The 72089-nt window shown below is 33.2% G+C and overlaps 2 protein-coding genes and 2 non-coding genes across 12 annotated transcripts; 2 read left to right on the top strand and 2 right to left on the bottom strand.

Moving 5' to 3' along the window:
• The first annotated feature begins 17242 nt into the window (after positions 1-17242).
• Positions 17243-17346, top strand: LOC127899016 (small nucleolar RNA R71). Its single transcript, XR_008050783.1, has one exon. It is a non-coding gene; the product is annotated as a small nucleolar RNA R71 (small nucleolar RNA).
• Positions 17347-38830: 21484 nt separating this feature from the next.
• LOC127898859 (auxin-induced protein X15) lies at positions 38831-39232 on the top strand. Its single transcript, XM_052431351.1, has one exon. It carries the CDS (start codon positions 38831-38833, stop codon positions 39230-39232), a length of 402 nt encoding a protein of 133 aa, XP_052287311.1.
• Positions 39233-49559: 10327 nt separating this feature from the next.
• On the bottom strand, positions 49560-49663 carry LOC127898994 (small nucleolar RNA R71). Its single transcript, XR_008050762.1, has one exon. It is a non-coding gene; the product is annotated as a small nucleolar RNA R71 (small nucleolar RNA).
• A 9852-nt stretch (positions 49664-59515) lies between these two features.
• On the bottom strand, positions 59516-69607 carry LOC127903655 (uncharacterized). Of its 9 annotated transcripts, none has more exons than XM_052444003.1 (12): positions 63796-69607; positions 63318-63562; positions 62635-62727; positions 62398-62514; positions 61951-62126; positions 61253-61533; positions 60986-61171; positions 60794-60898; positions 60630-60702; positions 60449-60541; positions 60285-60378; positions 59516-59817 (listed from the first exon to the last, which is right to left on the bottom strand). In XM_052444003.1, the coding sequence occupies exons 6-12, from the start codon at positions 61516-61518 to the stop codon at positions 59711-59713; spliced, it is 924 nt and encodes a 307-aa protein (XP_052299963.1). In that variant the 5' UTR covers positions 61519-61533; positions 61951-62126; positions 62398-62514; positions 62635-62727; positions 63318-63562; positions 63796-69607; the 3' UTR covers positions 59516-59710. The 9 variants fall into 9 exon arrangements, with proteins under 9 accessions (XP_052299963.1, XP_052299964.1, XP_052299961.1 ...); XM_052443996.1 differs by lacking the exon at positions 61951-62126 and having other exon boundaries at positions 59518-59817; positions 63796-68517; positions 69350-69605; XM_052443998.1 differs by lacking the exon at positions 61951-62126 and having other exon boundaries at positions 59518-59817; positions 63796-67208; positions 69350-69605.
• Positions 69608-72089: the final 2482 nt, after the last annotated feature.

Below are 72089 nucleotides of genomic sequence, written 5' to 3'. Positions count from 1 at the left end.
ATACTACAACTATTAAACACTAAAAGCATTCCTAAATTTTGATCATCATTGCCACTGTTGTCGTCATCATCATCAACTTGAACACGAACATAATCATCATCAACATTTGTATCACCATAATCAGTCGTAACAGTTTCTATATTCAAAGCTGCTATCTCCTAGTTAATTCATTTTGCCAATTCTATTATTTACGATGATCTGCAACTTCCTAATCTCTAAGGCACATCAACAGGTTTAATGTCTTTCTTACTAAATTTGACCTATGATCATCTAACACTCTACGACCTGCACTAATAGTAGACTTTGAAGCTATAAAGGAGATTGGAGGGGTTAGTAAATCATAGGCTATTATAGATAACATGGGAAACATGATGAACTTTTTCTTTCCAAAATTCCAAAACAACTACATTTTCAAATTGTGTATTTAATATCCCTCGAAACTTAAACCATTTTTGTAGTGCATTTTGTGTAGAGTTACCATCACTTGTACACCACCCACTGGGGCCTTAGGGTTTCAAATCAAACGCATTGCTGCATTTTCATAACGTGCAGGAGCTGTTTCAAATGATTTTGATTGTGATATGTTTGAGTTTGTTCCGTATTTCACTTCATAATCAGGAAAAAGTACTTTTATTGAGGTTAAATATTCATTAATACTAGTATTAAGTGTTATTTCCAAATTTTTAACTATCCCTTCAACCAAAGCTTGAGTACCTTCTAGGTTAAACGCATCGTCTAAAAAAGAAGCATAAACAAACAAATGTGGAATATTTTGCCAATATTTTTATAATTTTTTTATAATTTTTTTTTTCACATCCATGTGTAAGCAATACATCATATCGTGTTGGGAAAAAATCACTGATATTGTAAACATGACTCGATAATTTAGATTAAAATGATTCAAATATAGTTGGACAAACAAATCTAATGTAAGAAAATAGAGAACCTTGCGCCAATGTGATATTCCGCAAAATCAAATCCAAACATCATTTGTAGATGCATTATCAAGTTTTATGCTAAAAATTTTGTCAATCATTTTATATTCTCAAAAAATACCCAAAATAGCATTAAAAAATCTAAGATCCATTGTGAGGGTAACACTTTTATTGGACTTGAAGAAGTACCAACAATATTAGAAACAGATGCACTTTGGCTTTGACAATGAGCAATTCTAAGATTATTCAAACACTGATTATATTGATTCCCCATTATTTCTACACCTTTCCCTACTATAATAAAATTGAAATTTGGATCAAGTTCAAAATTCCCACAACCTTGCTCCATATTTGAGTGAGATTGAGACATTAATTAGAAGAAACATAAATGAAGAAAGTGAGTGTGAAAAATGCAATTGGATTAGTTTTTTTTTTTTTTTGGTCTTAACCACGAGGTATTCTGGGGAGCGCCCCAACTGTGGGAGTCACCTTTAAGGCCGTACCACAGCCCAGACTAGAAGTCCCCACTCGAACCGGAAGACACAGGTTCTCCCAACAAAAGCGACTTCCCTGCGACTCGAACTAGGGAGCAAACCTAGTCAATTGGATTAGCTTATAATATAGTGAAATTGAGAAAAGTTGAAATGTGACTTGTGAGAAATGGCTACAAACAGCTATTTCCCACGCTGAGTTGTGTTAACTAGGAAACAGCTAGAAATTGTGGAAAATGAGCTGGAAAATTGAAGAGAGAGGCGAGAGATGATGAAATGACATCCTGAAATCATGAAATCACGGAAAAAAAAAATTGAGTGTCGATGGGTCATGTCGGTGTGGGCCAAAAACTCAAAATTCACCATACATTCTTTTCAATTTCAATTCTCAAAAGTAAAAAAATAAATAAAAAAAATTCAAAAAGACCTGAAGCATAATTTGACCAAACTTTTTAATTTTTAATCATTTTAAAACTAAAAAAAATAACACAATATTCTTTTCTATTCTGGCAAATGCTATGTTACAATTAATGTAACATATACACTCAACAACAACCACACAAATGATGGGCCCTTCTATTCGTAGTTAAAATTGCCATGCACTGGTCTACGAAGCGGCCCACATGTGTCATGTTGAACCGGCCTACGTGGCCACCTTAGTGTTAGTGTGTCATGCTGGGGTGTCAAATTTATCTTTTGTGCCGCGGTAGGCACAGTTGGGCCATTTCTCAATGTCAGCACAATGGCCATCTCTACCTAGAAGTAACTTCAACCCCTTCCATGCTTTTAAATTTAAACAATTTGGTTTTCAATTTTAAGCCGCTTTAGGTTTTCCATCCATCAAAAATATATTTAAGAGTTCTGGCCTAGCTAATTTTATCTAATGCGACTAGATAAAATTATTAATAAAAATTTTTATCGAAAATTTGGGACAGCCTCCTCTATATTTTGTTATTTCCAACCTATAATTCTGTAAAATAAGTAAATTCAATATGAACTAACTTTATCGCTCAACCTCTTCAAACATATATCACACACCATATTAAATGATCTCATCCAAATATCCCCTAGCATTCAAAAGCATCAAAATAGTATATTGTAGCTAATACAACATACAGTAAACATCCATAATCATCAAATCAATATATATATTTATATATAATCCATCTCATCATATATGTCTCCTAGCACTATCACATAGTCAAAACTCAAAATAACTACAATCACTTGGTTGATTGATCTACTTGCAACCTCTTGTGGGGAGAAAATTATTTTAAAATAGAGTGAGTATAAAACCCAGTGAGTGAATAATTGATTTTTGAAAATAAAAATTCTTTAAAATAATTTGTTGGAATTATGAAGCTCAAATCTGATCTCAGGGATGTGTATGACACGTCATCTGTTTGTCAGCAAGGATAAACGACATGTCAAGCATTTGAGTTCAGAGCAGCTGGTTGATACAAACGATATGTCGGATGGATTCATTAGTAATGCACGTGATGCGTCACATGTTTCACTAACTCAAACGACAAGCCAACTCTGCGTTTTAATCAACAGATTACATGAATGTTTGACAAGTGTCCCTAAGCAAATTCAAGAAGTGGTTTATTCCGTTAGATCACGCGGGAAGCAGCTGGAGGTCTGTTTGGCTGGAAACCCAAGAGCGTGAACTGGCTTCTTGGGGTTCTTTCTGATTGATCAGAGTGGAGTATAAAAGGGCATATGATCTGTTGTTTAGCGTATCGATTCATTTACATGTATTCTCCAGATTTGTAACTTGTTCTCTGAAATCAGTAAAGAGTTTGCTTGGTTTTCCACAGTGGATGTAGGCAAAGAAATTTGCCGAACCACTATAATCTTTGGTTCAAGTGTGTGATCTGATTTTCTTTGATTGTGTGGTTGGTTTCAAGTACTTATTCATGTTTCTTGGGAAATCTTAGTTGATTGATTATTTCCAGTACAAGATCAAGGTTCATAGAGTGGGTCTTGGGGGTTCCAAGTTGGTCTTGGTGATTAATTTGGTTCCAACAAATTGGTATCAGAGCCTATCTCTGGTTTCTTGGTCTTTGTAATGGGGTCAACTAAACTTGAAGTGGAGAAGTTCACTGGCGAAAATGATTTCCACCTATGGAGGCTCAAAATGAGAGCCCTACTGGTGCATCAAAGGTTGGATGTTGCACTTGATGATGAGTCATCATCCAATAAGCCAATGAAAGGAACTGAAGAAGAATTATCTGAGGTGCTTGATAGGGCACACAATGCAATAATTCTAAGTCTTGGGGATGGTGTACTCAGAGAGGTGGGTGGGGAAAAAATAGCAGCAGGACTATGGAAGAAGCTTGAAGACTTATACACAAAGAAGTCAATGGCTAAAAGACTAGCCACCAAGAAGAAGCTTTATACCTTGCAGATGGAAGAAGGATCATCAATTACTGATCACATTGATGCCTTCAACAAGATCATCTTGGATCTTGAAGACATAAATGTAAAGATTGATGATGAAGACAAAGTCATGATCCTGCTCTGCTCTCTGCCGAGTTCCTATGAGAATCTAGTGGTTACATTGATGTATGGGAGACAGACTCTCGCTATGGGAGATGTAAAGGAAGCTCTGAGTTCCAAGGCAGCAATCAAGAAAGAAATTAGGGATGGAGAAGGTCTGACAGCAAGAGGAAGAACTGAAAAGAGAGAGACAAGTAAGAACAAGAAGAAGAGATCAAAATCCAGGCAAAAGAACTTGAAATGCTTTCACTGTCATAAGGAGGGTCATTTTAAGAAAGATTGCCCTGAATTTAAAAACAAGAAAAATAATGCAAAGGAGAAGAATGGAGATGCTGCTGTTGCATCAGAATTTGAAGAATCTGATGGCTATGACTCAGCTGGAGTTCTAATAGCAACTGATGCTCAAACAAAAGGTAATTGGGTTTTAGATTCTGGTTGTTCCTTCCACATGTGCCCTAATAAAATTTTATTCACAAACTATGAGGCTTGTGATGGTGGGATAGTTGTAATGGGTAATGATTCAAGCTGCAGAGTGGTTGGCAGAGGTTTTATTAGGTTAAGAATGTTCGATGGCATGATTAGGGAACTAAGGGATGTCAGACATGTGCCTGATCTCAAAAGAAATCTTATCTCCCTAGGCATGCTAGATAAAACATGATGCTTAGTCAAACTTGAGTCAGGCACTTTAAAGGTCTTGAAAGGGTCAATGGTTGTGATGAAAGGGAATATGAGCAATGGTCTGTATGTGTTACAGGGATCAGCTGTCACAGGGGATGTTGCTGTGTCCAACCAGAAACTAAACAAAACCATGCTGTGGCATATGAGGTTAGGCCACATGAGTGAAAGGGGCTTAATTGAGCTATCAAAACAGGGAGTCTTAGGAGTAGATAAGATAGAGCCTTTGAAGTTCTGTGAAGATTGTGTCCTAGGAAAATCTTCAAGAGTAAAATTCAGTACTGGTATCCATAATTCAAAGGGGACTCTAGACTACATTCATGCTGATCTGTGGGGGCCTGCACAGACAGCTTCTCTAGGTGGGGCTAGGTATTTCTTATCTCTTATTGATGATTTCTCAAGAATGGTTTGGGTATTTAGTTTGAAGAGCAAAGATAGAGTGTTTGAACAGTTTAAGAACTGGAAAACATTAGTTGAAACACAGACAAATAGGAAGGTAAAAAGGCTGAGGACAGATAATGGGTTAGAGTTCTGTAATAAGGACTTTGATGATTTCTGTACTAAACATGGTATGGTTAGACACAAAACAGTAAGACACACACCACAGCAAAATGGATTAGCTGAAAGAATGAATAGGACTCTAATAGACAAAGTTAGGTGTATGCTGATCCACTCTAAGCTACCCATGAGTCTGTGGGCTGAAGCTCTAGAGACTGCTTGCTACATAGTAAACAGGAGCCCCTCTTCTGGAATCAATTTCAGAACTCCATATGAGCTCTGGTCTGGCAAACCAGCAGACTATTCTCATTTGAGAATGGCAAACCAGCAGACTATTCTCATTTGAGAATATTTGGCTGCCCAGCCTATGCTCATGTCAAACAAGGGAAACTAGAGCCCAGGGCCTTCAAATGTGTATTCTTAGGATATCCTGCTGGTGTGAAGGGATACAAGCTGTGGTGTATAGATATGAAGCCACCAAGGGCTATAATCAGCAGGGATGTGGTGTTTAATGAACATGAAATGTTTCAAAACTCAGCTACTGAGAATCAAACCATTGAGAGAGAGTCAGGTTGTGACAAGAAGAATTTTCTTGAGGTGGAGCTTCCAAGCTCCAGCATAGAAGCTGATAAAAAGTCAGGGCCTGAGAATGCACCTGGAATAGATTTGTCTGAACAAGAAGGTGAATCAGAAGGTGATGATAACCTCAGAAATTATCAGCTGATGAGAGATAGAAAGAAAAGAGAGTCAAAGCCACCCAAGAGGTATGCATATGCAGACTTGATTGCATTTGCATTATCAGCAGCACAAGGAATAGAAGAAGATGAACCAAAGACTTACACTGAGGCTGTCAGTAGTAAGGACTCAAAGAAGTGGGTTGCAGCTATGGATGAAGAAATGAGATCACTGATCAAGAACCACACATGGGATCTGATTCCAAAACCAGCAAAGAAGAAAATAGTTGGCTGCAAGTGGATCTATAAGATCAAAGAAGGCATACCAGGAGTTGAACCACTTAGATATAAAGCCAGGCTGGTTGCCAAAGGCTTCACACAAAAGGAGGGGATTGATTTTAATGAAGTTTTTTCCCCAGTGGTAAGACACTCTTCCTTGAGGATCTTGTTAGCACTTGTTGCAGTAAATGACATGCACCTGGAACAGATGGATGTTAAGACTGCATTTCTTCATGGTGAATTGGAAGAAATGATTGTAATGACACAACCAAGAGGTTATGAGGATTCAGATAAGGCTGATTATGTGTGTCATTTGAGAAAGTCTCTATATGGATTAAAGCAATCCCCGAGACAATGGTACTTGAGATTTGATGAATTTATGGCTGAGAACAGCTTTCAAAGTTGCTCTTATGATTGCTGTGTGTACCACAAAGACTTGATAGATGGAGATAAGATCTATCTATTGCTATATGTTGATGACATGCTTATAGCATGTAAACATATGGATCAGATAGATGAGCTGAAGAAGCAGTTAAAGAATGCATTTGAGATGAAGGATCTTAGAGCAGCCAAGAAGATCCCTGGAGTAGAGTTGCTAAGAGATAGTAAGAAGGGAATACTAAAGCTATCACAGCACTGCTATATAAAGAAAGTACTTGAGAGATTTGAAATGGTGAACTCAAAACCAGTTCAAACTCCACTGTCAGCTCATTTCAGGTTGTCATGTAATCAGTGTCCAAGAACTGAAGATGAAAAAGCTGAGATGAGCACAACTCCATACTCAAGTGCTGTGGGATGCTTAATGTATGCCATGGTTCTAACAAGGCCAGATATCTCTCATGCAGTAAGTGTAGTTTCCAGGTATATGGGTAATCCTGGAAAGGAGCACTGGAGAGTTGTAAAATGGATCTTAAGATATCTCAGTGGGACTGCAGATTATGGCCTCATCTATGGTTTAAAAGGAGGTACAGAAGTTGATGTTGAAGGGTATGTGGATACTGACTATGCAGGGGATCTAGATAAAAGGAGATCTCTGACAGGCTATTTGTGTTGTGCAAATTTTAATGTACTCGCAAGCGCACGAATCTATTGTAGTATAGATCTATGGTGACGAGTGTCGATCCCACGAGGAGGTGGATTTTAATTGTGTATAGAATTAATTTTGTAAATGGGTTGTTGGCTTTATGGTGGAAATGATTTGGTATATGCTAAAACTTAAATTAAAATGGCGAGAATAAATTCTAAAATTGGAATTGCAATGGCGAGAATAAATTGAAGATAATTCTATTGAAATGACGTACTTGGGTATCTGGATCCGTATCAACATGCATCATGGGCTAAATAATCCGTATTAATGCCAATTAAATCATGAGGGGGGAATCCACACCTCATGAACCACGCTCTAATCAATATGGTGCTAAGGGCTTATCGTGCCAAATAATAATAACCTTATACTAGAGAGCCGGTGTAACCAAGGCGGTATCTAGACAAGATCAGTATTATTTGTCGACGATAAGTCAAATCATCCACAAAAACTAGAGGGGAAAAGAAAATAAATTTACCAAATAAAGCCCATGACACATGTTGAGACTTCACCTTCAACCCAAGCTTGAAAGAAAATTAGCCACTCATAATTGAACTAGGGGCAAAAAGGGAATTTATTAAAATACAAAGAAAATACAAGATGGAGAAGGAATTACAGAAAATGGATCCCAAAAATGGATTCAGAGATATCAAATTAGGGGGGGGAGGCCCCCTTTTTATAGATACATGGAGTAAATCATGGCCATCGGATTAAAAACAGTTTGGACGCTCAGGATTGCGCCATGTCATCAGTCAACAGTCCACGGTTTGACCACGCGGATGAACAGTAACACGGTTTGACCCGACTTTGAACAGTAACGCGGTTTGACCCGGATGAACAGTAACGCGGTTTGGTTGAAAATAATCCTGTGTGATGCATGCACCGTACGCGAGATTTTTCGTCCACTGATATGCTGCCACGTCACCATCAACAGTACATAAGAATTTTAGTCCAACAGGATCGTGACACCTCATCAGTCAATGCCACATCATCGGTCAATGCGAACAGTGTCGTGAACAGTAACGTATATAGTACCCGTACACGTGAATAGTACCGTACATGTGAATAGTGCCATTTTTCCTTTTATGCTCCTCCTAAGGTTTTCGACCGTCTTGAGTTCAAAAGTGATGTCCGTTTTGTCGTCTGATCTCTCCTTTATTGTGAAATGACTATAATGCCCCTAAAATACATAAAATACTTAATTAAAATAAAACACATGTAATTAAATCACAAGAAGGTTAAATATATAAAAGTAAGGGTTGTTAGTAAGACTTAAAATGTAAAATGACGGTTTTCTCCTTTATAAATATGCATTTTCTAACACTCAACACACCCCCCAACCAGCTTATTGCTAGTCCCTAGCAAATAAAGCGAAAACAAAATTCAAATTCAAAATAATTTTTTTTTTGTTTTAATAGAAACACTCGTATTTATTCCATCAGATTAATGATAGCAATCAAATAAAAGTATAAGCATTATCTCCAGTCTAAAGCAACATCACACCCACATCAACCATCCACATGAATTAGCCTAGTAGACTTTGTTTTAGCTACTCTCAAGAATGACATGTCAAACCCCAAAATCTCACTGGAAGTAGTGACACTCTCACAAATAAATTAATCCCAATAAAAATAGTCACTCCAATGAATGGTAATTGAGAGAGAAAATAATAAAGAAGTGATATCACATGCTCTCACCAAGATGAAATAAATATGCCCTCAGCTTAGAAATAATACGATCTCAAGTCAAATAAAATGTTAGTCAACCCACTTTATTTATCTTTTTTTTTTTTTTTTAATTATGCATCACTACATCTTTTTAGCCCATATAACTAGCTTCTACTTCAAACTATAGTTCTCTAAAATCAAGAAGGACTTTTATTAGGACGAAACGTAGGCTAGGGACATGGCTAACAAAGAAGGAAAATAAGGAAAACAAAGTGTATGTTTGAGAAAAATGCAGAGAATTTTTTTTTTTTTTTTTTTTGGAAGTTGCAAGGTGGATTTCAACTATTTTTATTCTTTTGAAACAACAACTTTTGTTTTTGTTTTTGTTTTTGTTTTTTTTTTTTTGCTTTTATTTTGGCATAACTTCACTGAACAAAATAATTATTTACATTTTCTCAAACATAAATAGGTGATGGGACTTATAAGATATCGGGTAATACTCCAAATCGGAGTGGGTCAAGATGATAAGTTGACAAAGAAAAGGTTTTTTTTTTTTTTTTTTTTTTTTAAAGGCTCAAAAGGGTTAACTATGGATATTAAATAAAAGGGATGGCTTGAAAGGCTCAAACGGATCAAAGATGGCCTCTCCATCGTCTTTTAGGGCTCTAAATAATCTTCCATATCTACTAGTTAGATGGGCCTCCAAATGTAGCAACACACTCTTTTTTCTTTTTCTTTTTTATTTTACAAATTTTTTTTTTAAGGGTTAACTCAAAAGTAATTTAGAGATCGTGTATAAAATAATAAACTGCTAAGCTGTATAAAGAGTGGGCAAAAGGGTTATTCTCCAAGAAAAATAATAGGCTCAAAAACTCACTTGGTACTTATTATGACATGTTCATTCCTTCAAGCAACTCACATTTGTCTCCGACATCAACATGTAAAGTAGCAAACATAGCGTAACATCACTTAAGACCAAAGATAATACAAATACTAAAATTTGAAATTAATCATGTCATCCAATGTTAAAACAAATCACACATTTTTTTTTTAAACATCATTCTACCCCCCAACCTATTCTAAACATGAAAGGAAAATATGCATGCAGAAATGTGAAAATGATGCATAAAAACTAATTAGAAAAGTTACACGTAAAATGATAGAAAACGAAAATGATTTTTTTTTTTTAAAAGAAGATGCGTTTCTAGAGGAACTACACTCCATATTCAGCCATCTTCGACTCAAAAGTTGGAAAATGTATATTTATAGAGGAGAAATTAAAAAGAAGAAAAATAAACATAAACACATAATAAAGAAAAAGAAAATGTCTGAATTTTTTTTTTTTATAAACGATGAAGATGCGTTTCTAGAGTAACTACACTCCATATTCAGCCATCTTCAACACAAAAAGTTAGCAACAGTTAGTTTCTACAACAAAAAATTAGTAAAAACTTAACCAAAATTCCACAATTGTCGACTATTCCCTCCCCCCAACCAGAACGAAACATTGTCCTCAATGTTTGAAATGAAAGAAGTAGAGTTTAGAAGACATCACCTGGGTGGTGCAACACAGAAGAAAATATTTACAGGCGGAGAGTTAAATCTAATTTGTACTTCTTACTGCGGCTACTGTTACCATCATTATTTGGACGCTCCAACACAAAGGTCCAGGGGTCTGGCTCCGGTCGATAAGCTTGTAACATATCAAGTAGCTCATTAGCAGTGTGAGCACAAATAAAGAGTTTTTTCGCATTAGAGGGAATGAAATAGTTTTTTATTGCATGGTTAAGAAATGCGATAAAGCCATCATAAAAGTTATTGACATTTAACAAACCGATGGGTTTCTGGTGGATGTGCAGATGGGCCCAAGATGCTAGCGTGATAAGTGCCTCTAGTGTTGCAAGATCTCCTGGAAGGAAAATAAAAGCATCAGCATGATTAAGCATTTCAGTTATTCTTTCCTGCATACCTGAGACGACTAACTCTTCTCCAGTTGATGAGTCAGACGAACTGCCCAATGGTTTTAAGACTCTTGGGATGATGCCTAACACTTGACTTCCTCTGATAAAAGCTGCTTCTGAGACCATTTTTGATAACCCTCGATTACCTCCTCCATACACCAAGTGTAATTTTCTCGCTGCTATGCTTCGACCAAGATCTATGGCTGCCTCAACGAACTCTTTATGTTTGCCATAGGTAAATCCAGAAAGCACACAAATGTTCTTGAATTGTCTATTGGGAGTAGCTGCCATTGTGATACTTCTCAAAAACAATTTGTGAGTGCTTGACAAAAAAGAAATCACATTTAAGAGTCTCGGTGATAGTGGGTCATGGTTGTGTATGAGGTAATATGTTAGTGTCAAATAACGCGTAAAGCACGTGGCTCGCAAGTCAAAAAGAAAACAGTAAAAAGGAAAAAGCAAACAGTAATAAAATTATTAAAGACAATAATGCAAACAATAAGACAATAGTGAAATAAAATAACAATAAAGTAAAAGGATATTTACAGGTAGTTGCGACTGTGGCTCACATCTTCCTCTGGTTTTACGTCCAGAAACGGCTTGAACGCCCTCTATGGGTCGAGGATAGGCTTCCTATCCAGTTTTCTTATAAACTGGCAAACAGGGTCGTTTATAGTCAGATTCCCGAGACTATATCGTGCATGCTCTTTCTGGAATAATGGCCATAACTGGAGAATCGCTCTTTGCACATATCCACTGGGATGCGTTTCAAGAGACAAAAGGATATCATCCAATGACTCCTTATTCAAGCCATCCCTAATGAATTGAATCTTATCTTCCCTGTTATCAGACATCATTCCTAAAGAACATGGGTTTTTATTGCAACTCATTCTGGCACACTTATGACAAGCAACAGAAATTATTCGAGCTCGTCGTTTTCTTGCATAATTTCCTCTACCACAACCAGGCATGTATGCAATAAATTTTGGAGGTAACTCACCTTCCGATCGTACTTTAGCCTCGATTAACCAACGGATGTCAGCAGGTATGTTATTCCTCATGAATAATCGCATGCGTTCGGACCGAGCTTTATAGATCGTAAGGAGGGCATTCTGAGGAAGTGAAGGGAATCGCTTGTGAAGCTTTGCTAGAATCTCGTTTCTGTCCATACCTTCGCCTCAGAATATCAGTTATTATGGGAAACTGAAGTAACCGACTTGATTGTCACGGAGTACCGTTATCCGCCACTTCACCGGGGTAACAAACTAAAGCACACAAACAGAAAAACAAATTAAAACACACAAAGAAAATTAAAATCGTCCTCTTATTGAATTTACCTCAAGCTCCAACTGGATGTCGTAAACACTTCTCTCAATGTCTCTGAGTTGGTGTTCTAAACCCTCAACATAGGCTACTAACTCTGGTGGTTGTAGAGCCCAAATGCGATGTGTTTTACAAAATTGAATCTGTCTTTTGAGATGAGTTTTGACACGTTGAAGTGGTTTAAGAATGTTCAGGAGGAACGGTCTAAGTATGAGACTCATGATTAAAAATGATAAGAGAAAACTTAATGGTAAAATAAACACACTTATGCAAAAACAATTTCAATTAGCAAAAGAATAATAATAAAAAGAAAGAAAGAAAAATCAAATCAACGAGAAGAAAAAAAAAAATTCAATTCAAATTTGGTGGGTCACTCAAATTTATTTCGGTGTCTTCTTCATGTGGTTGGTATTCTAGATATGGCTTTAATCTTTGACCATTAACTTTAAACGTGACACCGTTCTTTGGGTCCTTAATTTCAATTGCCCCATGTGGAAAAACAGTATGAACAATAAAGGGACCAGACCAACGAGAGCGTAACTTACCTGGGAATAGGTGCAAGCGAGAATTGAATAAAAGCACTTTCTGACCTGGAGTGAACGATTTTCTCATAATTTGCTTATCATGGAAGACTTTCATTCGTTGCTTGTAAATCTTGGCATTTTCGTATGCATCATTGCGAATTTCTTCAAGTTCTGCCAGCTGTAATCTTCTTTCTGAGCTGGCTTGCTGCATGTCAAAGTTGAATTTCTTGATGGCCCAATATGCACGATGCTCGAGTTCCACAGGTAGGTGGCAAGCTTTTCCATACACTAGCCTGTAGGGTGACATCCCAATTGGGGTCTTGAAAGCCGTTCTATATGCCCATAATGCATCATCAAGTCTTAATGACCAATCTTTTCTGTCTGGCCTCACCGTTTTTTCTAATATGTGCTTTATTTCTCGATTGGATATCTCAACTTGGCCACTGGTTTGCGGATGATACGGGGTTGCCACTTTGTGTGTGATTGAATACTTTGTCAAAAGTGCTTTGAATGCTTTGTTACAAAAGTGGGCACCACCATCACTGATTATTGCTCGAGGGAATCCAAAGCGCGAGACAATGTTGCTTTTCAAAAATCCTATCACCACCTTGTGATCATTGGTTCTACATGGAATTGCTTCTACCCATTTTGAGACGTAGTCAACACCAACCAATATGTATTGATTGCCAAAAGAAGGGGGAAAGGGTCCCATGAAGTCGATACCCCATACGTCAAAAATCTCAACCACTAAAATTGGATTTAGTGGCATCATGTTCCTTCGTGTAATGCTCCCCATTCGTTGACACCTATCACATGAAGAACAAAAAGTGTAAGCGTCTCGAAATAGTGTTGGCCAATAGAAACCACATTGTAAAACTTTAGTCGCTGTTTTCTTAGCACTGAAATGGCCTCCACAAGCTTGTTCATGGCAGAATGAAAGGATATTCTGAATTTCATTTTCTGGGACACATCGTCTAACAATTTGGTCTGCACAATACTTGAACAAATACGGGTCATCCCAAAAGAAATTCTTTATTTCCGCAAAGAATTTGATCTTGTCTTGCTTAGTCCAATGCTCTGGAAGTTTACCTGTAACAAGATAATTAACTATATCAGCATACCAAGGTAATACTTCCACACTCATTAATTGTTCATCTGGAAATGACTCATTTAATATTAATGGCTCTGTAATTGTGTCAAAGTGAAGACGAGAGAGATGGTCCGCCACAACATTTTCTGTCCCTTTTTTATCTTTGAATTCCAAGTCAAATTCCTGCAAAAGTAACACCCAACGAATTAGTCTAGCTTTTGCATCTTTCTTTGTGAGAAGATATTTAAGAGCAGCATGATCTGTGAATATAATTATTTTACAACCAATGAGATAAGATCGAAATTTTTCTAATGCAAACACTACTGCTAGCATTTCTTTTTCAGTAGTTGAATAGTTCAACTGTGTATCATTTAATGTCATACTAGCATAGTAAATAACATGGGGAATTCGATCAACTCTTTGTCCTAATACTGCTCCTACTGCATAATCAGATGCATCACACATGAGTTCAAATGGTAAGCTCCAGTTCGGGGCCTGAATGATGGGTGATGATGTCAACAACTGTTTTAATTTTTCAAACGCCACGAGACATGAATCATTAAAGATAAAAGGTACATCCTTAGCAAGTAAATTGCATAAGGGTCTAGAAACTTTGCTAAAATCTTTAATGAAACGTCTATAGAAACCAGCATGCCCAAGGAAAGATCTTACTTCTCTGATTGTTTTAGGTGGAGGAAGATTAGAAATGAGATCCACCTTGGCTTTGTCAACCTCAATACCTTTGCTCGAAATGATGTGACCGAGAACAATACCTTGTTTTACCATAAAATGGCATTTCTCCCAATTTAAGACCAAGTTCTTCTCGATACATCTCTGCAGAACTAGTGTTAGATGATGTAAACATTGATCAAACGAGTCACCAAAGACAGAAAAGTCATCCATAAAGACTTCAAGGAATCGTTCAACCATATCAGAAAAAATGCTCAACATGCATCGTTGAAATGTAGCAGGTGCATTACATAATCCAAATGGCATTCTCCTATATGCAAATGTGCCAAAAGGGCAAGTGAAAGTAGTTTTCTCTTGATCTTTTGGTGCTATGGGAATCTGATTATATCCTGAGTAGCCATCTAGAAAGCAATAAAATTCATGGCCTGCTAATCTATCAAGCATTTGATCGATAAATGGTAAAGGAAAATGGTCTTTACGTGTGACAGAATTCAACTTTCTATAATCAATGCATACACGCCATCCTGTAGTTACTCTAGTGGGTATCAATTCATTATCAGCATTCGTAACTACTGTGACTCCTGACTTTTTGGGGACAACTTGTACAGGACTAACCCATGAACTATCAGAAATGGGGTAAATGATACCTGCGTCTAATAGCTTAAGGACTTCTGTTCTAACAACTTCTTTCATATTAGGATTTAACCGACGTTGCATTTCCCTAGTAGATTTAGCATTTTCATCAAGGTGAATGTAATGCATGCAGTCTACTGGGTTTATACCTTTGATGTCTGCTATGGTCCATCCTAATGCCCCTTTGTGCTCTTTTAAAACATCCAACAACTTACCTTTTTGTTCGTCATTTAGGGATGATGAGATGATTACCGGTAGAGTACTTTCTTCTCCCAAAAACGCATATTCCAAAGTGTTGGGCAATGGTTTGAGCTCGAGTTTCGGTGGTGATTCTGATGATGGAATGAGTTGCTTCTCTGATGGTGCTAGTTGCTCAACTCTTGACTTCCATTTATTAGTGTCCATAGATGGTGCTGAGTCAAGCAGGGCGTTGACCTCATCGACCGATCTGTCAATATCAAAATCCAAACCAAAGTGAGTTAAACATGTTTGTAAAGGATCATCACTAAGGTTTGAAACAAAAGTATCATCAACTAATGCTTCAATTAAATCCACATCAACAATTCCATCATCTGCACTGTGAGGTTGTTTGGCAATGTTGAAGATGTTCAGCTCCATAGTCATGTTGCCAAAGGACAACTGCATATTTCCAGTCCTACATTGAATGTGAGCATCCGCAGTTGCTAAGAAAGGTCGGCCTAGAATAATGGGGATGTGCTTCCTTGAATCCTGTATTGGTTGAGTGTCAATTACAATGAAATCAACAGGAAAATAAAACTTGTCTACCTGGATAAGCACGTCCTCCACAATACCACGAGGTATTTTCGTGGACCGATCTGCAAGCTGTAACACCACTGGAGTTGGGTGTAATTCTCCAAGTCCAAGTTTCACGAATACAGAGTAAGGCAAAAGATTTACACTAGCTCCTAAATCCAACAAAGCATTCTCAATTGTGTGGTTCCCTATACTACATGAGATAGTGGGGGAGCCTGGGTCTTTGCATTTTAAAGGAATTTTATGTTGGAGTATAGAACTAACGTTTTCTGTTAAAAATGCCTTCTTTTGAACATGCATGTTTCTCTTTTTAGTACACAAATCTTTAAGAAACTTGGCATAAGATAGAACTTGCTTTATAGCATCAAGTAAAGGGATGTTAACACTTACCTGTTTGAAGATTTCGAGAATCTCACCTGTAGATTTTCCCTTTTTTTCCTTTCGCTAACCTCTGAGGAAATGGAGCTTTGGGAACGTATTCTCGTGGGTTGGCTTCTTCTCTCTCCTCCGGTGGTGAGTCCTCAACGTTCACAGGTACAATTTGATTTTCCTTTGTCACCGGCATCTCCACTTTGTTGTCGATTTCTTTTCCTTTTCGCAAGGTCATTATTGCTTTGACCTCTCCATGCTGCTGTGGTGAACTGGTACTCGCTTCATGCACTCCTTTAGGATTAGGCACTGGTTGACTTGGAAACTTACCTTTCTCAACGGTCATTGCCAAGGTTTGAACTGAAGAAGCAAGTTGTCCCACCATCTTCTCGAGGCTTGAAACTGATTGAGCTTGTGAGTTGAAGCCTGCTCTCAACTCATTTCGTAGTCCATCAATGGTGCGATTCTGTTGCTCAATCGTGGAGTGAGTAACATTCCTAAGATTCTGGAATGAATCCTCCCATGGTCTGGGCTGAGAGTAATTCTGGTTCTGATTGTATGGTCTAAATGGTGGCTGAGAGGCTTGAGGATTTTGTGGAATTGGTGGAGCTGGAGCTGTTGGTCCATTCTGTTGGAATCCTTGAGACCATGAAAAATTGGGGTGGTCTCTCCATCCAGGGTTATATGTGTTGGAGTATGGGTTGTAATTTGATGGCTTTCTCATTACACCTATGGCATTGGCTTGATCTGAGTGTGAGTCATGGTCATGTGGCTCTGTTGATTTAGCAGTCGATAACGATGCTATTTGTCGAGAGAGACCTTCAATTATCGCTTTGACTTCTTTAATTTCTGAACTTGACTCGCCAATTTGAACCTCATTCACTCCTTTAATTCTTCTAGTATTCCTGAGTGATCGACTCCGTTGTTGGGAATTATCTGCTTGTCGCTGGAAGAATTCCCAAATTTCTGATGCACTTTTTGACATTAGCTCTCCTCCACTTGTTGCCATTAGCCATTCTTGCACATTCGGCAATAATCCCTCCAAAAAGTATTGGCATTGGTGCCATTTCTCGTACCCATGATGTGGACACTTCAAGAGTAGCCCATTGAATCGCTCCCATGTTTCGAAAAATTGCTCGTCATCTTTCTGGGTAAACTCCGAGATTTCCCTGCGAATAGCATTGGTTTTATGCACTGGGAAATATTTATTTAAAAATTTTGTAACCATTTGTTCCCATGATGCAATGCTATTAGCAGGCAATGTATTAAGCCATGAACGAGCTCTATCTTTTAAAGAAAATGGGAATAGTCTAAGTTTAACATCATCATCTGAAAAATTCTCATATTTGAATGTTTGACAAATGGCATGAAAATCATTCAAATGATTATATGGATCCTCATTTTCTAGGCCATAAAATGTAGGGAGACAATTTAACACACTAGGTTTTAATTCAAAACTCCTAGCAGCTACATTTGGGTATCTTATGCATGACGTGCTCAAATTAGCTAAGGGACTAAAATAGTCCTTAAATGGCCTCTCCTGTGGTGCTTGTAAATCCATTTTATTTTTAACGTGTTTGTGTGTGCGAAGTGTTTTTTCTAATTCAAGGTCTATAGGTTCAAGATTAGGTAATAATGACCTACGACCATGCATGCAAAATAAATAAAATAAAAATAAAGATGCAAACAAAACAAAAAATAAAGATGGGAACAAAACAAATAAAAATAAAGAAGAGGGAGAAATTACGATACTAACCTTATTGCGCTATTACAACCTTTCTATAAAAATACACAAAAATAAATACGTGAAAGAAATTAACTAAAAATTAAATTAATAAGATAAACAAAAAAATTACAAAGAAAAATAAATGGAAAATTAAATTACAAAATTTTAAAAAAGAGAAAAAGAAAAGAAATACTAACCTTTAAATGTAGATTCACTTTTTTTTTCTTTTTTTTTTTAATAATAAAAAAAAATACAAGAAAACAAATAAAAGAAATTATTCACAAAAATTAATTCTATGAATTAAAATTACTTACCTCCCCGGCAACGGCGCCAAAAACTTGTTGTGCAAATTTTAATGTACTCGCAAGCGCACGAATCTATTGTAGTATAGATCTATGGTGACGAGTGTCGATCCCACGAGGAGGTGGATTTTAATTGTGTATAGAATTAATTTTGTAAATGGGTTGTTGGATTTATGGTGGAAATGATTTGGTATATGCTAAAACTTAAATTAAAATGGCGAGAATAAATTCTAAAATTGGAATTGCAATGGCGAGAATAAATTGAAGATAATTCTATTGAAATGACGTACTTGGGTATCTGGATCCGTATCAACATGCATCATGGGCTAAATAATCCGTATTAATGCCAATTAAATCATGAGGGGGGAATCCACACCTCATGAACCACGCTCTAATCAATATGGTGCTAAGGGCTTATCGTGCCAAATAATAATAACCTTATACTAGAGAGCCGGTGTAACCAAGGCGGTATCTAGACAAGATCAGTATTATTTGTCGACGATAAGTCAAATCATCCACAAAAACTAGAGGGGAAAAGAAAATAAATTTACCAAATAAAGCCCATGACACATGTTGAGACTTCACCTTCAACCCAAGCTTGAAAGAAAATTAGCCACTCATAATTGAACTAGGGGCAAAAAGGGAATTTATTAAAATACAAAGAAAATACAAGATGGAGAAGGAATTACAGAAAATGGATCCCAAAAATGGATTCAGAGATATCAAATTAGGGGGGGGAGGCCCCCTTTTTATAGATACATGGAGTAAATCATGGCCATCGGATTAAAAACAGTTTGGACGCTCAGGATTGCGCCATGTCATCAGTCAACAGTCCACGGTTTGACCACGCGGATGAACAGTAACACGGTTTGACCCGACTTTGAACAGTAACGCGGTTTGACCCGGATGAACAGTAACGCGGTTTGGTTGAAAATAATCCTGTGTGATGCATGCACCGTACGCGAGATTTTTCGTCCACTGATATGCTGCCACGTCACCATCAACAGTACATAAGAATTTTAGTCCAACAGGATCGTGACACCTCATCAGTCAATGCCACATCATCGGTCAATGCGAACAGTGTCGTGAACAGTAACGTATATAGTACCCGTACACGTGAATAGTACCGTACATGTGAATAGTGCCATTTTTCCTTTTATGCTCCTCCTAAGGTTTTCGACCGTCTTGAGTTCAAAAGTGATGTCCGTTTTGTCGTCTGATCTCTCCTTTATTGTGAAATGACTATAATGCCCCTAAAATACATAAAATACTTAATTAAAATAAAACACATGTAATTAAATCACAAGAAGGTTAAATATATAAAAGTAAGGGTTGTTAGTAAGACTTAAAATGTAAAATGACGGTTTTCTCCTTTATAAATATGCATTTTCTAACACTCAACAATTTGTTCACACTCAGTGGCTGCACCATAAACTGGAAAGCTTCACTGCAAAGTGTTGTTGCTTTGTCAATAACAGAATCAGAGTACACTGCAGCTGCAGAAGCCTTTAAGGAGGCAATATGGCTCAGAGGAATGGTTACAGAATTGGGATTTGAATAAAGACAGGTGGCTATTCATTGTGACAGTCAAAGTGCAATTTGTCTAAGCAAGAACTAGGTGCATCACGAAAAGACAAAGCATATTGACATCAAACTGCACTTTGTCAGGCTGGAGGTGTCTAAAGGTGTGGTGAAGCTGTTAAAGATTCACACTGATGATAACCTTGCTGATATGTTGACAAAGGTTGTACCAGCAGCCAAGCTGGAGTTCTGCATGAACTCAGCTGGGATCTGCAGGCTATAAAACTGCAGGGATACAGTGGAAAGCATAAGCAAAAGGGTAACTGATTTGAGTTCAAGGTGGAGAGTGTTGGAATTATGAAGCTCAAATCTGATCTCAGGGATGTGTATGACACGTCGTCTGTTTGTCAGCAAGGATAAACGACATGTCAAGCATTTGAGTTCAGAGCAGCTGGTTGATACAAACGATATGTCGGCTGGATTCATTAGTAATACACGTGATGTGTCACATGTTTCACTAACTCAAACGACAAGCCAACTCTGCGTTTTAATCAACAGATTACATGAACGTTTGACAAGTGTCCCTAAGCAAATTCAAGAAGTGGTTTATTCCGTTAGATCACGCGGGAAGCAGCTGGACGTCTGTTTGGCTGGAAACCCAGGAGCGTGAACTGGCTTCTTGGGGTTCTTTCTGATTGATCAGAGTGGAGTATAAAAGGGCATATGATCTGTTGTTTAGCGTATCGATTCATTTACATGTATTCTCCAGATTTGTAACTTGTTCTCTGAAATCAGTAAAGAGTTTGCTTGGTTTTCCACAGTGGATGTAGGCAAAGAAATTTGCCGAACCACTATAATCTTTGGTTCAAGTGTGTGATCTGATTTTCTTTGATTGTGTGGTTGGTTTCAAGTACTTATTCATGTTTCTTGGGAAATCTTGGTTGATTGATTATTTCCAGTACAAGATCAAGGTTCATAGAGTGGGTCTTGGGGGTTCCAAGTTGGTCTTGGTGATTAATTTGGTTCCAACATAATTATATTATTATATTATATAATTCACAAACTATATGTAAAAACATGTAAAATATTTAAAATTTAAATCAAGTGACTAGAGTAAAAAATAAATACATGACGACTAATTATGTATTTTTTCATAGGAATAAAAAGAAATTCATGATATTATTTTATTTCTCTAAATTGCCTCTATCAAAACCATAACTAGGACTTATTATGAGACTAATTATGTTCTATCTATCTACTATGAATAAAAACTTGGCTGAGAGAATAGATAAATCATCCAAGCCCATAGAAAAGAGCATTGGCAATGAGAAAGCAGAGCGGAATGTTTAGGATGAATCCAATGGGCAGTGTTTGGATACAGTTAAATACACTATTGATAGAACTATTCAGGATAGGATTCCTACATATGAGAAGGCTATGGATCACCTAGTAGTCATTACGAGAACTTTTAAGAAAGTTGACAAGGCTGAAGAGGGTAACTATTTGAGGTTGCTTGCCAATACCCTGTATAATGGTGTTTATGGGGTAAAAAAATATATTCTTAAGTTGACTAATTACTATTAGAAGCTAAAAGACATGGATGTTAATTCCGATGACTACCTGGGTTACCAAATTGTTGAATCTCTTCCACCACAATTTGGCAATATGAGGAGCCAATACAACACTAAAAAAGATACTTGGAACGTAAATGAGTTAATTGCTTTTGTGGTTCAGGAAGCAAAGTCCTTGAAGAAAGGCAAGTCTCACATTGCCATGATGGCTATTGGTTAAGAGTGTTGAGAGTGTGAAGAAGAACTCTTCAAAGGGTATCAACAAATCTTTTAAGAAAAAAGTTTAGAAAGAAAGCTGCATGTGATAACTCTACCACCAGTTCTGGTTCCACTTCTGAAGGATTTAAAGGAAATTGACATTTCTATAGGGAACTAGGTTAGAAGAAAACTAAATGCAAGGGGTTCAAAGCATGGTTAGAAAAGAAAGGTATTCCTATAGTTTTTGCAAGCTTTAAATCCAACCTGATTGATGTTCCTTTTAATGCTTAATGGTTGGGTGTTGGTGCGACCATTAATATAAAAAATTCCTTACAAGAGTTTAGAAGCATGAGGGAACCCAATGAGGGAAAAATAATGGTACACGTTGGCAATAAAGCAAAGGCCAAAATTGATCTATTAAATATAGCTTATATTTCTTCCATTGGGAGAAACTTGATATTTGTACCTCTTTCGATAGATTTTGCTATACTTCATTTTGGTGACAAAGAAGTTTACTTATTCCATAATTCAGTTTTAGTTGGTGCTGGCACTCTATATAAAGGCTTGCATATGATTTATTGTTCTCATATTGTTGAATCATCATCTAATACTCTTGTTATGAATATTATTATATCTAAACGTTACTCTATATTGTGGCCATCTGGCCATATTTCCAAACAAATGATGGAAAGGATCATTAAAGTTGGTTTTCTCCATAATCTAGAATTTTTTTCGACTTTAAAAATTGTGTTGATTATGTTAAAGGAAAACTTAAGGCCTAATCAGAAAAGAGAGAATTGGGAAAAGTCAACCGTTTCTAAAGTAAATACATACATACATATATGCCCCATTTACTCTTGCTGCTAGAGGTTATAAGTATTTCATCACGTTCATCGATGGTTTTTCTCGTTATAGTCAAATTGAACCTCTTGCTAAAAAGTCTAAATCTCTGTCCACCATTCAAGCCTTTAAGGCTAATGTTAGGCTCTAAAAGGCCAAGAAGATTGAGGTAGAGATATCATATAGGGGTTGTGGGTACTATAGGGGAGATGATGAAACTAGTTGTAATCCTAGACCTTTTGTTAAATTTATTTATAAATGTGGAATAGAAGATCAATAGACAATGCTTAGGACTCCTGAACATAATGGAATTTTAGAAAGAAGAAATTGTACCATTTTTGACATAGTATGTGTGCATGTTGAATAATTCCAGTTTACTAGATTTTCTATGGGGTAAAGCTTTAAGAACTACAAGTTACATTTTATAAATTTGTACCTAACAAATCATTGCCCAAAACTTCTTATGATTTATGGTCAAGGAAGAAACCCAATCTATATCATTTTCATGTTTGGGGATGTAAAGCTAAAGTGAGGCCTGCATAAGCTTAAGAAGTTTTAGATTCAATTGTTATTCACACACCATTATAATATGAGTTTGATCGTGCCATCTATTTTCAGGATGATCATAATAATAAGAGTGTTAGGCCTCATAACCTTATATGGTTTACTTATAGGAGCATGATTTTTATATTAACATGTCATCTGATCTTTTTACTTTTAGGAGGCCATCAGTGATCTAGAATCCTCATCTTGGACACATACCACGATGAGATGGCATCTATGAACTAAGGTTAGATTTAAGAGTTAGTTGAATTGCCAGATAAATGCAAACTAATTTGTTGTAAATAGGTTTTCAACACCAAAATAGATGCCAAAAGTCAAGTATAAAGATACAAGACCAAGCTTATAACCAAGGTTTCAGTCAGGAAGAAGATACATAAACATACTCTCTTGTCTCTACTGGAAACTCATTCCGATGGCATTGGTAGCTCATTTTAATTTAGAACTACATGTGATGGATGCAAAAATAGCTTTTCTTAATGGAAACTTCTTTGAAGATGTATACATGGTGCAACTTGATAGTTTTGTAAAGTCTGGTAAAGAAAACATGTGTAAGCTTAAAAAGTCCACTTATGGACTTAAATAGGCATCTAGACAGTGGTATTTGAAATTCTATGATATTTTCACCTCTTATGGATTCAAGGAGAATGTTCTTGATCAATATGCATATTTGAGGGTCAGTAGCAGCAAGTTATATTATTATGATGCTTTTATATGGTTGATATATTGATCATAACTAAGGATATTGATTTTTTACTTGAGACAAAGCAAATACTATCATATAACTTTGATATAAGGATCTCAATGAATCCTAATACATATTAGGGGTTGTGATTCTTTATGACAAATCCGGAGGTATTTTAGGATTGCCTAAAAAGCTTACATTGATTGTGTTTTGAAATGATTTAGTTTCCAATCTTGTGCTCTTGGAAAAACACCAAATTTAAAAAGTCACAAACTTTCTAGGTCTCAATTCTAAATAATGATGTAAGTAAAGTTGAAATTCAAATAGTCCTATATGCATCAGTTGTAGGTAACTTGATGTATGCTCAAGTCTGTACATATCCTAATATTGCTTTTGCAATGGCATTATTTAAGAGATACTTGAGCAATCCTAGTTTTGAACATTGGAAGTCTGCAAAGAAAGTGCTAAGATATTTGCAAGCCACTAAGAATTTGTGTTGATATATAAGCAATCTGACTACCTAAACATAGTTAGATATTTTGATACTGATTTTGCAAGTGTTTTGAAAACAAAAAATCCATATTTGGTTATATCCTTATGATGGCAGGAGGAGCTATATTTTGAAGAAGTGCCAAGCAATCACTTATAGTTTCTTAAAAAATAGAGGTAGAAGTTTGTATTGTTTATAATAAGGCAAATGAGTGATGTCCATTTATAGAAATTAACTCTTATTATGTAAATCGTATCACAAGTGGAGTTATAATTTACTATTATTTCAAGATGTAAGAATTATCATTATGTGGTCCACGTGATAAGCCACTTGTTCATGTAAAAAAATAGATAAACTTACATTAATGACCCACTTACTTGTTTTAAGGGACACTGGTAGAGTTTATTAACCACTTTTATAATGGAAGTGATGAAGATTATGAATATTACTTCTTTGAAGGAAGTGTAAAGTCTTTTAAGTTATAAAATACTACTATATAAAGGGTGCCTAGTCTAGCCAAATCTATCCTTCCTAAGAACTTGTTTTCCATTATAAGAGAAAAGCTATAAGGAGGAGTAGGCTAGAAGACACTTTATGAAATTTAATGAATGTAGACAACACAAGCTTGAGCAACTATGATGTGGAGGGATGATCCTAGCTATTCTTAATTTAATTATTTTAAGGGATGATCCTAGCTATTCTTAATTTAATTATTTTATGTGTGGTATCAAAGCCAACTTCAATAATATTGTTCAATTTGGTTAGTTCTGAAATACATTCATTATGCTATTATTTGATAATGGCAGTAAATTCAGTCAACATAATATATGCTTCTCATTTGTATGTTTCACTATTCAAGTAGGCTTTTCGTGGTATATTTATTATCGGGTAGTTGTTTGGCAAATTACTTGCTTGCTTTACTGAAAACCAGTTTGTGCCTTGACATTATGTAAATTAATTATTTCTGTTACTACTACCAACGGAATTATTTTATACTTGATTCGCCTTCATATGTTGTAATATGGGAGATTAATATGTCTTGCATAGTATAATAGATATATAATTGAAAAAAAAAATCTTTTGATCTGGGTTCTTTAAAGCTTAATGCTTACAATTATCAAATTTAACATTTATTACTGATTTAATTTTCCATGTGACCTCATATGATTATTGGATAAATGCCGCTATTATGATGGAGTATTTGGTCAATATATAGACTTCATATAATTGATTCATGGATTTGTTATGCTAACAATTGATGATGTCATGAATAAAGTGTTAAGCATTATAAAGTTAATAAAAATAAAGAAAGAAATCAGTTGCGGATGTATGTGCCTTTAGTTTTGCTGGTTTGTGTTGTGTACCACTTCTGCGATATGTTATAACCTGATCAGTCCTGTGAATCATGTTTTGAAATCTTATTTTTTTATGTTAGTGTAAATTTTATCCCAACTAGTTAAGTTGCAATTTCAATTGAGGATGACCCCTTAGGATTGAGGTTCCTCTTTGTTGGATCCAACGATGATGAATTTACTCTTTGGACTAATTTTAATGGGCCTTTGAATCTCCTCCTCTAAGTCCACTTCCTTAGAAGATGAAAATTTCTTTATCTAATAGTACTCTACAAATACAAGAAAATGATCATAGTACTAAATTTATTTGACCCTAACTAAGCCTATTCTATTTTTGACAAATATTTTGAATATTTGTTACTCAGATAGATGTTATAAATTAACGCAATAGATAATACCTTCGAGTGTTCGTTTGTCAATGACACAAAGATTATTTAAATATGAGAAGCAAATGCGAGTGTCTTTGTTTGACAAATTTTGAGAAACTTTCTGTTTCTTTTGCCTAATCTCTCAACTAATTCAATAGAGAATTTCATAATTATTGTGTCTGTTTGTAATAAAGTACATAGTCTTTCTTTTGATAATTGGAATATATAATTATGCATGAGGATATAAGATTTGGATGTTGATATATGTGATATTTTAAGTATAAGGTTTGGGCATATAATTTATAAATCTAAATAGTAAATTGGACATCAAATTACGAAATTTTCTAAGTCCATAGGTATGGAATAATTTTCTAATGTTTATGTCTATATTTACCAGTCTTATAATTAAGAGCCCACACACACAACACACACACGCATATATATCGAATATGTGAATAAAGATATAGTAAACTCAATGCATTTTGCAACCTCTACCAGTGGGAAGGTTTGAATTTACTCTTAAATTAACATTGATTAATTTAAAATTTAAGTTTTTTTCTGCATATCATGAAATGGATATGTTTGTGAATAATTTGATCTTGTAAAAAGTACTCCACATGAACAAGATGGATTTAAGCGGTGGGATAACTAAATCTATTGAGCTTAAATTTCATTTAGGCAAAAATGTAATGGTAATTCTATTACTCAAGGGTGAAAGTTCTATGAAGGTATGTAAAAACAATTTGTGACTTCTCATAAGGTATTGGCCATCACCCTAGTTTCATTTGCAAATTATAAAAATGGACTTGATACAAGTCTTTCATTTAATATTTATAATATTTACAATATTAATGATCTCATTTGGTTTATATAGAACATTGTGTATAAATCTTAAGGTTAGTGGGACCTGTAATGATTTAGTTTCATATATAGACGATAACTTTGCAACAAAGTTAGGTTATTATGCATAAAGTGAATGACTTTATCCTTTATGAAAGCATAAATTCGTTACATGCTATGAACGAAATATGCAAGAATTTAGGTTAAGAAATTTTTTCAATGGTTTGAAAATTATTGTCAATATGAAGATAATTGATTATTGAAGTTACCAAAAATAAATTTATCAACATAAAGTTAAGTTATAAGAGGCACGTTAATAAGTATGAAGAGATATAGCTCATGTTAAAAGATTCAGCGAATAAAGTTTTGCTAGCAAAAGTGTATAATGGTCATGTGGATTGTATGGTTTTATTGGCTGAATTTGGGTTTCTTCAGCTTTATTATTAGCTTCAACATTGGTTTTATAATTACAGTGAAGAACATAGTTGTGTTATTTGTACATAGGGATATTCGCGGATCGGATTTTACGGATTGGACATCAATCCATATCCGATCCATGATTTTACGGATAATAATTTTTCAATCCAATCCAATTCACGGATTGAGAAAATTCAATCCAAATCCAATCCATACATCTGCGGATCAGATGCGGATTTGACACCATACGTTTGCGGATCGGATGCGGATTTGACTAAATCCATATCCAATCCACCATTTTACGCATTAGTTTTCGAATTAAAAATTTTTAATTCTCTCCAACTAATGAAATTAAAAAAAAATCTAATATAAAAATAATTTTGCTACCAATTAAATTTAAAATTGAATAAAATTTAAATAAATTAATTATTTAAATAAAGCTAAAATAATACATTTAAAGTTTCAAAATATAACACATTGAGACTAATTATTCAATTAAAGCTACAATAATACATTCAAAATTTCAAAATATAACACACCAAGCTTAATTGTTCAAATAAGTTACAATAATACGTTAATATAACACCAAAATTAATTGTTCAGATAAAGCCACAATTAATTGAAATGAAGAAGTTTTGGAAACCAAACACAGTCTGATCCTTCACCAGGGCTGTTGCGCCTGTCGAAAAGTGGTAATTACGGAGCCGTCCACGATGCGAACTAGGAGAAGCCGTACGGGTGGCGATCTTGAAGGTTGTGATAGTGAAATTGTTCAGCTGGAACCAGTGAATGTGAAGTGGCTCGATGGACTTGGGAAAGAAGATGGCTTGCTCTTGCCGGAATCGCGCAGCCGATGTCCTTCAAATCTGTGTCGAGAGTGTATCCAACCAGTATTGAGTGTTGCTAGTGTGTGTGACGGCGGGGAAGCTTAGGGTTTTTTGTTTGCAAATTGTTGGTGATTTGCCGTTATGTTACTTTGCTTTTGCTAGTGCGTGTGACTTTGCTTTTATTTTGTTTTACAATTTTTACAAGTTATATTTGTATATTTGATTATTTAATTATCTTTCATTTTATATCATTATTGGGTAATGGCTAAGATATGTTATAGTGCTTATGTAACTATGTAATGTCACATTTATAATATTTTTTAATTAAATTTATAATAATTTTTTAATTATATATATATATATTTTACGGATTCACGGATTTCTGCGAATTTATAGAAGTAAATCCATATCCAATCTATCAACTGCGGATTTTTAAATTTTCAATCCATATCCAATCCACGGATCGGATTTATACGGATCAGATTGAGCGGATCGGATTGGATTCTGAACACCCCTACTTGTACACATAAAGAACTTTGAAAAGTGCATTGGGACAATCTAAGTTAGACCCTAAATGATTTATGGAATTTCATTCATAAATACTTATACTTGAGAAGTTTCATATTATAATAAATAGAAGGAAATGTTTCTTCCTTTTAGAAACATAACGGCCATGATTCGCGTATCGAAATTTTCTTTCAAGTTCATAAAATTTTACTTGTATATGGGTAATTAAAAGTTCAATGGCCATGCCAAGTTCTGACAGTTAGAAAATGGTAAATACCATCACCTAAATTTTAAGAATATTCATATTGTATCTCTAAAAATTAATAATTAAATATGCAAAAGCGTATCTGGATATAAAATACACAATTGCTTTCTAGAGCCTTATGATTTGTTTTTCATATCAACACATTCTTCTAAATAATCCTTTAATTTTTTCTGTGCACTCTCTTTGATGATGTAATTGCACAAAAGAATATAATGATACGTATGATTTGGAGACTATAACTATTTATATAGATAACTTTCCTGTTATCTTTAGATATGGGGCTATTTACACTCTAAATTTTATTTTAACACTCATATTTTATCAAAACTTTATATTACTAAAGTAAACTTGACATAATTTACTATTGACGACAACTATAACTTAATTAAATAATTATTACTCTTTACACCTGTTGAAATACACTGTCATCTTGTCCTCTCCCCTATTCAACATCAAAATCTAATCTATCTTGAAAAGAAATTAGCTTCTACTTTCAATAAACGTCGCACCCATGAAAAATCAAATCAATGTTCATGAACATTATTTGGGACTGATTAGAGAAAGCTTGGTGGCCTATATTCTTCTAAACATTTTCTGGTTTATGGAATTGATTGCAAAGTCACTAGGACCCTCACTCTTGATCTTATTAATCGAAACAAAGACATATAAATCAGGAAGAAACAAAGTTATTTTAAAAATAACCAGTTCTTATAAAGATATTGTATTGCCCAATCAAAAATGAGAAAATCAATGGAAAATGGCTTCAGTGCCATTGAAACTTGCTTTTGATCTTGATCGCTTTTAGACCCACATGCATTCACAATACAAGACTATGGAAAACAAAAATAATATTGAAATTGAAGTCATGCAAAGACGAATTAAATGAGTAAAATGAAGGAAAAATTTTATGGAAAAAAGAAAAAAAGCTTTTTTATTAGTGTACAGAGGAAACAAAGTATTTAGCTTAACAGGGACTATTTTGGTATTTAGAAGAGTGTTCAAATTAAAAATTGATTTTTAAAATTTATTAAATGAGTGTTCAAAGTACAAGGGTGTTCAAAGTATATTTTAGAGTACAAATAGCCCCACCCTATCTTTAGGTATTTCTATTTCAACCTATTATAAAAATAGAAATTACCCTAAAATCTCTACACATTAAAGGCTTACATTCTATTAGATACATTAAGATCAAATTATTAAAAACCTTAATAGATCACTTTTAGTTAGCTTAACCTTATAAGACAGTCCGCAACACATAATTATTGACATATAAACCCAATGTTGGATTAAGGATCCAACAACACATAATTTAGGTATTTCTGTTTCAACCCATCATAAAAATAGAAATTACCCTAAATCTCTACATATTAAAGACCTACATCCTAGCTATTAGATACATGAAGCTCAAATTATTAAAAACCTTAATAAATCACTTTTAGTTAGCTTAACCTTATAAGACAGTCCCCAACACATGATTATTGACATATAAGCTCAATGTTGGATTAAGGATCCAACAATGAGTTTATTCTTCATTTAACATGTGGATTAAGAGAAAAAAATGTAAAAATTTTCATTATGTGGTCCACATGATAAGCCACTTGTTTGTATAAATAAATAGATAAACTCAAATTATTGACCCACTTACTTGTTTTAAGGGATAGTGCAAGAGACTACTAACCACTTTTGTAATGAAAGTGATAAAGTTTATTAATATTACTTCTTTGATGGAAGGAAGTATAAAGTTTTTTAAATTATGAATACTACTATATAAAGGGTCCCTAGTCTAGCCAAATCTATGCTTGTTAAGAACTTGTTTTCCATCACAAGAGGAAGGATATAAAAAGGAGTAGGCTAGAAGATACATTATGAAATTTAGTGAATATAGAGAACACTTAAAGTTTGAACAACTATTATTGGAGATATGATCCTATTCTTAATTTAGTAATTTTACACAAGACATTATTTATAATACATGAATGAAAAGCAATTAATGAAAAATGATATATGTACACAATGGTGATCAAAGTATGACAAAAACATATCTAAAATTACATGTTTTGATTACATTTCAAGAAATAAAAACACAAAACAACTAATTTTGAATAATTTTTTAACCCTTTTGATACTATTGTGTTCAAATACCATTAATTTTAGAAAATTTAATAATATTAAATTCAGAAAATTTATTAAAGTTCAAATTTACGCTAAACTAGATATAATTGTGGGAACCACATGAAGATCCTTCTTAGTTGATGTCATTTTTAGATGCACAAATTGCTTGAACGAATAGTTTAACACCATTAATTATGTAATGCACTTATAAATGATAAGGATCAAGATCATTACATGGTTAACATTCAGAAAGAATCAAGAGTATCATGACATATATAGATACCAATAATCAAGAATGTTGTGATATGTCAAGAATTATATCATTATGTCATTTATTGGCAAAAGCTTATGTTACAAATAATGTAACAAACAACTAATAAATTTAGGTCATTGATTTTTATATTTTTTTAATCTAATGGATAAAAATAATTTTAACGTAAAATGAAGTACAAGTGTAATTGTAATTTACAGAAAATTTCATTTCTAATCATATATTTACTTTTTTTCAAATAAGTCCTCATTAATTTTTTATAATTAAATGGTTTTCTCATCCATCTCTTCTATAATTATTTTTAAAACTTTATAAAGTTTTTACTATATTTTTATAAAGATTTAAATTATTATTATATTCATAAAAATCCACAAATTCTAAATAAATTTTTGTATGTACATTTATAATTTCCTATCTCTCTTGAGACATAAAATAGATTTTTCTTCTAACACACACACACACACACACACACATTCAATCTATTTTCCATCCTAAATACATACCATCAGTGCTGTCACATAGATTTTTTTAATCTAAATTTAGTATCTTGAATTATAAGAGATAATATATGTGATAAATATCTTATATATCTAATGAATTATTCAAAAGATGTTACAGTGAATAAATTACTAGAACTCTAACGAAAGATTTCAACCCCTGATCTGATCAATGATTCAAACATGTGGAGAAATAATCAATTAAATTAAATGTCACTGTATTTATTAAATAAATTAGAAAACTCAAATTTATCTATAAATGATATAGAAAGGGTAAACAAAATCTTAGAAATTAAAAATTTCAGTGAAGGAAATATAAAATAAATTAAAAAGTTAAGAGATCAACTAAGTAAAGAATTTAATAAAGTTAAACAATTCATAAAGACTTCAACATTGATGATCATGATATATTAAAATAAGAGATCATTAATTTAATGAATAAATACTCAATAGATATAAAATTAAACAAGTTAGAGATTCATTTAAATAAAATAAAAAAAATGTTCAGTAATTTGATACTAAATTTGCTATAAATATAAATGGAGAACTTCAAAAAAATTAAAATACTAGCGATATTGTTACTTGGCTGCAGCTTGGGGTGTAAAGTAAAACTTTAAAACTTGTTGACCTTTTTAATAATTATTATCTTTTCTAAGAGTATAAAAATTTTTAGCTGTAACAAACAGCTAATGTAACATAGCAAGCTCCCATTTATTGATGTATTTTTATAAATTCTAGATGAAATCAATCCCCATGTTTTGTCACATCGATGACAGTTTACCAGAGAATGGAGGATTAGAGTGTTGTATACAAGTATTTTAATTATTTTTTTAAATATACAAAAAATATACTATATAATCATATCATCGGTTTTCTTTGATTGATATACATTCATTTAAGGTTTGCTTAAAATTAAAGCTAAAAAAATTATTGTTAAGAAACTCAAATTTGATGAAAACTTTAATCTCTAGAACATATGATGGATGAAAGAAAATGGCAATAGAAAACCTTATCTTTTTTTCTTTTAAATATTTCAACCCGTGATCTCTATTTAATTTTTTGATAAATGATAAAAAATAGATAAATAATGTTAAAAGTATCAGAGAAAACTAAATATAAATAATGCTAAAGGAAGTATAGTTTGTGTAAACTAAATATATAATATTTATTTTTTTGAAAAAAGAAAAACCATGGGTCTAGCCGTCTAGATTAATAAAGTGCAAGACCGTATTGAATAAACAATATCTTGTTTCTATTACAACAAATATTAACAGTAATGTATATGTACAAAAAAGAGTATTGACCAAGCAAGAAACAGCCTACAGTCATGTTCGGCTGGGATAAAGTAAAGAATTTGAAATTATTTCCTATTTCGATTCGCCATAAAATAGTAGAATTTAATTTTAACAGAATTTTAATTTTTTTCAAATTGAGGGATTTTGATTCTTCACCAAAAAGTAAAAAATTCAAATTCTTATTCAAATAAAAGTTAAAATTTTTAAATTTGTCCGTTTTAGAATTTTTACTTAATCGTTTATTATTATTAAATAATTATCATTTATAATTGTTTTTTGTCAAATACATTATTGATTTATTTTATAATTTATTTAATTTTCAAAAATAAAAATATATATTAAAAAAAAAAACCAGAAGTGCCAAATAGCCACTTGCTGCTGCCGAACCACCCCGCCCCATGAGCACGCCTGTCATTGCTTTTGGCCTAAAAATTTGGTGGCGTATTGTTCAAAATTTCGATCAAAGTTTTCGAATTCATCTAAATATCACTACTTACAGTTACAGCGATTGACAAGTTATGAGGTTAAACTAGTGCTCCAGATGAATAGATCTAATGGTGTGTTTGTTTCATGGAATGTAAAATGAGAATGAAATCCATGTTTACTTAGTAAAATGTAATTTGAAAATGAGAATGAAATCCATGTTTACTGCAGACCAGACTAGTGCCTATTCAGGATCACCTCTGGAATTTACGTCGTCGGTTTCCCGTCGATATACTCAAGTGTTAAAAACTTTTATATTCTTTAGTCAAACCTAGCAACAAAATCTAAAGGCTCATAGATAATACTAGATCTAGATCCCAGAAATAGTATTCTGATTGAATGGAGGGAGAAGAGAAGATACAACTAAGGACAGAGATTCGGTCTCTTTGCCTAAGAGGAATGTAACAATTTATATGGCAGATCTGAAACAGATCAGTCTGCGAAGCATACATAAAATTTAAATTACTGAAATTTAAATGCTTTAAGATAAATTGCGGAAATTAAAATGCTTTAAATTAAATTACAGAAATTTAAATTTATTACAAGCTTTAAAAGAAATTACAAATCTTACATTTTTTTCTTTACTTTGTTTTTCTTTAAAGGAAAGTGTTACAGAAAGAATGGGAAATTAATCTGAAGACAGGAAAATTCCTTGTCGTCTTCCGATTCCTAATTCCCAGAGAGAGAAGAAGAAGAAAGAAAGAAAAAAAGAATTCCCAAAAAAAATCTGAGGAGTCTAAGTCTTCCTCCTGATTTAAATACAAAGATTGGATCTTTAACTATAGCGAGTCTGTAGCTTTACAACTGTAGCGAAACTGTAGCTTCATCACTGTAGCGAAACTGTAGCTTGAAACAGTAGTCTTTGGAGTGTAGCTTGAAACAGTAGTCTTTGGAGTTGTCTTTGGATATTCTTTTAAAAATACAAGTATGATTTGGGTGAACTGACATATGCACTCTCACTTGTGTCCAGGGGACCACCCGAGGGTATAAAAATACATATTCACATACAAGAAAGGAAAGTAGGAAAATACAACTGAATACAAGAGAGGAAAAATACATAGTAGAAATATGGAATATAATTACTTTTTTTTTACATATAAATAATAACTATTTACAATGCTTTATCGGAGAGAAAATTCCAAAACAGTTGTCTTCATTTTCTTCTCCAAGAGAAATAAATGGCTCTTCATCTTGTTCATCGTCATCAGAGGAGTCAGCAACTGAAGACTTTGATCTTGAAGTGAGGAGCTGCTCCATAACTTTAAAATATTCTTCTTCAGTTTTGGCCCTGGCCAAAAGAGATTCGGCTTTGGATTTTTGGATAAGAAAGGTTTCTTGGGCTTTGACATATTTAATGGTGGGGGGTAAGAAGCCTTTAGAACGGAGCCAATTTCGGATCAGAGTGTCAGTTAATTTGGTCTGTTCGTCAAACTTTGACCACCATTTTACTTTAAAGGTTCTTTGTAAAATGAGTTGGGCTTCTTGGGTATGATATCTGAAATTCCACATCCATACCCATGGAAGGAAGAAATTTCTACAAAAACAGAGAAAGGGGGGAAACTTTTTCTTGGATTCAGAAGGGATATAATGGGTTTTAAAGAGGTTTAGACAATGGGTGGCATTTGGAGTTAAAATCTAAGGTATTGGGCTAAAAGAGTTCCACCATTGTTGAAACCAATTAGGGAGGCTTTGAACGGTTATTTTTGAATTGAAGAAAAATAACTATGAATGGGATTTCTTTGGGTTTGTATGAAAAATGTGTTAAACCATGCTTGTTGGTAATCCCAATAGGAATAAGACAAACAATGTGGTAAACGCATTTGAAAATTTGGAGGGAAGCTTTTTTGTTTGTGGAGTTGGTCTCCCCACTGGTTTGGGCTCAAGACTTTTAGAATAGTAGCCGTGGAGTAAGCTGGTTTTGAATGGGTTTCATTGAGAAAGAAATACTTGAATTTTACAGACTCAGTGGCTTCTAAAATGCTTTGATAATAAGACTGGGGTTTTGTCAAATCCCAAGGTTTGAAAAACCAGCCTTTGAGAAAAAACTTTGAAATAGCTTGAAAAGGATCAGTATGGTAAAAATCATCCTCCATAGATAAAATATTTTGGAAATGGGTTTTATCAAACCAATCGGAGGTTTGATAAAACCCATTTCCAAAATATTGAAAACAATGCGGAAAAATTTAGAATATAAATTTTATTATTATTAAATTTTATTAAATTTATTATTTTAGTTATTATTAATTATTGTTAATATTATTTTTAATAATAATAATAATAGTAATAATAACAACAATAATGATAATATTGTTAATAATGATAAATTATTTATTTTTATTAATTATTAATACTATAGATATTTTGGTAAATTGATTCTCATTCCCATTTATTTTGCCAAGTAAACACATCAATGACATTCCAGCACATTCCCAAATTAAAGAAATAATAAAAATTGAAAATAAATTATTTGTGTTAAAAAATGGTTTATTTAAAAATAATATATTTAGTTAAACATTAAAATTTTATAGCAAATGAACCAAAGTTGGTTGGTGTGTGATTCGGCACTCTCACTCCTTAAAAGAGGTAAGGAGTTCAAGCCCCGCTCTCGTATGAAGTCATCACTTTGGCCAACATTTTACCCCTTACGGGGCCGACCCGGTGCAAGTATGGATTAGTCTGGGTTATGGTATGGGTTTAAAAGTGTCTCACACAGTTGGGGCTCAATCAGGACCACCTCTGGGTTCAGACCCAAAAAAAAATTTTTTATAGCAAATATTAATAGTTATTGGTTAAAACTATCCAAATATTACAGTTCTTTTCCACGTAAAATTCTATACCAAACGAAACAATGAAAATTAAATTCTCCTCCTTTCTTCTCTCATTTTCTCTCTTCTCTTCTCTTTTCCTCTCCTCTCCTATCCTCAGTTCTTGCAACTGAACACCATCTAGTTATAAGCCTTGGAATTTGTACATGTGATTCAATTCGAATGAATATATCCTTGATCAAAGAATTTGTGGACGTGGACCTGGCGTGACTTTAGGGTGATTCAATTTGAGTGCAATCATGACTCAATTAAATTCTCGTCATAAGGATTGATTTGTAGCCTCTATTAGTTGCATTGTCGTGATTTTAGCAATATGTGCAACCTGTTGCTGCTCTTTTTCCTGTGTCAAATGAATTTAAATCCAGGAACTTGCTGCTGCTGATTTTCCTTCGTCAAATGAATTTAAATTCTTTGTTGATTTTATGCTGAATACTGGATGAAATGACTAAAAATTTATAACTAACTTTGTGTTGAGTAATAAATTCAAATCTTAACCATTATCTAGTGTTCAGCATGTGAATCATTTCAAAGGAAAATACTTAATGAGACTAAAAAATATTCTCCCCATGAAAAAAGAGAAAAAGAAAATGTTCGCCCCAATATATCTATATATGATACATCTCTCCACTCAAATATATAGCCTTTCTCATTAATCTTAATTCAAACGTGGAAATAATCACACTCCATCTTCTTGGCTTTTTAAGCCGAATCAGGTGCATAAACCAGTTTTGATAAAAGATTCGGACTCTGGGAATAATTGTGTGGAGAAGGAGTTCTCGGACAAAATAGAAGTCGATACTCTAAACGATAAGGGGCTAGATAATGTCTGATTAAATGGATCACTTGGGTGATGACAAAAAATATGTTGTTCCAACAAATTCTTCAGACAGGCTACATAACCTTGATAATAGGTTAACTATGTGGCTAATTCATAATTTTAGAAATAATTTCAAGAATGCATAAGACCTATTTATTTGTATGGGTCAAACCCATGTGATAAGAAATACTAGTCATACAAATATTAATATTAGTATTATTATTTTTAGAAATGGGGAGGTGAACAAAACCTAAATTGATTTTTTATATAGCCCGCACCTCCCCTGAGGAAGTCACACAAATATGAATTTATGTAACTGTTTTATTATTATTATTAGGATTTTTTTTTACTGTGTGAATTTTTACAATATTTATTGACAATGTAGTTATTATGAACCATTGGATTTAAATGTATTAATTATCACCGTTAATTTAATTTAGATAAATAACTAACTACTTAATAATTAAAAGATAATATTCAAGTTCGTCATCAGCATTTGATTATTTAATAAATATTTTTTAAATCATCAACAAAATTAAAAATTAAAAATTAAATATACAAATATGCATATCCATTTAGATGTATAAATAAAAACTATGAATCATTTAATCTTCAACAAATATGTTAACATGATCCTATTTGACATTTATATATAATTTGGACTATATAATTTTGAATTCTTAGTTTTATTCATTTTCTAATTTTTGTTTGAAATTACTCATTGATTAAGATTGAGTTGAATTAATTGTTGCAGTATTTACTAATCTCGTAATTTTTTGTTGAAGAAGAAATTATAATAAGATGATAAACTAAGATTGAGTTGTATTAATATTAAAATACATATTTTTTGAAGAGAAATATAAAAGTTTCAGTAACCTGTACTCGTTTCTTGTTTGTTATTTAATATTAAAAAAATGTCAATGGATTTGATAGCTAGTAAATTAAATTTTAAATAATTGAAATCAAAATATTATCCTAACTAACTCTTAATTTTGTAAACTATTGATTGATTAAGTCTAATGGCTATTTATACCACTATTAATACTGTAATTTGTATAACAGCGTCATAGAGTGATCCTTATTGTTATTATTGTTTTTAATACAAATTTTTTTATTATTTATCATATGAGTTTATAAAAGTTGATCGTACTACTTTATTGCATTTAGTTAGTAGTCAAAATAAACATATATAGCTCAAACCAAATGTGCAAACATTTATATATAGACAATTTTGAAATCGTGAACCATAAGAAAATCCTAACATTATATTCATGCCATAAATAAAGCTGCAATAGAATAAGATCCATCAAGTTCCATGCATAAAAGGACCTCATATTTGCAACAGCCGCCAAAAATAGTTCACAGCCCGGCTAATTAATACGAACCAATATTAAAAACTGTGTGGTGGAGCTAACAAAGATTTTTAAATATTGTGGTCTCAATTAACTATTTTTTCTGTAAATTTTGACTCTAGTCAAATTTCTCTAGGAATCACAGTTAATATTACATCAAACCGAGCATTTCGTTTATTATTTTCTCCTGGAGAATAGCTCTATTATCTCCCCCCATTTTCATACGCTATTGCATTGTACTTCAAAATATAAAAACATTCATCAGTTTCAAAATATTTTCGCTTGCAGATAATAAAAATAATTTTGCTAGATATATTTTTCTTTCTTGTCAGATTTATTTTTTGCAGCCAGTAATTAATATTGCTAGAACTTTTTTATCATTTGAGTTTTCCTTTGTTCATGATGTTTATATACATTTACAATAATTGATTAACATATACTTCTCCAAGATTTCAACATTAATCCGTATATATATATATATATATATATATATATAGTTAATTATGTACCCCATCAAAAAAATTCATGGAGCACGCTTCATGAAAAAACCGAAGAAAATCCTCCGGCTGTGGCCGTTTCGGGTGGAAAATTACCAAGGGAAAAAACATAAGCCTTCAGATTATGATGATAACTTGAAGAAGATGTTATTGTTGGGACAATTATCCAATGGAAGACGAGATAAAAAATCTGTTCAACGAGTTCCCAAAGGGTTCTTGGCAGTGCACGTTGGGCCAGAACTGCGTAGATTCGTCATTCCAATGGCCTATCTATCAATGCCAGAATTTAGGGTTTTGATGGATAGTGTTGCAGAAGAATATGGATATGAACAAGAAGGAGCACTTGAAATTCCCTGCGAAGAAGAAGCATTTGAGGAGATATTACTTGTATGTGTGGAAATGCATCGAATGATGTTGAAGAACAAGAAAAGGACTAATAAATAACAATAAGAAGACCAGGTAATTAAATATATTTGTTATGTGATCATTGATTCTTGCTAAAAAGGTAACAAAATTTTTATTTTATTTTTTTTTTTTTGGGGGGGGGAGGAATGTTCTGTGTAAGTGATAAGCGGGATTGTAGAATTTTATAATAAGAGCCAATTGTTAATTAAACTTTTATTGCGTAAACGATTAGTAACTCCTACGTTGCTTTAACAAATTCAGTGCTGATATTCAACACCGAGCTAAGCACCGAATCAAACACCGAAAGGGCTTCTTTGTCACATTTTTATATGTCTTGTGAAATTCTAAAAATTTATATAATTCAAGGATTTTACTCCTAGCTGGCCTTGCTTTCTTTTAACCGTGATTTATTGATTTTGAAAACTTGATGATTTCTACTTACACCTCTTCTGCCTCTAGTTTTAAATTTTTTAAAGTTTTTATTATAGTTTTTTAAAGATCTACGAATTCTAAATTACGATTAATAATTCCTTTTCTTTCTTAAGACATAAACCAAAAATATTTCTAATCTATTTTTCCATCCAAGATACATATCATCAAAAGTTTTCATATAAATTTTGTAATCTAAATTCAGCATTCTAAATTAAAAAGTTCATATCATTATTATTGTTATTATTATTATCTATTATTTAATTTTTACTATGGATGATCTTGAGTCGTGTTATTAGTGTTGCATCTATCTTGAATTATTTCAAGACTTGTAAAATAGATTATATTAATGCTATCCTATTGTCTTCCTCAAAGATGTCAAATATTTCATTGTTATCTTCAATGTTTATCCTCTTCATCTCCTTATACAGGCGTTTACTTATAAATAATTGAGTTTTAACAATCTCTATTGTATTAATAACTTGATATTCTTGACTAAAATCTAGGTTATCAATTGTATCTAAAAATTTATTAATTGATCTTTCCATTTATATAAAATTGAGTTACTATTATCACTTCATATCTTAACAATTCTAGAAAACAATCAAGGCTCAACATGTTTTTGTTTATGCAAAAATATAAGAACGTAATCAAAAGTGTTAACCAATGTACTATTCCTTGGAATTCTGGAATAGATTTGTTAGTTCTTCCAGTTATAGATTGGTCCATGTTGGCTCCGCAATAGCTCCACACATCTTGTAGAATCATCTCAAAGGCCGTTCCATACAACCCAATGGAACACACTACCAACTGGCTTAATAAGAATTGTCGAAGTGACTTTCTGGCAATCATCCCATGGAGAGTATGTAGTAGTATGAAATCTTCTTCTTTCAACACAAGTTTTGACATGTAAGATTCTTGATATATTTTTAAAATTAAAAATAAGACATAGAAGATAATAATTTCACTAAAAATGAGTTTTATTTATTTCATTTGAGATTATTACAAAGAGTTGTAAGAGACACGAGTACATATGAGAATGAGATTCCGAATGAGAGAGCGTCACCCTTCCTTGTTACATGAATCTATATATATTAACTTAAAGAGACAAGATTATCTCGTCTTACATGTCATGCGTTGCATCCTTGTAGTAGATTCTCTAGAGATAAGGTGACTATTTCTCCTTATTGTCATTTTCCGTATTATTGAGGACTGTTGTCATCCTTTTTTTTTTTTTCAATTATCAATAACCTTCACAAGATTACTTTTATAGATAAAGATATTGATAAGGCTTATCCTTTCCCTTGGATTATTTTTCTCTAAATTATTTGTTGGATCATAAACTTGTTTTTTATCCAAGTCCAAAAAACACAAAGCTTAGCCCATCTCATAGAACTTTTTAAGTTAGGTGAGCTTGGGTGATAGGTAAGATTTGTGGTGTTTAAATGTATGGTTGAGATTAATGTAGTAGGTAAAGTGATGTTTGGTTGTGATTAGTTTGTTTCATGTGTAAATACCATTTCTCTCCTTTGGTTTATGGGTCAAGAAGCTGGAAATCTTGTCTAATATAACAAACAAATAAACAAAAAGATATGTAATAAATGTTGAGTTGAGTTGTTTTAAAAAAGAAGTTGCTTGATTGTTATAATTCTCAAACAAAGTGGTATCAAAACCTGACGAGAGGAATGCAACGTTGCAAAAATCAGCTTGAGTAGAGTTCGAATGTTCCATCAACTGCCGCCGGAAGTTTCTACAGTTAATTTGAGTCAACTCTCTAAGTTGAGCCGAATCAGAGTCGAGTTGAGCCAAGCCAAGCCGAGCCTATTTTTATTGACTGAGGCGAAGCTAGTTTTACCGTCGTCGAGCTGCATCCAATTGACCTAGTTGATTGAGATAAAGTTTGACTGTTGACTTTGACAAAAAAAATTCAATTTTTGGTCTAAGTCTCTCCTAAGGTTTTTCAATGTTCCGGATCCATCCATATGTTCAAAATCTCCAAATTCTCACTGAATTTGTAAATTTGACAAATGGTAGCATGATATCATTCCAAGTTTCACAATTAAATAGAAGCAAGTTTGATAACTGGAGTATCAAAATGAAGGCTTTATTAAGTGCACATGATGCATGGAAGTCATGGAAAAAGGCTTTATTATGCCAGAAAATAAAGCAACTTTAACTGCAACACAAAAGGAGACTTTGAAAGATTTAAAGAAGAAAGAGAATAAAGTAAAGTATCTCATCTTTCAACCATTATATGAAGATGCTTTTGAATAGATTGCTGGAGTAACTTCTTCAATAAAAGCATAGGAAAAGATAGAGACCTCTTACAAAGGAGCAAATAAAGTTAAAAAGGTTTGTCTCTAAACATTAAAAGGAGAATTTAAATATTTACATATGAAGGCATCTGAATCTATTTCAGATTATTTTACTCGAGTTCTAATTGTTACTAAAGAATTAAAATAATGGTGAAGAGCTAAACAAAGTAAGGATTATTGAAAAAAATACTTCGTTCGGTGGATTCGAAGTTTGACCATATTGCCGTAACAATTAAAGAAACAAAAGATTTGAAGGTTGTGATGATCAAACAACTTCAAGGTAGGTTGCAAGCCTACGAAGAAAAACAAAAGAAGAAACATGGGATCAAAGAACAACTCCTCAAAATAAATGTCAATACAAAGAAAAAAGAAGAAAGCTTCGACAACAACAAAAGATAGTATGTTTGTGGTAGAGACAGAGGACGAGGTAGAAGCTGCGGTCATGAATGAGATTGGAATTTCAACAACAACTCTAATTATGGAAAAGGAGAAAACTCAACCAAAGGACAAGGCAAAGGTAATCTAAGATCGAGGTACAACAAATCTCAAGTACAGTGCTATAATTGTCAAAAGTTTAGGCATCATACTTCATAATGTAGAGCCCAAGTACTAGAATTGATGAGAAAGTGAATTATATTAAAGAGAAGAATGGTGAAGATGACACACTTTTAGTAGCATGCAATGACCCCAGTGGAGGTCAAGAAAATACATGGTATTTTAATGAGTGGCAATAGAAATATGTTCACGTAACTACATGAATATGTAGATGGCAATGTTGCTTTTAGAGATGATTTAAAAGTACCAATAAAAGGCAGAGGTAAGATTCTTTTTCGTGCAAAAGATGATGGCCACCGATTAATTTCAAATGTTTACTATGTGTTTAGTATAAAAAGTAACATCCTCAATTTAAGTCAACTATTGGAAAAAAGCTATGATATTACTTGAAAGATTATAATCTTTTTTTTTTAAGAGATGATAGAGGATACCTAATTACAAAGGTGAAAAAGTAAAAAATAGAATGTTTCCTTTAAATATTCACAATGATGTTGTAAAGTGTCTCAAGGCTTATTATAAAGACCTAACCTGGATTTGGCATCTTTGATATGGGCATCTCAACTTTGGAGGATTAGAGCTACTATCAAAGAAAAAACATGATGAAAGGCCAACCTTCAATTAATCATACCAATTAACTTTGTAAAGGATGATCACTTGGCATAGCAGAAAGCAAGAATAAAACCATCCTTAACAATGCAAGAAGCGTGCTCAAATGTAAAAGATTGCCCAAGGAGTTTTGGGCAGAAGCTACTGCATGTGCAATCACCTATCTAATAGATCTCCAATAAGAAATGTATAGGGCAAGACACCACAAGAAACATTGTAACACATGTTCCTTGTTTGTTTAAATTTAATTATGCTTATCTATTTAATTGTGTATCTTTTGTTTGTGTGAATTGATTTTAATTAACATTATTTGACATAAGGTATAATTCTTTTTATTTATTTTTTAAATAAATTAAAAGGGATTATCAATTTTTATTGTATAATGTTTTTTTATAAAAGCATGTTTTTTTTTTATAAAACTTAAACTCTTTCTATCTTCCTACGATTTATAATTCTTTACCCAGATAAACGTATAAAAACAAAGAATTCTAGGGCTTTCTTTTGTGCATTTTGAAAGAAGTTTTGAGATATTTATCATTCTTTAATACATGTTGCAGTCTAATATGATCTTATATGTTTGATGATAAATGCATGAATTGTTCTCTTTATCATGGATGACTAGCCAGACATATTAAGGTGTGAGCAGTGTGACTTGATTACTATTTTTTTCTCTATTTTTTATTTAATTTTTGCATGAAAGTTTCTATAAAATTAAGTTAGACATTCCAAGGTTTTCAATAATGTATTTTGTGAAAAGAGATTCCAAGTAACCAATTTTTTGTCAATTTACGAACTTAGAATAGTGGTGCTAGAAAATTATGATTTTCAGCAGCAAGTCTGGCTTCACCGATTTTTCTGACTGACAGATGATCTCTGAAAATTATGCTAATATTTTTTTAGTTAATTCTTACTATGTCTACTTATTGTATGTTTAATTTCATAATTTTTGGTTAAGTATAAAATTATTAAGAATCGTTATGTTGGGCTGCTGCAAATTTGGAGACTGCTTTCTAAAATTGCAATGGCTGATGATAAAATTACTTTATGCTATTAAAAGGATTTATAATGACTTATAAAAATTATATTCATATAACATTATGAGTCCTCTATGATTTAAAGCTTATTTGACTAATTTTCATTGAGATAACATTAAGTTATGAATTTTTGAAATTACAAAACACAAACCTGAAAGGTTTGTTGGTCTCTTAATATAAATTCGTTTAAAATAATTTTACATCTTCAAAAATTTTAGAAATTTGATATATTGTTTCTTGATGTTTCTATTGTTGTAAATTCAAGTTGTCTGTTACTTGATGTTTCTATTATTGTAAAATCAAGTGGTCTAGCCTTTAGGAGTTTTATTAAATATTTTACGAATTTTCTAATTTAGTGACCTCTATTTTTATAACTGTTAGACAGTGTGGACATGTACATGTAAAATTCTTTTTGCATTATGTTTCTGACTTTTATTCATTTTTTTTAAATTTTTATATGAAATGCTACACATTTTTATGGTTTCTTTTCTTTAATTTTTTACAATTTTCTGACATATGATTAGTTTAGTAAAAATCAGCTTGTATAGGATGGTTAAGTTTAGGCTACCTTTGATGGTTTAGTGCTTATAATTAGTCTTGATTATGTTGAATTTATATTAAGGTCAAAGAGAGTAATAATATTGATAAGAATATGTCTTGATGTATTAGAACGAGAGTGAGCTCATGGTTAGATTATTGCTCTTTTTATTATTGAGGATCGAGTTATGTAGATTCATGCACGATGCATGTATTTCACTATTAAATTACTTTTAATTCGAGGTATGTATTTTGTTGAATGAAAAGCATATGAAACTAATATGTTTAGTCTGTTACAATATTTTGTTAAGTAAAATCACTCTTTAAAATTATTTATAATAAAACTTTATTTATTAAAAACTTGTTTTACAAATTGTCTTAAAAAATGAAAACATTTATTGAATTGCTTTAAGTCAAATACTTTGAAATAATTATCAATTATTTAAATGTAATTTGCGGAAGCTTACAAATGATTAAAAGTTCAAGGATGGTTTTAAATGATTTGGCTCATTTTCCGTAGTTATGTTATTTTATATTGTGTTATGGAAGTCTAGTCGGATTTTGTGCACATATGTTGTTAACGTTAACGATTCTCGCGGGGTACAGTACCATGAACGATGTTATAAGGCCAGGTCACCAGATCTACAGGTGATATTATGTGGCATGGGCTAATTAGATTTTATGCGTTTAAAATGCTTTTGTTATGTTTAAAGGATTTAAATGACTTTATGATGTTTTGATTTATTTATATTGCTAAATGATGATTTACAAAGGTAATTTATCATATTATTATGCATATCTAAGAAATTCAATCAATTATATTTTAATGGGTTTTAGTATTGTGCATGAATTTACTTACCGAGTTGACAGCTCACCCTTCGTTACCACATTTTTTGCAGATAGAGTTAGATAATATAAGCTTATAGTCTTAGAAGGAAGAATAAGAGCTTGATTTCTTTTAGGGATTAATGTTACATTAATAATCTATGAATATTTTAGCTTCCTTTGGGATGATATTTATTTAAGGATTTGTTATTTCATTACTTATTTTCTTTTGGAGGTTTAAAACATTTATTGTTGGATATTATTTTGATGGTTTAGAAATAAGAATGATGATATGCAATTTCGCTTCAATTTCACATTAGTACCTTGTTAGTGGAATTAAGGTGTTACAAATATGGAGTGGCAGAAAGCCAGGCATCTCCCATCTAAGAGCTTTTGGAAGCATAGCTCATGTACATATACTAGATAAGGAAAGAGCCAAGCTCGATGACAAAAGTGAGAAGTTCATCTTCACCAGCTATGACAACAACTCCAAAAGCTTCAAACTCTACAACCCAAACAATAGAAAGATTTTAATGAATATGTGAATTTTTATGAAAAAGGAGAATGGGATTTTGGCTCTAATGCAGATGACTTTAAGTTTTATCCCTTTGAAGAAAATACGCAGACATCAAAAGAGTAAGCAGGAGAACAACAAAAACCCATAACTCTACCTACCTCACCAATAACAAGCACTCATGGAGACTCATCGCCATCTTTTTGGACGAGAGAGATGTAGCATGCACGAGAAGTTTACAGTATTTTTATAAGGTAACTAAGAGAGTTGATAATCTTACTCTCTTTTGCCTCTTTGCTGATTATGACTAGTTAACTCCCAAGAAATTGTTCAAGATGAGAAGTGGAGGATCATAATAGATGAAGAAATCAAAGCCATCTTGAACAATGATAATTGGGAACTTACCACTTTTCCCAAAGGTCACAACGCGATTAGTGTTAAATGGGTGTACAAGATGAAAAAAATGTCAAACGACTTGAAAGGCACAGGCTAGTTGTAAAAGACTATAGTAAAAAAATAGTAGAATACTAATTTTATTAATTATGAAATCTTTTATTTGATAAATTCACTACTACAAAACTGATCATTTCTGATAGAATTATTCTGTCACAAATAATGTTACTGACATAATTATTTTTTGTCACAAAAGCCACAGTAAGAATGTTGTGACAGAATATTTATTTATTTGTGATAGAAAATAACTGTCAAGAAACAGTATTAAAAATATTCTTTCACACGTGGCAACTTATATGTATAGTATTTTGTTGATGTGGCATCCTATTTGGCAATTGAGTTGGCATATCTGGTCTACAATTGGCTGACATGTTAATTATAATTTTTTTTAATGTAACTGATGTGGAATATGACATATTTGTACATGTGGAATAATTTGCAAACGTGGCATATGATGTGGCTACTAACATTATGGTAACGTGGCAATCATTTCTGTCACAAGTGGATGATAGATTTTTGTCACGGTGGGAAATATATTTTGTCACATGTGCATGATAGATATTTTTCAATTTCAATTATCCTTTTTTTACAATTCCTAAATAATAAAATTCTAAAATAAATCCATTACAATTTTTAAAAAAATACAAATTGGTTCAGTAAATCACATAATAAATTTTTATAAAATATAATCCAACATACATATATTTATATCCAGTATTCCAACATATAAAGTAGAAGATAAATTCAATCCAGGAAATAAACATATACATTGATCGGTTAACTAAGAGATAACTACCAAAAATATATAGCTTAAATTATTGAAATTGACTCCAAAAAGAAACATCAATATATGTTAATTGTTGAGTGTTAGAAAATGCATATTTATAAAGGACAAAATCATCATTTTACATTTCAAGTCTTACTAACAACCCTTACTTTTATGTATTTAACCTTCTTGTGATTTAATTACATGTGTTTTATTTTAATTAAGTATTTTATGTATTTTAGGGGCATTATAGTCATTTCATAATAAAGGAGAAATCAGACGGCAAAACGGACATCACTTTTGAACTCAGGACGGTCAAAAACCTTAGGAGGAGCATAAAAGGAAAAATGGCACTATTCACATGTACGGTACTATTCACGTGTACGGTACTGTATACGTTACTGTTCACATAGACGGATGATGACGTGGCATTGACCGATGATGTGGCATTGACTGATGAGGTGTCACGATCCTGTTGGACTAAAATTCTTATGTACTGTTGATGGTGACGTGGCAGCATATCAGTGGACGAAAAATCTCGCGTACGGTGCATGCATCACACAGGATTATTTTCAACCAAACCGCGTTACTGTTCATCCAGGTCAAACCGCGTTACTGTTCAAAGTCGGGTCAAACCGTGTTACTATTCACGCGTGGTCAAACCGTGGACTGTTGACTGATGACGTGGCGCAATCCTGAGCGTCTAAACTGTTTTTAATCCGATGGCCATGATTTACTCCATGTATCTATAAAAAGGGGGTCTCTCCCTCCTAATTTGATATCTCTGAATCCATTTTTGGGATCCATTTTCTGTAATTCCTTCTCCATCTTATATTTTCTTCGTATTTTAATAAATTCCCATTTTGCCCCTAGTTCAATTATGAGTGGCTAATTTTCTTTCAAGCTTGGATTGAAGGTGAGGTCTCAACATGTGTCATGGGCTTTATTTGGTAAATTTATTTTCTCTTCCCCTCTAGTTTTTGTGGATGTTTTGACTTCTCGTCGACAAATAATACTAATCTTGTCTAGTACCGCCTTGGTTTCACCGGCCCTCTAGTACAAGGTTATTATTATTTGGCACGATAAGCCCTTAGCACCATATTGATTAGAGCGTGGTTCATGAGGTGTGGATTCCCCCCTCATGATTTAATTGGCATTAATAAGGATTATTTAGCCCATGATGCATGTTGATATGAATCCAGATACCCAAGTACGTCATCTTAATAGAATTCTCTTCAATTTATTCTCGCCATTTCAATTCCAATTTTAGAATTTATTCTCGCCATTTTAATTTAAGTTTTTGCATATCCCAAATCATTTCCACCACAAATTCAATCACCCATTTACAAAATTAATTCTACACAATTAAAATCCACCTCCTCGTGGGATCGACACTCGTCACCATTAGTCTATACTACAATAGATTCGTGCACTTGCGAGTACATTAAAATTTGCACAACAAGTTTTTGGCGCCGTTGCCGGGGAGGTAAGTAATTTTAATTCGTAAAATTAATTTTTGTGAATAATTTCTTTTATTTGTTTTCTTGTAATTTTTATTAAAAAAAGAAAAAAAGTGAATCTGCATTTAGAGGTTAGTATTTCTTTTCTTTCTCTATTCTTTACAATTCTGCAATTTAATTTTTAAGTTATTTTTCTTTGTAATTTTTGTTTGTCTTAATTTAATTTTCTTTATTAAATTTTAATTTAATTTTTAGTTAATTTCACGTATTTGTTTGTGTATTTTTATAGAAAGGTTGTAATAGCACAATAAGGTTAGTATCGTAATTTCTCCCTCTTCTTTATTTATTATTTATTTGTTTTGTTCCCATCTTTATTTTTATTTTATTTGTTTTGCATGCATGGTCGTAGGTCATTATTACCTAATCTTGAACCTATAGACCTTGAACTTGAGAAAACACTTCGCACACACAAGCACGTTAAAAATAAAATGGATTTACAAGCACCACAGGAGAGGCCATTTAAGGATTATTTCAGTCCTTTAGCAAATTTGAGCACATCATGCATAAGATACCCAAATGTAGCTGTTAGGAGCTTTGAGTTAAAACCTAGTGTGCTAAATTGTCTCCCCACATTCTATGGCTTAGAAAATGAGGATCCATATAATCATCTGAATGATTTTCATGCTATTTGTCAAACTTTTAAATATGAAAATTTTTCAGACGATGATGTTAAACTTAGACTATTCCCATTTTCTTTAAAAGATAGAGTTCGTTCATCGTTAAATACTTTACCTGCTAATAGCATTTCATCATGGGAACAAATGGTAACTAAATTTTTGAATAAATATTTCCCAGTGCATAAAATCAATGCTATTCGCAGGGAAATCTCGGAGTTTACCCAGAGAGAGGACGAACAATTTTTCGAAACATGGGAGCGATTTAATGGGCTACTCTTGAAGTGTCCACATCATGGGTACGAGAAATGGCACCAATGCCAATACTTTTTGGAGGGATTACTACCAAATGTGCAAGAATGGCTAATGGCAACAAGTGGAGGAGAGCTAATGTCAAAAAGTGCATCAGAAATTTGGGAATTCTTCCAGCGACAAGCAGATAATTCCCAACAACGGAGTCGATCACTCAGGACTACTAGAAGAATTAAAGGAGTGAATGAGGTTCAAATTGGCGAATCAACTTCGGGAATCAAAGAAGTCAAGGAGATGGTTGAAGGTCTTGCTCGACAAATAACATTGTTATCGACTGCTAAATCAACAGAACCACATGACCATGACTCATACTCAGATCAAGCCAATGCCATAGGTGTAATGAGAAAGCCATCAAATTACAACCCATACTCCAACACATATAACCCTGGATGGAGAGACCACCCCAATTTTTCATGGTCTCAAGGATTCCAATAGAATGGACCAGCAGCTCCAGCTCCACCAATGCAACAAATTCCTCAAGTTCCTCAAGCCTCTCAGCCTCCATTTAGACCATACAATCAGAACCATAACTACTCTCAACCTAGACCATGGGAGGATTCATTCCAGAATCTCAAGAATCTTACTCACTCTACGATTGAGCAACAGAACCGCACCATTGATGGACTACGAAATGAATTGAGAGCGGGCTTCAACTCACAAGCCCAATCAGTTTCAAGCCTCGAGAAGATGGTGGGACAACTTGCTTCTTCAGTTCAAACCTTGGCAATGACCGTTGAGAAAGGTAAGTTTCCAAGTCAACCAGTGCCTAACCCTAAAGGAGTGCATGAAGCAAGTACCAGTTCACCACAGCAGCATGGAGAAGTCAAAGCAGTAATGACCTTGCGAAAAGGAAAAGAAGTCGACAACAAAGTGGAGATGCCGGTGACAAAAGAAAATAAAATTGTACCTGTGAATGTTGAGGAATCATCACCGGAGGAGAAAGAAGAAACCAACCCACGAGAATACGTTCCGAAAGCTCCATTTCCTCAGAGGTTAGCTAAAGGAAAAAACGGAAAATCCACAGGTGAGATTCTTGAAATCTTCAAACAGGTAAGTGTTAACATCCCTTTGCTTGATGCTATTAAACAAGTTCCATCTTATGCCAAGTTTCTTAAAGACCTTTGTACTAAAAAGAGAAATATGCATGTTCAAAAGAAGGCATTTTTAACAGAAAACGTTAGTTCTATACTCCAACATAAAATTCCTTTAAAATGCAAAGACCCAGGCTCCCCCACTATCTCATGTAGTATAGGGAACCACACAATTGAGAATGCTTTGTTGGATTTAGGAGCTAGTGTAAATTTATTGCCTTACTCTATGTTTGTGAAACTTGGACTTAGAGAATTGCACCCAACTCCAGTGGTGTTACAACTTGCAGATCGGTCCACAAAAATACCTCGTGGTATTGTGGAGGACGTGCTTATCCAGGTAGACAAGTTTTATTTTCCTGTTGATTTCATTGTAATTGACACTCAACCAATACATGATTCAAGGAAGCACATCCCTATTATTCTAGGCCGACCTTTCTTGGCAACTACGGATGCTCACATTCAATGCAGGACTGGAAATATGCAGTTGTCTTTCGGTAACATGACTATGGAGCTGAACATCTTCAACATTGCCAAACAACCTCACAGTGCAGATGATGGAATTGTTGATGTGGATTTAATTGAAGCATTAGTTGATGATACTTTTGTTTCAAACCTTAGTGATGATCCTTTACAAACATGTTTAACTCACTTTGGTTTGAATTTTGATATTGACAGATCGGTCGATGAGGTCAACACCCTGCTTGACTCAATACCATCCATGGACACTAATGAATGGAAGTCAAGAGTTGAACAACTAGCACCATCAGAGAAGAAACTCATCCCATCATCAGAATCACCACCGAAACTCGAGCTCAAACCATTACCCAACACTTTGGAATATGCATTTTTGGGGGAAGAAAGAACTCTGCCGGTAATCATCTCATCATCCCTCAATGACGAACAAAAAGGTAAGTTGTTGGATATTTTAAAAGAGCATAAAGGGGCATTAGGATGGACCATAGCAGACATCAAAGGTATAAACCCAGTAGACTGCATGCATTACATTCACCTTGATGAAAATGCTAAAACTACTAGGGAGATGCAACGTCGGTTAAATCCTAATATGAAAGAAGTTGTTAGAACTGAAGTCCTTAAGCTATTAGACGCAGGTATCATTTACCCAATTTCTGATAGTTCATGGGTCAGTCCTGTACAAGTTGTCCCTAAAAAGTCAGGAGTCACAGTAGTTACCAATGCTAATAATGAATTGATACCAACTAGAATAACTACAGGGTGGCGTGTATGCATTGATTACAGAAAATTAAATTCTGTCACACGTAAAGACCATTTTCCTTTACCATTTATCGATCAAATGCTTGATAGATTAGCAGGCCACGAATTTTATTATTTTCTAGATGGCTACTTAGGATATAATCAAATTCCTATAGCACCAAAAGATCAAGAGAAAACCACTTTCACTTGCCCTTTTGGCACTTTTGCATATAGGAGAATGCCATTTGGATTATGTAATGCACCTGCTACATTTCAACGATGCATGTTGAGCATTTTTTCTGATATGGTGGAACGATTCCTTGGAGTCTTTATGGATGATTTTTCTGTCTTTGGTGACTCGTTTGATCAATGTTTACATCATCTAACACTAGTTCTGCAGAGATGTATCGAGAAGAACTTGGTCTTAAATTGGGAGAAATGCCATTTTATGGTAAAATAAGGTATTGTTCTCGGTCACATCATTTCGAGCAAAGGTATTGAGGTTGACAAAGCCAAGGTGGATCTCATTTCTAATCTTCCTCCACCAAAAACAGTCAGAGAAGTAAGATCTTTCCTTGGGCATGCTGATTTCTATAGACGTTTCATTAAAGATTTTAGCAAAGTTTCTAGACCCTTATGCAATTTACTTGCTAAGGATGTACCTTTTATCTTTAGTGATTCATGTCTTATGGCGTTTGAAAAATTAAAACAGTTGTTAACATCATCACCCATCATTCAACCCCCGAACTGGAACTTACCATTTGAGCTCATGTGTGATGCATCTGATTATGCAGTAGGAGCAGTATTAGGACAAAGAGTTGATTGAATTCTCCATGTTATTTACTATGCTAGTATGACATTGAATGATGCACAGTTGAACTATTCAACTTCTGAAAAAGAAATGCTAGCAGTAGTGTTTGCATTAGAAAAATTTCGATCATATCTCATTGGTTGTAAAATAATTATATTCACGGATCATGCTGCTCTTAAATATCTTCTCACAAAGAAAGATGCAAAAGCCAGACTAATTCGTTGGGTGTTACTTTTACAGGAGTTCGACTTGGAATTCAAAGATAAGAAAGGCACAGAGAATGTTGTGGCGGACCACCTCTCTCGTCTCCATTTTGACACAATTACAGAATCATTACCATTGAATGAGTCATTTCCAGATGAACAATTAATGAATGTGGAAGTATTACATTGGTATGCTGATATAGTTAATTATCTTGTTACACGTAAACTTCCAGAGCATTGGACCAAGCAAGACAAGGCTAAATTCTTTGCAGAAATAAAGAATTTTTTTTTGGATGACCCTTATTTGTTCAAGTATTGTGCAGACCAAATTGTTAGACGATGCGTCCCGAAAAGTGAAATTCCGAATATCCTTTCATTTTGCCATGAACAAGCTTCTGGAGGCCATTTCAGCGCTAAGAAAACAACAACTAAAGTTTTACAATGTGGTTTCTATTGGCCAACTATATTTCAAGATGCTTACACTTTCTGTTCTTCATGTGATAGGTGTCAACGAATAGGGAGCATTACACGAAGGAATATGATGCCATTAAATCCAATTTTAGTGGTTGAGATTTTTGACGTATGGGGTATCGACTTCATGGGACCCTTTCCCCTGTCTTTTGGCCATCAATACATATTGGTTGCTGTTGACTACGTATCGAAATGGGTAGAAGCAATTCCATGTAGGACCAATGATCACAAGGTGGTGATAGCATTTTTGAAAAGCAACATTGTTTCACGCTTTGGATTCCCTCAAGCAATAATCAGTGATGGTGGTGCCCACTTTTGTAACAAAGCATTCAAAGCTCTTTCGACAAAGTATTCAATCACACACAAAGTGGCGACCCCGTATCATCCGCAAACCAGTGGCCAAGTTCAGATCTCCAATCGAGAAATAAAGCACATATTAGAAAAGACGATGAGGCCGGACAGAAAAGATTGGTCATTAAGACTTGATGATGCCTTATGGGCATATAGAACGGCTTTCAAGACCCCGATTGGGATGTCACCCTACAGGCTAGTGTATGGAAAAGCTTGCCACCTACCTGTGGAACTCGAGCATCGTGCATATTGGGCAATCAAGAAATTCAATTTTGACATGCAGCAAGCCAGCTCAGAAAGAAGATTACAACTGGCAGAACTTGAAGAAATTTGCAATGATGCATACGAAAATGCCAAGATTTACAAGCAACGAATGAAAGTCTTCCATAACAAGCAAATTATGAGAAAATCTTTCACTCCAGGCCAGAAAGTGCTTTTATTCAATTCTCGCTTGCACCTATTCCCAGGTAAGTTACGCTCTCGTTGGTCTGGCCCATTTATTGTTCATACTGTTTTTCCACATGGTGCAATTGAAATTAAGGACCCAAAGAACGGTGTCACGTTTAAAGTTAATGGTCAAAGATTAAAGCCATATCTAGAGTACCAACCACATGGAGAAGACACCGAAATAAATTTGAGTGACCCACCATATTTGAATTGATTTTTTTTCTTTTCGTTGATTTGATTTTTTTTTTCTTTATATTATTCTTCTACTAATTGAAATTATTTTTGCATAAATGTGTTTGTTTAACTATTAAGTTTTCTTTTATCATTTTTAATCATGAGTACCTTACTTAGACCGTTCCTCCTGAACATTCTTAAACCACTTCAACGTGCCAAAACTCATCTCAAAAGGCAGATTCAATTTTGTAAAACACATCGCATTTGGGCTCTACAACCACCAGAGTTAGTAGCCTATGTTGAGGGTTTAGAAAGCCAACTCAGAGACATTGAGAGAAGTGTTTACGATATCCAGTTGGAGCTTGAGGTAAATTCAATAAGAGGACGATTTTAATTTTCTTTGTTTGTTTTAATTTATTTTTCTGTTTGTGTTCTTTAGTTTGTTACCCCGGTAAAGTGGCAGATAACAGTACTCCGTGACAATTAAGTCGGTTACTTCAGTTTCCCATAATAACTGATATTCTGAGGCAAATGTATGGATAAAAACGAGACTCTAGCGAAGCTTCACAAGTGATTCCCTTCACTTCCTCAGAATGCCCTCCTTACGATCTATAAAGCTCGGTCCAAACGCATGCGATTACTCATGAGGAATAACATACCTGCTGACATCCGTTGGTTAATCGAGGCTAAAGTACGATCGGCAGGTGAGTTACCTCCAAAATTTATTGCATACATGCCTGGTTGTGGTAAAGGAAATTATGCAAGAAAACGACGAGCTCGAAGAATTTCTGTTGCTTGTCATAAGTGTGCCAGAATGAGTTGCAATAAAAACCCATGTTCTTTAGGAATGATGTCTGATAACAGGGAAGATAAGATTCAATTCATTAGGGATGGCTTGAATAAGGAGTCATTGGATGATATCCTTTTGTCTCTTGAAACGCATCCTAGTGGATATGTGCAAGGAGCGATTCTCCAGTTATGGCCATTATTCCAGAAAGAGCATGCACGATATAGTCTTGGGAATCTGACTATAAACGACCCTGTTTGCCAGTTTATAAGAAAACTGATTAGGAAGCCTATCCTCGACCCATAGAGGGCGTTCAAGCCGTTTCTGGACGTAAAACCAGAGGAAGATGTGAGCCACAGTCGCAACTACCTGTAAATATCCGTTCACTTTACTGTTATTTTATTTTACTATTGTTTTATTGTGTGCATTATTGTCTTTAATAATTTTATTACTGATTGCTTTTTCCTTATTACTGTTTTCTTTTTCCCTTTTTACTGTTTCCTTTTTTACTCGCGAGCCACGTGCTTTACGCGTTATTTGACACTGACATGTTACCTCATACACAACTGTGACCCATTGTCACCAAGACTCTTAAATGTGATTTTTTTTGTCAAGCACTCACAAATTATTTTTTGAGAAGTATCCCAATGGCAGCTACTCCAAATAGACAATTCAAGAACATTTGTGTGCTTTCTGGATTTACCTATGGCAAACATAAAGAGTTCGTTGAGGCAGCCATAGATCTTGGTCGAAGCATAGCAGCTAGAAAATTACACTTGGTGTATGGAGGAGGTAACCGAGGGTTATCAAAAATGGTCTCAGAAGCAGCTTTTATCAGAGGAAGTCAAGTGTTAGGCATCATCCCAAGAGCCCTAAAACCTTTGGGCAGTTCGTCTGACTCATCAACTGGAGAAGAGTTAGTCGTCTCAGGTATGCAAGAAAGAATAACTGAAATGCTTAATCATGCTGATGCTTTTATTTTCCTTCCAGGAGATCTTGCAACACTAGAGGCACTTATCACACTAGCATCTTGGGCCCATCTGCACATCCACCAGAAACCCATCGGTTTGTTAAATGTCAATAACTTTTATGATGGCTTTATCGCATTTCTTAACCATGCAATAAAAAACTATTTCATTCCTTCTAATGTGAAAAAACTTTTTATTTGTGCTCACACTGCTAATGAGCTACTTGATCTGTTACAAGCTTATAAACCGGAGCCAGACCCCTGAACCTTTGTGTTAGAGCATCCACATAATGATGGTAACAGTAGCCGCAGTCAGAAGTACAAATTAGATTTAACTCTCCGCTTGTAAATATTGTTTTCTGTGTTGCACCACTCAGGTGATGTCTTCTAAACTTTACTTCTTTCATTTCAAACATTGAGGACAATGTTTCGTTCTGGTTGGGGGGAGGGAATAATCGACAATTGTGGAATTTTGGTTAAGTTTTTACTAATTTTTTGTTGTAGAAACTAACTGTTGCTAACTTTTTATGTTGAAGATGGCTGAATATGGAGTGTAGTGACTCTAGAAACGCATCTTCATTGTTTTAAAAAAAATTAAAAAAAAACTAAAAAAAAAATTCAGACATTTTCTTTTTCTTTATTATTTGTTTATGTTTATTTTTCTTCTTTTTAATTTCTCCTCTATAAATATACATTTTCCAACTTTTGAGTCGAAGATGGCTGAATATGGAGTGTAGTTCCTCTAGAAACGTATCTTCTTAAAAAAAAATAAAAAAAAAATCATTTTTGTTTTCTATCATTTTACGTGTAACTTTTCTAATTAGTTTTTATGCATCATTTTCACATTTCTGCATGCATATTTTCCTTTCATGTTTAGAATAGGTTGGGGGGTAGAATGATGTTTAAAAAAAAAAATTGTGTGATTTGTTTTAACATTGAATGACATGATTAATTTCAAATTTTAGTATTTGTATTATCTTTGGTCTTAAGTGATGTTACATTATGTTTGCTACTCTACATGTTGATGTTAGAGACAAATATGAGTTGCTTGAAGGAATGAACATGTCATAATAAGTACCAAGTGGGTTTTTGAGCCTATCATTTTTCTTGGAGAGTAATCATTTTGCCCATTCTTTATATAGCTTAACAGTTTATTATTTTATATACGATCTTTAGATTTCTTTTGAGTTAACCCATAAAAAAAAAATGTGTGTTGCTACATTGGGAGGCCCATCTAACTAGTAGATATGGATGATTATTTAGAGCCCTAAAAGACGATGGAAAGGCCATCTTTGTCCCGTTTGAGCCTTTTTAGCCATCCCTTTTGTGATATATCCATAGTTAACCCTTTTGAGCCTTTAAAAAAAAAAAAAACCTTTCCTTTGTCAACTTATCATCTTGACCCACTCCGATTTGGAGTATTACCCGATATCTTATAAGGTCCATCACTTATTTATGTTTGAGAAAAATGTAAATAATTATGTTGTTTAGTGAAGTTATGCCAAATAAAAGCAAAACAAAAAAACAAAAAAACAAAAGTTGTTGTTTCAAAAGAATAAAAATAAAAATACTAGGTGAAATCCACCTTGCAACTTTAAAAAAAAAAAAAATTCTCTGCACTTTTCTCAAACATACACTTTGTTTTCCTTATTTCCCTTCTTTGTTAGCCATATCCCTAGCCTACGTTACGTCCTAATAAAAGTCCTTCTTGATTTTAGGGAACTATAGTTTGAAGTAGAAGCTAGTTATATGGGCTAAAAAGATGTAGTGATGCATAATTAAAAAAAAAAGATAAATAAAGTGGGTTGACTAACATTTTATTTGACTTGAGATCGTATTATTTCTAAGCTGAGGGCATATTTATTTCATCTTGGTGAGAGCATGTGATAGCACTTCTTTATTATTTTCTCTCTCAATTACCATTCATTGGAGTGACTATTTTTATTGGGTTTAATTTATTTGTGAGAGTGTCACTACTTCCAGTGAGATTTTGGGGTTTGACATGTCATTCTTGAAAGTAGCTATAACAAAGTCTACTGGGCTAATTCATGTGGATGGTTGATGTGGGTGTGATGTTGCTTTAGACTGGAGATATACTTATACTTTTATTTGATTGCTATCATTAATCTGATTGAATAAACACGAGTGTTTCTAAAAAAAAAAAATCATTTTGAATTTGAATTTTGTTTTCGCTTTATTTGCTAGGGACTAGCAATAAGCTGGTTGGGGGGTGTGTTGAGTGTTAGAAAATGCATATTTATAAAGGAGAAAACCGTCATTTTACATTTCAAGTCTTACTAACAACCCTTACTTTTATGTATTTAACCTTCTTGTGATTTAATTACATGTGTTTTATTTTAATTAAGTATTTTATGTATTTTAGGGACATTATAGTCATTTCACAATAAAGGAGAAATCAGACGGCAAAACGGACATCACTTTTGAACTCAGGACGGTCAAAAACCTTAGGAGGAGCATAAAAGGAAAAATGGCACTATTCACATGTACGGTACTATTCACGTGTACGGTACTGTATACGTTACTGTTCACATAGACGGATGATGACGTGGCATTGACCGATGATGTGGCATTGACTGATGAGGTGTCACGATCCTGTTGGACTAAAATTCTTATGTACTGTTGATGGTGACATGGCAGCATATCAGTGGACGAAAAATCTCGCGTACGGTGTATGCATCACACAGGATTATTTTCAACCAAACCGCGTTACTGTTCATCCAGGTAAAACCGCGTTACTGTTCAAAGTCGGGTCAAACCGTGGACTGTTGACTGATGACGTGGCGCAATCCTGAGCGTCCAAACTGTTTTTAATCTGATGGCCATGATTTACTCCATGTATCTATAAAAAGGGGGCCTCTCCCCCCTAATTTGATATCTCTGAATCCATTTTTGGGATCCATTTTCTGTAATTCCTTCTCCATCTTATATTTTCTTCGTATTTTAATAAATTCTCATTTTGCCCCTAGTGCAATTATGAGTGGCTAATTTTCTTTCAAGCTTGGGTTGAAGGTGAAGTCTCAACATGTGTCATGGGCTTTATTTGGTAAATTTATTTTCTCTTCCCCTCTAGTTTTTGTGGATGTTTTGACTTCTCGTCGACAAATAATACTAATCTTGTCTAGTACCGCCTTGGTTTCACCGGCCCTCTAGTATAAGGTTATTATTATTTGGCACGATAAGCCCTTAGCACCATATTGATTAGAGCGTGGTTCATGAGGTGTGGATTCCCCCCTCATGATTTAATTGGCATTAATAAGGATTATTTAGCCCATGATGCATGTTGATACGGATCCAGATACCCAAGTACGTCATCTTAATAGAATTCTCTTCAATTTATTCTCACCATTTCAATTCCAATTTTAGAATTTATTCTCGCCATTTTAATTTAAGTTTTTGCATATCCCAAATCATTTCCACCACAAATCCAATCACCCATTTACAAAATTAATTCTACACAATTAAAATCCACCTCCTCGTGGGATCGACACTCGTCACCATTAGTCTATACTACAATAGATTCGTGCGCTTGCGAGTACATTAAAATTTGCACAACATTAATCGCCTGATCACCAGTAGCATATATAAGCAATGAACAACAGCAACAAGTTCCTGCATACATAGAAATAAAAGAAAATGCATCAACGTAATGAAATTTTGAAATGCTGCTTAGTTACAAATACATAAATGTACATCAATCTTCAAATGAACCAAATTTTATTCATAGTATGCTTACAAATTGGCCCCCCCCCCCCCCCCGAAAAAGCATACACAACATCAACAAACAATAAAACGTACACAAGCATTAGCCAACAAAAATATGTAAACAGAAACCTAAAAAAGCCTAAGCACTTAGAATGCTAACAAATATTAAAAAAACATTAATTAACAACAAAGTCAAACTATTCTATTGCCTATAAACTATAATATTCTAATTAATAAAAATATACTTAAAGAAAAATGGAAATGAGGGAATAATTGCTTATGAAAAATAAAGTGAATATTTGATACCTAATACTCTCTTTTGTATATTCGTAGTATGAAAAAGCCAACTTTCATCCGATAATTATATCACATACCTGAAATAATCACAACTTTTCCAAGAAAAAAAGATGCCCACTCCTTACGGATTTCATCAATCTCTTTTTCATTATAAGTTTTCTTTCCAAAGAACTATAAACAAATTCAAATAAATTAGCTATTATATAAATATAGTACTACATCATAAAAAATGCACACTTACATCTTCTTTTAGCACATTGTTATCAGCAATGATATCTTGCATATAGGACATGACATAAAATCCGCATTCGACATTTTCGGGTTGTCTCGATGCCTAAAAAATTATTCAATTAACTGTATGTTAAGAATATTTATCATTTGAACTCAAATGTGCATGATAATTAATAATTAATTACTTTTACCTTCACTGTAGCCCAATTAACTTTAACTTTATTGCTTGAAGCTGATTCTTTAACATTAAGTCTTGCCATGGCACTGTAGAATGTATGATTATCCATGGTAGAAATTGTCAAAACATACCTTTAATGTCATAAACATATGTAGAAACATATAAAATTTCACTTACTTATTCAAAAGAAGCCTTAGATCCATATGCACTGGTTGTCGCATTGGATCCAAATAGTATATTGTATTAGAATCCATGTCAATAACAATAAGGACCCAATGAAATCTACAACAAATCAAACTTTAATTTTAGTAAAAGATTTTCTTAAAAAAATAATGTGATTAAATAAAATAATAAGGCTCAAGTACTTACTTAGGATTATAAGGCATGAAGCATAACTGTCCAGATTGAATTCCTTCCAATTGGGATACAATGATTTTCGTTCTATCAATTTGAGATTTATTGGTATTTGCTCGACCAGAAAGCGAGACAACATCTGGATTCATGAATTTATACTTCATCGTCATCCCAATCCTCTTTAGTTCCTCATATAACTTCCTATGCAAACAAAAATTTAATAAGTTATACAATAATTAATAATTAAAACATATGCTTGCAAGAAAACCCAATCTTCTTTACATTGTCCATATCATAAGACAATTCACTGTCAACTCCTCGAAGTATGCCAACACACTACAATCCTCTATCGTTATGTATGTGTTGATATCACATTGTCCATAAATCAAATCCTCAAAATATACTTTCTTTCCTTGAAACCTAAGAAGCTCTTGTGCCATGGTAAGAAACCGTTCAATTTCTTCGTATCTTTTCATTTTCAGAATTCTAGAATGCTCTTCTGCCGAAGAAATAATGTGTTCAATATCTTCACTAATCTTCATCCGCATAATTGTTTCATCACCCTAAGTCAAGAAATGTAAATTTATGTTAATTTTCATTCATAAATTAAAAGGAAAATGGCTAGCTCATTTAAATTATCTAACATATTCTAATTACATGGCATAAGATTTTATTATCTGGGGAGGCTTCTTCAATGCCAACATACGGTATGGTTTTATGACTGTCACTTTCTTCTTCCACATGGATCGCTCTTTTTTTGCTTTCCTCATTTTCAATGACATTGTAAACTCTTTTTTTAAGTTGTTTTTCATTCAAATCATCTTCCTATCTCATAAAATTAAAAAATGATCAGCATAAAACAAATTATCTATATAATAAACCATGAAGAAATTCAAAATTAGTTCAACTTACATCTAAAAACACTCAGAACATCAAGCATAAAATAGAATAAGTGAAGGAGTAACATATCATATACTTACATCATCATTATCTGAGGAGACAGCATCTATATCTAATTACTGGCCAACCTTCTTACTACTAATCTTCATATTAGAACTCACACCTTCAGAATCCTTGCCACTTATATTCAAATGTGCAGAAATATGTTTTAGTTGACTTTTAATTTCACATAATGTCTCTTGAAAAATGTTTCCTTCTGCATTCATTGAACAATTAGTTTTCACAGTATCAAAGTACATTGAAGCAGTAATAAACTTCCCTAAGCCTTGCATATGGCCAGTAACAGGAGGTTTGCCTAATGCTTTAGTAAGAATATCATCCCTTTACTCAACTTTCATTACTCGTTTCTTTACTTCCCTAGCCAAATTATCCTAAAACCGAAACCAAATATTAATGAATCCAACATAATTTCCAAATTTTCCCTCAAAAAATAGTATAAATTCATGAACAACATCAATAATTCTTACAATCTTATTAACAATGGGTAATGCTTCAGGTTTAAACTCTCCAGACTTGCTTTTGCGTCCTTCCTTCCATAAAATGCTTCTATCAATTTGTAATTCAGATAGGCCTGTCTCTTTCATCTATTTAGAAAAGTATCAAGAATTAATTACATGAAATAAAAAGAAGGTTAATAATTAATTTAATTATTAATTGAAACTTCACAATTGAGACAATTAATTTTGGAATAAGTTATCACTTACAATTTTCTTAACTACCCTCTTATAACCACCAGAACCCAAGCTATGATTATACTGGTTTTGCTTTCAAGCATCTTGTGCTTTTCTCCGTTGCTCCTGTACATTGAAATGATTGTAAAACATAGACATTACATATGGACTATAGCAAAGATACAATGATAAGGATGTTATAACCTGTATCAATACCTCAAAATTAAGTGATAGTTTTTTATCCACAAACTCTTTCCAATAATGATCTTTGATATACTGATAGTTCAATGGCGGTTTCTGTAATTCTCTACGATTATGCTTGTTCGGGACAATATAAGCAACATACAAGTTGTGACGAAATTGTCTATGTGTTGTTCCCATTTGCATGATAACTTGTTTTTTGGAGCATACATCCACTTTAAATAGTTTCTACAATTAAACATGCTAAAAAAATGAATAACTGAAAACAACATGTGAAACTATTTATATTTTTAAATGATACGAATAAAATTGTAAATAATCAAACCATAAGCTGTTATCATTTTCAAAAAGCATTGTATCAACCAAAATCAATATCACAATCTGAAAAACCATGCCTCGTATAGAACTATACAAAGGTTTACACACATCAAGTAAACTACTATCCTTTTATTGACCTAAAGAATTAACTACAAAACTTATTCTCCTTTAAGTTTTTTGAATACATGAAACATTACCTGGATGTATTTCCATAACTCCTTTATAAATTTGAGGAACTTTACGCCAATCATTGTACACGATAGGTATCACTTGACGTGCCAACATACCAATAGTTTGGTCCATGTCAATGGCCTCAGCTCCACAATGAATTCCTCTCTCATTATATTCAACCACGATCTGACCACTATTTGATTGTCTTTTAAATACACTAGCTTTTTTAGTGATTCCTCTTGAAGGTCGACCATTAAGATCCAATGGATCACTATCATTATTTTCACCACCATAAGAATTGTTTCCGATTCACACATTTTGTTAGAAAAGAAACATAAAAATCATTAGTATCGGTCAAACATAACAGAAAATTTTAACTACAAAATGAAAAATAAACATTAATCATAGATAATGAATGTATTAACAACCACTGAAAAAATTTAATAAAAATAAAACTAACAATATTAATTACTACTAAAAATAAAATAAAAAAAAAACACTTACTATAATGTGAATTTAATATGCCATATTCTGTTGATTGTTAATTATCAACTCTAACACTTCGCCAGCCTGGACGATGATAGATTTTAACATCATCATCTTCCTTATCAAACGAATTAATTGTTGGTGCTTCATTTAAAAAGGGAGGATGTTAGATGATGTTGTCTCCCTCAACTTTATTTGCCACAGATTCATTGACCTTTTGGGCCATGGCACACACAACTGAAAGACGTTCATCACGTTGATCAGGAACATAGAATACTTGTTTTGCTTGAGAAGCTAAGATAAACAAATCATTTTTGTGACCTATCCGATCGAGTTCAACAGAGGTGAAACCAAGATCATTAACATGAATACTGTTGCCACTGTCAACCCAATCGACCATAAACACCAACACCTTGAACATAGTATAATCAATATCCCATATCTCATTGATAACCCCATAATATGTCATGTCACTAACTATAGGATTTTTGTATTTAGCACTTGCAATTTGCATTGTGTTTGCCACAATAGTTACACTACTATTTTGAGTCACTTGATTCGTATCTCGATCTCGTGCTAGAAAATAAAACTCATTTATGAGATACCCTGGATATTTAATCACATTTGGGCGAGGTCCTTGTGATAACCACCATAATGAATTTGAAACTAATTCATCATTTAATTGTGCGTTTGACACCTACATGTATTAGATTTATTAGTATTGTATTACTAAAAGGGTAAAGATTTTCCTTATTTAAAAGAACTTGGACAGCAACAAACCTTCTCATCCAACCAGTAAGTAAAGGTACGATGGTGCTGGTCTTGTAACCATTTTGTATTTTTTTATTTACGAGGATATTATTTCTTTAACCACCTCATGTGTTCACTAAAAAAATGTAACATGGACATGAATCTTTATAAATTATAATTTTTAAATGACAAAGCATATCAAAAAGTTAAAAGATTCTTACTCAATATAAGGTTGAACCTCTACTGTGTTTTGTAACACATAACAATGTGCTTGCTCCAACAGTTCATGACGAACTTCTACTATTACTCCACTTGTTAAAGGCTTTTCAATTAACATCATGTCTTTTTGTTCAGGGGGATTTCCAATTGCATTTAAAACTGATAGGAAATCAGCACAAAATTCCATTGCTTCTTCAACCATGTAACACTCAGCTATGCATCCTTCAGGACGGTTATGATTACGGACATAACTTTTCAAAGGTTTCATTTCCCTTTCAAATGGGTACATCCACCTAAGACACACTGGACCACAAAGCCTAACTTCTTCTACTAGGTGAATAGTCAAATGAATCATGATGTCAAAAAAGCAAGGCATAAATGTTTTTTCCAACACACACAGAGTTTCAATGATGTCAAGTTGTAATTGATGAAGCTTATTTGGGTCAACGAAATTAGTGCACAAAGCATTGAAGAAAAAGCAAAGTCTTATGATGACATATCTAACATGTTCTGGTAAAATTGACCTTATTGCTAAGGGTAAGATTTGTTGCATTAGAACATGACAATAATGAGATTTTAATCCATGAAGCTTCAAATCTGACATAGATACAAGATTTTTCAAGTTTGAACAGTATCCTTCAGGGACTTTGATATCTATTAAGGCTTGGCAAAACTTCATTTTCTCCTCTCTGCTTAATGTGAAACAAGCTGGTGGTAAAACTGTACTACTTCCCTCATTTTTTGGAGTTAACTCAGGCCTAATCTTTAACTCTACAAGATCTAATCTCGCTTTAAGACCATCTTTATTCTTACCCAGAATATTTAATAGAGTGCCATAAATGCTCTCACATACATTGTTTTCAATATAAATCACATCTAATAAAAAAAAATTGATTTCTTTTTATAACACACCTTTACATCACCTTTTACACTACTTCCCGATTTTTTTGTTTCATTTTTTTCTTGTTCTTCCTATATGTGTAGTCAATGCCATGAACCATCTTTAAAATTTGCTCACCAGTCAATGGTTTAAGAGGGAACTCAGTCTCTACCTTATTGTTAGATACTCTTGTTTTGTCTCTAAAGAATGACCACGTGGAAGAAATCGTCAGTGGCCCATATATATCATTTTATTACTATGCGACAGCCACTGTGCAGCAGTTCCTTCCTTGTAAATTGGACAAGCATAGCATCCCTTTGTAACACAACCAGATAAATTACCATATGCAGGGAAGTCGCTTATAGTCCACATTAACATGGCACGTAAAATGAAAGATTCTTGCTTACTCACATCATAGGCTTTAATGCCCACATCCCATAAAATTTTCAAATCATCAATCAATGGTGCTAAGTAAACATCAATATCATTTACGGGTTGTCACGGCCCAGAGATCAATAAAGACAACATCAAGAACTTTCTTTTCATGCACAACCAAGGTGGAAGGTTATAATTAACAAGTATAACTGGCCAGCAACTATACTGGCTACTGAGGGTACCAAAAGGATTGATCCCATCAGAACAAAGAGCAAACCTAACATTTTTAATCTCAGAGGCAAAATCAGGCCATAATTTGTCAACTAATTTCCATGAAGGAGGGGTAGCAGGATGACGAAGCATACCATCATTTTCTCTACCATGTGCATGCCAAGTTAAGTCCTTTGCAGTTTCAGGAGATTGAAACAAGCGTCTCAACCTAGGAACGATAGGAAAATACCACAGGACCTTTGCAGGAACCTTTAGTTTTTTTTTATCTATGTGCTTACTTTGATTCTTCCATCTTGATTGCCCACAAGAAGGGCATTCAACAAGATTCTCGTAGTTCTTTCGATAGAGAATACAATCATTGGGACATACATGTATTTTCTCATATTGTACACCTAATACACTCATTTTTTTTTAGCCTCATAAATTGATAAAGGTAATAGATTCTCTTCTGGAAAAATATCTTGAAGGCAAATGAGCAATTCTGAAAAACTTTTATCTGACCACCTATATCTCCCTTTTACATTGTACAATTTCAACAAACCAGATAACTTTGTATATTTAGTGCAACTAGGATATAAAGGCTTCTCAGCATCTTCTAATAAATCCCACAATGACTCAACATCATTATCACAATATTTAAATACATCATGCACCATTTCAACAGTGGCAGCAAAGTCATTGTTGGTATTTTGGTCATTATAGTGGTCTTCGCATGAGAATGTTGCCTTCTCTCCATGCCAAGACCAATCTTTGTAACTTCCATCAATACCATTCACAAAGAGATGATCTACTACCTCTCGAGGTGTTCGATATATCATGTTCACACATTTTTCACATGGACATCTTATAAAGTTAGGGTTATCAGAATTTTTAATGGCATACTTAATAAAGCTGGCAACCCCTTTTTCATAAGCAATGGACTGCCTATTGGATGACATCCATGATTTATCCATTGTATGAAGTAGAAAATATCTCCCTGAAAAGACATGATATATTTAATTATTTAATTAATTTAATGAGTATTAATTATATAATAGGAGTAGAAAGATTAAAAAAATTAAGTAATAGTAATAATAGTGGGTGCCATTTATTTGGAATGTAAACTTTCTTATATTAAAAGCAAGAGATCTAAGGCTTGACTAACATAGGTGGGAAGAAATTAATTGGATTGCCATTACGTTAAATAAAATAAAAGATAATAGTATTATTAAGTAGTACCTCCTTACTATTCCTATATTAGTCATTAATCATTATTTTTCCGAATAAATCATGAAAACAACAATTTGGATATTTGAATATAAGAAATAATTGTTTAAGAACATATTTTATATAATAGGTGCTTGTAGCTTTTACCAATAAAACATATTCTTTTATGAATTAGCTCTGTCACTTTAATATTTTGATACTTTGGACCAATTTTTACTATATTCTCTTTTGATTTTGAACATATTTTTTATATGAATTAGCTCTGTCACTTTAATATTTTGATACTTTGGACCAATTTTTACTATATTCTCTTTTGATTTTGAACATATTTTTTATATGAACAATTTTTATGACACTGTTTTCCTTATCTTTTACTACTTTTACTATTAATTTCAGTCGAAAAAACTTTTCCTCTGTACTTGTGTACATTTTATTTTTCCAACTTTTTTTAACGAATGAAGAAGGTGGCTATAATTTGTCATACAAAGTGTTAAGAATAAAGATGTTAATTAGTTGTACATCTTTAACAGTTACTTGATTTTCTAATAAATCCAAAACATATGAATGATCAACTACAAAGTATGAATTATTACTTGAAACCATATGCAAAAGCTCGACTTTGTACTAAAAGCACATAAATAATTATTCATCATTGTTGTATTAGTAAAGGTGTCATCTAGCACATGCTATATTCCAAACACAAAGACAAAACTATAATTAACATACTTTGCACATGCTATATTCCAAACACAAAGACAAAACTATAATTAACATACTTTGCACTAAAAGCACATAAATAAATTATTCATCATTGATGTATTAGTAAAGGGGTCATGTAGCACATGCTATATTCCAAACACAAAGGCAAAACTATAATTAACACATAAACAAACAATATTATTAAAAATCAACGTTAAATAATCCAAATAAAAGAAAATAACTCAATGCAATGGAAAATTTTCTAATTCAAATCAACTCAATTCACACAAAATAACTTATAATGAAGAAAATAGCTTTTTGAAAATTGGAAGCACCGTAAAACTCCACAACTCTACAAAGCAGCAGTAACCAAGACAAGCCTGAAGCCAAGAAAAAAATCTCATAATATGAAACAAAACAAATATTTAACTCCAGAGAGCTTAAATTTAATTGTCATTGCAAGGGAATTTTAGAAAATACAAAAAGCTATATGTGCCAAGATCAAAAAAAGTAAAATTCCTTAAAATGTAGCAAACAAACTTTAGAAAATAATTCCTCTCATTTTATTTATTCTACTACTACTACCGTCATCTGTAATGAATCATCATTCCTTTTAATTTATGCATCTATTGAATTCTCTTTTTTCTTCTAATTGCAATACAAATAAATTAGAATATCAAATAATATTTTTTTTCTAAGTGTACTTTCTTCTGGTTGTAAAAGAAAAAGGGACCACAATTTCATTAGCCAACAAAAAGTCAAACACAAAGATTGGAACCACATCAATTATGAAATAAGCCAAAAAAGAAAACCAACACTTGTATTCTAAAATAAAAACCCAATTCAATATAAGTGGAGCTTCAAGGGACCACTATCATTGTACAAAATTACTGAAATTTGACCATAGTTTATAAATACAAAAGCACAAATCCGTTGTCTTTTGTCTATTAAAAACCTCAAAATGTGCAAATTTTCAAATACCCAAGAATCAAAAAGGGACCACACTCTCATTTTTAATTCAATGTGTTCCCCACAAATGTTTCCCTTAGCAACGAAGCCAAACAATTTTGCATAAAGAGACAAACAGCTTTGAAAACCCTAGGTCCCAAAATCATTGGCACCACTAAATTTAGGCATAATCAGCACAAACGTTAAAAAAAAAAAAAAAGCGAGAGAGATAGAGAAAGAACTAAAAAGTGATTCTGATTTTACCTAAAATTGTAGGATAAACTTTAAAAGCTTCAGTAGGTCACGTCAATCATCCTTCGAACCATGAATTTTCTTTAACCAAAATAGAAGCTTTCGAAACCGGTCCCAAATTTCGTCTTTAAGTGCAAAGAATAGATTTTGTTTCTACAAAAACTAGAATTCTAAATTGGATCATGAAGTATATATATATATTTTTTTGTTTTTACTGAGAGAGAAGGTTGTCGAGTATAGAGAATGAGAGGAGAAAAAATTTTCTAAGTCAAAATAGTTACAGCCTTTCCCTTGTTATTTAGTAAAACGACGTAGTTTACTCTGTATAAAACTACACCATTTTAATTCAAGAGAATCTTTTACTAATAATTTCTGAAATAAATAAATAAATAAAGAAATACGCGCCTAAAATTTAGGCGCCATTATATATCACAAAAAAATTATAATAGAATATTAATTTTTTATTTGCATACGTGGCGAAATAAGTTCTATATAGTTAATTTATTTGACAGAATTTTGTCAAGTCTTACTAACAATAAAAAAATTGATGTTCTTATTTAGTGCTGATGTGGAATAAAACATAAAAATAAATAAATACATCGTTTATTCATGTCGATGTGGCATGAAGATTTAATTCCGTGACAAAAATTATGTCAGGGAGCACTTCAATTATCATTCCGTGATAGAGTTCTGTCACTAATTTTTGTTAAAGTAATCAAAATTTTCAAACCTCAAGCTTGTGCCTGGTTCTATCTGTCAAAAAATCTAATCCACATATATTTGTCACAAGACTTTGTCAATTCCAAACTTCTAATAACAAAATTTTGTCACAAAAACCTCATTTTTTTAGTAGTGATTATTGACACATAATAATTAGGACTGAAACTAGAACTCAGTTGTTGAGATCTCTAAGATTATTAGTTGACCTTTTGTACAAGTAGCTGCCAGTAATTGATCAATTAAAAAAAGGCAGAGTTACATACATTTCAAGGCCACCCTAGTGAAGAAAATTACATGAAAAATAAACAAATTCACCCATTTTATGTGAATCTTATATTTGGAACCTCTCATGTTTCACCTAACTTTGTTATAGCCTATAAAATTTTACGATTATCTATTATAACCCCTACTCACACTCACACTAGTCACACGAATACATCACACACTTTCCCAATCTCAAATCACAAGAGCAAAGTACCAAACTCACAAACCCTAAGTCAGACAACACCGTTAACCGCGCGGCATGAATATTCTACCATGCCAATGCTCGCCGGCTACAATTAGCCAACATTGTAAGCCCATCGTCAGCTGCTCCAAGCTGACATGCATGACTGCACTTGGCTTCCATCCCACCACCAGCCAACTAGTCGGGCATTGTCTCACAGTTTCCTGTCAGTTTTAATGCATTTAAATTTTATTGTATATGGGGAGGTTATATCCTTTTTTAATTCGAATTACTTAAAAATCTTTAAAAAAATATAGTTATGAGGTTATACGGATTTTTATTTATATAATCTCAAAAACAATTTTGGTCAGAAATGCAAATGATCCCGAACCAACCCGAAATGCAAATCATCAAGTTTTCTTTCAAGTCGGATTTTTTATTTCAATAATGGAGTTGGGCTGGGGCTTGGCCAAACTCGAACTTGACCCGACCAATTGTCATTCCTATTGATAGTGTACTTAAGTTATTTTGTGACAATAAATTAGCAGTGCTATATTCCAATAACAACAGAAACTCGACGAAGTCAAAGGATATAGACATCAAATTCTTAGTTGTTAAAGAAAAAGTTCAGAGTGGACAGTTGTTTGTAGAGCATATTGACATAAACTCCATGATTGTAAATTTGCTTACTAAGGGAATCCCATCTAAAATATTTCATGAGCACACTGGTCGTATGGATATCGTCTCATTATAAAATATTTAGTTTTAATGGAAGTTTATGATTATAGATACTTTGATGATATAAATATTTTTCTGTAGAAATAAAGTTCACATTCTGATTTTGGTATGGTTTAATCTCATTAAGGTTTAAAGTAGACCGTTTAGAAATAAGTATGTTAAGATCACTTTGTATAAATTTTTCATACTACACATTCACATCATGATCCATGTCATTCAGTTATATTGGTATAGTGACCATTGATAAGTCAAGCTACAATAGTTTTAACAAAGGCAGCTTGATCATATATTAGTATTATTGATGGACCAAATTGATTATAGACACATTTCAGTAATGACAGTAAAGTTGAGCTCATATAATTATTTTTACAATGCATAATTATAAAGGTACACATATAGTCCAAAAGGGAGATTGTTGGATCCTTAATCCAACGTTGTTAGATCTTTAATCCAACATAAGGCTTTTTGTGAATAATTATGTGTTGGAGACTGTGTTATAAGGTTAAGCCCAATTAAAAGTGATCTATTAAGGTTAGACTGTGTTATAAGGTTAAGCTCAATTAAAAGTGATCTATTAAGGTTTTCAGTAATTTGAGATTTAATGTATCTAATAGGGTATAAGCCTTTATTAATGTGTAGAGACTTAAGTGTAATTTTTATTTCTGTGATGGGCTGAAATAAGAATACCTAAAGATAACAAGAAAGTTATATGTATATAAATGGTTATGGTCCTTAGGTTCCACGTAACATTCTATTCTTTTTTTTTTATTGAAAGAGTGTAATGAAAAACTTAAAGGATTCTCTCAGAAAAAGTATTGATTTGGAAGGCTAACCACAAGAATATAGATG

The sequence above is a fragment of the Citrus sinensis genome, chromosome 7, assembly GCF_022201045.2.
Source record: "Citrus sinensis cultivar Valencia sweet orange chromosome 7, DVS_A1.0, whole genome shotgun sequence".
Classification (NCBI taxonomy): Eukaryota; Viridiplantae; Streptophyta; class Magnoliopsida; order Sapindales; family Rutaceae; genus Citrus; species Citrus sinensis.
The sequence above is the reverse complement of the archived record's forward strand: the minus strand, read 5'-3'. Positions and strand labels throughout refer to the sequence as shown.

Bases quoted from the DNA above. Each gene is read 5' to 3' on its own strand.
- LOC127898859 (XM_052431351.1), top strand. From the start codon at position 38,831: ATGAAAAAACCGAAGAAAATCCTCCGGCTGTGGCCGTTTCGGGTGGAA.
- LOC127903655 (XM_052443996.1), bottom strand. From the start codon at position 62,514: ATGAAAGAGACAGGCCTATCTGAATTACAAATTGATAGAAGCATTTTA. The intron at 60,703-60,793 runs GTAAGTGAAATT...TACATTCTACAG, and splicing joins CTAAGGCTTCTTTTGAATAA to TGCCATGGCAAGACTTAATG. The intron at 60,379-60,448 runs GTAAGTGTGCAT...ATTTGTTTATAG, and splicing joins ACAATGTGCTAAAAGAAGAT to TTCTTTGGAAAGAAAACTTA.